The sequence below is a fragment of the Papaver somniferum genome, chromosome 9 (genome assembly GCF_003573695.1).
Source record: "Papaver somniferum cultivar HN1 chromosome 9, ASM357369v1, whole genome shotgun sequence".
NCBI lineage: Eukaryota > Viridiplantae > Streptophyta > Magnoliopsida > Ranunculales > Papaveraceae > Papaver > Papaver somniferum.
In genome coordinates, this window is record NC_039366.1 from 136,930,229 (window position 1) to 137,002,317 (window position 72,089).

At 35.8% G+C, this 72,089-nt stretch overlaps 4 protein-coding genes across 6 annotated transcripts; 1 reads left to right on the forward strand and 3 right to left on the reverse strand.

Annotated features, from left to right (window-relative positions):
- Nucleotides 1–20,053: 20,053 nt before the first annotated feature.
- On the reverse strand, nucleotides 20,054–22,992 carry LOC113312617. The gene is made up of 4 exons (XM_026561356.1): nucleotides 22,744–22,992; nucleotides 21,083–21,349; nucleotides 20,563–20,705; nucleotides 20,054–20,423 (listed from the first exon to the last, which is right to left on the reverse strand). Exons 1-4 carry the CDS (start codon nucleotides 22,990–22,992, stop codon nucleotides 20,054–20,056), a joined length of 1,029 nt encoding a protein of 342 aa, XP_026417141.1.
- A 3,163-nt stretch (nucleotides 22,993–26,155) lies between these two features.
- LOC113313789 lies at nucleotides 26,156–26,654 on the forward strand. Its single transcript, XM_026562576.1, has one exon. The coding sequence runs from the start codon at nucleotides 26,211–26,213 to the stop codon at nucleotides 26,451–26,453; it is 243 nt and encodes an 80-aa protein (XP_026418361.1). The 5' UTR covers nucleotides 26,156–26,210; the 3' UTR covers nucleotides 26,454–26,654.
- A 5,907-nt stretch (nucleotides 26,655–32,561) lies between these two features.
- On the reverse strand, nucleotides 32,562–35,463 carry LOC113307875. 3 transcript variants are annotated; one of them, XM_026556337.1, is made up of 7 exons: nucleotides 35,100–35,463; nucleotides 34,257–34,368; nucleotides 33,973–34,065; nucleotides 33,671–33,814; nucleotides 33,319–33,398; nucleotides 33,160–33,224; nucleotides 32,562–32,904 (listed from the first exon to the last, which is right to left on the reverse strand). In XM_026556337.1, exons 1-5 carry the CDS (start codon nucleotides 35,132–35,134, stop codon nucleotides 33,345–33,347), a joined length of 438 nt encoding a protein of 145 aa, XP_026412122.1. In that variant the 5' UTR covers nucleotides 35,135–35,463; the 3' UTR covers nucleotides 32,562–32,904; nucleotides 33,160–33,224; nucleotides 33,319–33,344. The 3 variants fall into 3 exon arrangements, with proteins under 3 accessions (XP_026412122.1, XP_026412124.1, XP_026412123.1); XM_026556339.1 differs by having other exon boundaries at nucleotides 33,319–33,402; XM_026556338.1 differs by having other exon boundaries at nucleotides 32,562–33,224.
- A 19,020-nt stretch (nucleotides 35,464–54,483) lies between these two features.
- On the reverse strand, nucleotides 54,484–57,346 carry LOC113310940 (2-Cys peroxiredoxin BAS1, chloroplastic-like). Its single transcript, XM_026559757.1, has 7 exons — nucleotides 57,015–57,346; nucleotides 55,969–56,049; nucleotides 55,760–55,841; nucleotides 55,592–55,671; nucleotides 55,343–55,468; nucleotides 54,926–55,039; nucleotides 54,484–54,829 (listed from the first exon to the last, which is right to left on the reverse strand). Exons 1-7 carry the CDS (start codon nucleotides 57,222–57,224, stop codon nucleotides 54,713–54,715), a joined length of 810 nt encoding a protein of 269 aa, XP_026415542.1. The 5' UTR covers nucleotides 57,225–57,346; the 3' UTR covers nucleotides 54,484–54,712.
- Nucleotides 57,347–72,089: the final 14,743 nt, after the last annotated feature.

Here is a 72,089-nt window from a genome sequence, read left to right on the forward strand (position 1 = left end):
AGGGTTTGCAATCAATGTTACCTTGGTAAAAAAACATTCAATAATCACCATTAGATGAAAACCTGATTAGACTCAAACTAATATCTTTCAACCGTTAGATCGAACTTAGCTTGTTACACACAAATGAAAAGTGACTTCATTTAGATATGGTAATCGTACCTAACCGTGAACACCTGGTTGGCTCAACAATAGTTAACCGAAGTTAGCCATATGAATACTTTTATATCAACCTTGTTCATCTTAACAAAACTAGTTCAAATTACTCAAATGAAACTAGTTACAGAGTTGTTCAATTGTTTATATTCTCATAGAAGTATACAAGACACAATTGAAGCAAAATCGGTTTTGATTCACTCGAATCAATTTATGAACATTATAGGCACGGTTTGTAAAAGATTGCATTCCTTATTTTATAAATGTATTTGTTCATGAAAAAACCGATTTTAGAACATAACTCACTCAAGTACACAAACCGGTATGCATACCTAAGTAGCCGGACTTGGTCTGGGTTCGCCAGTATGCGAACGGGTACGCATATTGTCGTACACAACCAAACTCAGTTGAATTCCCGGACTTGAACTGTTACGCCGGTACGCATACGGGTATGCATGCTAAGTTCCCGGACTTCAAATATCAAACCAGTACGCATACGGGTATGCATACTATGGTTCCCGGACTTGGAATAACTTGCAACAGTTAGCATATAAGTATGCATACTGTGTTATATATATCTAATCAATGGTTAATTGTTCTAAACTCTCATTTCAATCATTGAAACATTCTTAGAAGACGACAATAGCTGTCTCACACAAACTATTAGCTTCAAAGCAATTTTCAAGTGATCAAAAGATCAATACGAAATATTTCGAGTCTACACCAAATGATTGTCTCACACAAATCATATAAGATGTTACCAGGCGATTTTCACATGATCATCTTTTGACTTTCGTCAAGAATATAAGATTAAATTGGTTAAAGAGAAATCTTACCAACACATATTTCGAGAAATATGTAAGCGAGTTAAACTCAGCTCGAAATATCAAATGTGTATAATCAAAGTCTATATAGTTATACGACTTTTGTCTCAAATAGAATATAGAGTAGAAATAGACTTTTGAGTGAGAGATGAGTTCAAGTCTCCACATACCTTTTGTTGATGAAGTTCCACAAGCTCCCCTTAGTAGTTCTTCGTCTTCAATCGATAAACGTCGTGAAGTCTAAAGCTCAACTAAACATTATATCCTAATCCGAGACTTAGCTATAAGTAGACTAAAAATCAAAACTTATAGTTTTGGCAACTAAACTTGAAAAACAAGCTTGAGATAGCAACGCTTGCGAGTTCGACCGAGCAGTGCTCTAACAATATCCCCCCTTTATCAATTTTAGTGGCAAAACTATCAACACATATGGATTACAAAATGAATAAACTTTTTACCTTCTCATCCAAATGCTTGATTTCCTTGGTTCTTCAGCATTACTCGAAATATTCGTCACTTCCAAGTACTCCAGTGATTCTGAACGTGTTCAACTCAGCATCATAGTTGTTGAAGATCCGTAGCTATAACAATATATAAAAATAAGATGTTTTCGTTTTGTTATACGGTGTCATAGTAATATTACACACCATCAAAGTCCAATTGCATCACAACTTTGACAACAATACGATGGTGATATGTATCACTCCCTCTTAGTCAATACTTCATCTCACAATGAAAACCACTCCCCCTTACATAATGATCCGTAAACCATATGTATTTATAGTGTGAACTACACAATAATGCTCCCCCTTTTTGTCAATATAAATCGGCAAAGGTATGAAAACTAGCGGGATCATAATGAAATTCTCATAGAGATACTTCATGACTAAAAGAGAACATATCAACTTTGTTTCGATGATTTCACATAGTCAAAACTTAGTGTATTCATCAAGAAGTTTATAAAGATACAAGATAACTCCTACAATATTCCACAGCCGCACTCCCACAAAGATTTGGCAATGAAGCACCAGTTCAACTAAAAACTCTTTCCCATAAAATATCATTCCTGAAACAACAACAAGAGCGACCTTATTTTTACAGGAAAAGAAGGATCTCTTTGGACATTAACAAATTACATAAACCATGAATGTGGATCCAGAAAACTCAATTAAATTAAACACAAGAGAACCCATGATTAATTTAATCGGAAATGCTCAACATAAGATAACTTACGGAGCCACGCAGTACTTTCACATGGAAGTGGATCAGGGAAAGATCAATACTGCAGAATATACAAAGATTCATTTTATTTTCATTATTTGCATAATGATACCATAGACTTAATCTTTGTCATCAAAAGTTCATTCTATTTTCCATCAATATTTGCATAACGACATATAATATACTTAACTTTTCACATATATGGGACAACCATATTTCACGGACGTGAACACACATATCCCATAACATTATTTTTGCAATATATAAAACCAATAAAGATTAATACTGCAAAATCATCTTCAAATAAACTTTAGAATATAGATAAATAAATCTAAAAACATTGCAAGATGAAAATCCGTTGGCAATAGCTATGTTACTCACAATAATTGCTATTCCAAACCCTAGATATTCTTCTTAAAACACAAGAACAAATTTTCATAAGATGTTTCCTAGACATTAAGACCTTTGAAAAATTCTTTATCGTCCCCGAACTCCTTGTTGTCAAGAGTCATTGGAACATAAGGTTCATGAAGAAAGGAGTCAATTTCAACAAACCTTCTTGACTGATGCCGAATCAGGGGCCTTCTGAATTTCAAGAGTCCTAAAAACAATAGACTTTATTTGCTGCATCTCCTTTCTTATTTCCTTCAACTCTTCAAGAACACCAGAAAACTTCTGAAGATTTGAAGGGACAGCCCTTGGTTTCCTCACATTCCTCCTTTTTGTTTTCAAGGATGAGGGTAACAGAGATTTATCTTTTTCCTTCATGATTGATGGCTTAACAATCATATTAACTTCTTTTCCATCAGAAGTCATAATGGTTGGAGTCTCCATACAAATATGGGTTTTGTGAGAGAAATTCACAAAGCAAGCTCTACAAGCAAACTTGTGATAAAAAGAGTTTCCAAGGAAGGAAAAAGAACTGTAGGGTTACAACTGCTTTATACAAAGTAAGAGGATTCACGTATGCATAACTCAGAATCCTAAGAAAAGCAGAATTGTCGTTTTAAACCCTCTTTTAATGAACAAGAAAAGGAAATCTCTTTCCAATACCAATCTAGGATATGAAAAGACCAACCGAAATTAAAAAAAAAAAATCATTTGCTTAAGACCTGAAAGTACTTAACTCTTGTCTCTTTGGGATCAGGCGCTTGAGACAAGATACACAGCCAACACAATTAAGCTGTGTTGGGGTGAACATTAATCTGTCTACCATGACCTTTTTGGAAAGAGTTCCTAAAGTCCTCTTTCATAGAATGTTTAGACCATGTTCTTTTCTGTAGTGGTCTAACTTTTTCTTTAGAAATTAACCTCTTTGGAGAAGAGTTGAGTTTACATATTTCATACGATTTCTGAACAAGTTTGAGTTTGTTTGTTAATCGATTAGCTCTCTGTTGAAGTTTGTTGACATATCTTACATTATGCTTGTACTTGAAATAACTAGAGAGTTCGTGACCCTTAATAGTACAGTAAGAACATGTCAAAGTGGAGGATGGTTCAGACACCATAGCAGAGCAAGCTGCTGGACAAATTGTAGTACCTGAAATATTAGAAACAAATTTTCCAATAGACAGAGAAAAATCCACTTTATCCTCCAAAATAGTTGAAGAAGTTTCTCCAGGAAAAATATCAAGATTGATGTGAGTATTGCTACAATTATCAAAATCAATATTTTCGGTAAGGAGCGCAACACTTGATTTTTCATCTTCATTTGAATCATAGTGATCAGACATTTCATCAAGAGTTGCAGCAAGACCTTTGTTCCCAGTGTATTTTCTACGATTTGGACACTCATTGGCAAAATGACCAAAACCTTTACACTTGAAGCACTGAGGCATATCCTCATCATCAGTATCGACTGCATCCCTGTTTTTAGGAGGAACACGGTCATGAGGTTTAACTGATGATCTGGGCTTATCTCTGACGAACCATTTACTTCTCTTCAAAAGAAGATCTCTAAAATGTCTTGTGATCAGAGAGACTGAGTTATCAAGATCTTCATCTGACGAATCAGTCTCAATAGGACCATCCACAGAGTTGCCAACACATTTACTTTTGTCAAGCAAGTTTGTGTTCTTTTGTGCTTTGAAAGCAATATCCTTTCCAGATTTGGATGTATGCTCATTATCAAAGATATTTAACTTCCCAACCAGAGTATTTCTGGATAGAGTATTAAGGTTATTTCCTTCAACGATGTCATGTTTCTTAGAATCGTATTTGGATGGCAACGGTCTGAGAATTTCATCACAATGTCCTTTTCAGGAATAGCCTTACCTAATGCAAACGATGCATTAAAAATTTCAGACACTTTGTGATTAAACTCATTAAATGAATCTTCATCAGCCATACGAAGGTTTTCCCAATTAAAATTTAGGTATTGAAGCATAGCTTTTTTCTCAGAGGAGTTTACTTCGAATATCGTTTCTAACATATCCCAAGATTCTTTAGACTTAGTGCACATAGTCACATGGTGTTGAAGATCTTGGGTATTGGCATGGATGATAGCATTTAATCCGTCAGAATTTTGCTTTGCGACAAGAATTTTGACAGCATCATAATCACCAATATCCTTTGCAACAGTTACATCGTATAATGTAACCATTGGAGGATTTTAGCCATTAACAACATAAACCCATGATTGAAAATCACGCGCTTAAAGAAAGGCACGCATAGCAATTTTCCACAATAAGTAATTTGAGCCATCGAAAACTGGCGGTACATTTATAAAGATAGCACTTCTTTCCATAGAGTCAGATTGCTACAAACACAAACTTATAAGGTCTTAAACGTATTTGCATGCTCTGATACCAATTGAAAAAGCGAGGGTCTAACAACCACACCCAATATTTCGTTTAGGCAATCTGTATGGACAAACTCCAATATAATTCCAAGAGAATCAACTAGACAGTCAGACTCAATCAACAGAAATATATCCAAGAGTTATATCTCTGTTTCTCAATGTAATCAACAAATCAAACAGATAGAAGCTGTGAGCCTGATTATTATAAGAAACAACTTGAACGGTACCAAAGACAATGGTCAAGTGTCAATCAATTTATATCAACAACCAAAGGTTGTATTATCTAATTGATTGAACTACGCACAACTTGTGATATTTCAATTATGTAGAAAATATAATGTGGAAAAGAAATATCACAAACGCCAGAAATTTTGTTAACGAGGAAACCGCAAATGCGGAAAAACCTCGGGACCTAGTCCAGATTTGAACACCACACTGTATTAAGCCGCTACAGACACTAGCCTACTGCAAGTTAACTTCGGACTGGAATGTACTCTAGCCCAAACCAATCTCACACTGATCAAGGTACAGTCGTGTTCCTTACGCCTCTTGAACCACGTCGGATTCTGAGCACTTGATTCCCTTAGCTGATCTCACCCACAACTAAGAGTTGCTACGACCAAAAGTCGAAGACTTGATAAACAAATCTGTCTCACACAGAAAAGTCTATTGAATAGATAAATTTGTCTCCCACAGAAATACCTACGAGTTTTGTTCCTTCTTTTAATAAATCAAGGTGAACAGGATCCAATTGATATATCGGATTTATATTCTCGAACAACAGCCTAGTAATATCAATCACCTCACAATAATCTTAATCGTACGGTAGCGAAACAAGATATTGTGGAATCACAAACGATGAGACGAAGATGTTTGTGACTACTTTTTATCTTGCCTATCGGAGATTAAATCTCGAGCAATTCTTAGAGAAGATAGTACTCAATACGATAGAAGAAAACAAGATCAGAAAACGCAACTGTATAGAAAATAGTTTGGTCTGGCTTCACAATCCCATTGAAATCTTTAAGTCGTTAATCTATAATGGTTTTAGGAAAAACCTAGGTTAAAGGAGAATCGACTGTAGTCGCAACTAGTATCACACATGAGTTATGGGGATTAGGTTCCCAGTTGTTAGAGTTCTCCCTTATATAGTCTTCAAATCAGGGTTTACAATCAATGCTACCTTGGTAAGATGAAAACCTGATTAGACTCATGCTAATATCTTCCAACCGTTAGATCGAACTTAGCTTGTTACACACAAATGAAAAGTGACTTCATTTAGATATGGGTAACCGTACCTAAACGTACCCTTGATTGGCTCAACAATAGTTAACTGAAGTTAGCACAACCTTGTTCATATTAACACAACTAGTTCAAGTGACTCAAATGAAACTAGTTATAGAGTTGTTCAATTGTTTATATTCTCATAGAAGTATACAAGACACAATTGAAGCAAAATCGATTTTGATTCACACGAGTCAATTCATAAACTTTATAGCCACGGTTTGCAAAAGATTGCATTCCTTATTTTACAAATGTATTTGTTCATGAACAAACCGATTTTAGAACATAACCCACTCAAGTATGAAAACGGGTACGCATACCTAAGTAGCCGGACTTGGTCTGGGTTCGGCAGTACGCTAACGGGTACGCATACTGTTGTACACAACCAAACTCAGTTGAATTCCCGCAATTGAACTGTTACGTCGGCATGCATACTAGTATGCATACTAAGTTCTCGAACTTCAACTATCAAACCAGTATGCATACGGCTATGCATACTATGGTTCTCGTACTTGGAATAGCTTGCAAGAGTTAGCATACAAGTACACATATTGTGCTATATCCGATCAATGGTATTTTTTTAAACCCCCATTTCAATCATTGAATCATTCTTAGAAGACGACGATAGCCGTCTCACACAAACTATTAACTTCAAAGGAATTTTCAACTGATCAAATGATCAATACGAAATATTCCGAGTCTACACCAAATGATTGTCTCACACAAATCATATAAGATGTTACCAGGCGATTTTCACATGATCATCTTTTGATTTTCGTCAAGAATTTAAGATGAACTTGGTCAAAGCGAAAGCTTACCAACACATATTTCTAGAAATATGTAAGCGAGTTAAACTCAGCTCGAAATATCAAATGTGTATAATCGAAGTCTATATAACTATACGACTTTTGTCTCAAATAGGAGATAGAGTACAAATAAACTTTTGAGTGGTAGATGAGTTCAAGTCTCCACATACCTTTTGTTGATGAAGTTTCACAAACTCCCCTTAGTAGTTCTTCGTCTTCAATCGATGAATGTTGTGAAGTATAAAGCTCAAGTAATCCGAGACTTAGATATAAGTAGACTAGAAATGAAGACTTATAGTTTTGGCAACTAAACTTGACAATCAAGCTTGAGATAACAACGGTTTCGAGTTCGATCGAGCAGTGCTCTGACAGGTATATCAAGTTTGGTTGTCATATTTTAGTATCAAAACTCATCTAGAGTCGCTTGATTAAATACTAGAGTCAACTTCGTTTAGGCTAGACTAAAAAGTCTAGGAATGTTGAGATATACAAGTATTACTCCGAAGACCTGAAGAATGTGAAGAAGTAACAAACTACAACGATGGCATCATCCTTCCACTTGAGGTTAGTAATATTGACTTGAACTGTTTCATTCTAACGTATCTTTCAAGTCGTGCTATATTGAAAACATAACTGCGAAGCTGTATATACTGTGCATTTTGTATATAATACTCTAGTGATGAGACATGGTCATAATAGTATGGTCATAGTATTAAGGAATTAAACTATAAAGTATAACACTTATCTTTTGAACTTCGTAAATATGACATCAACATAATCTTTTATATAGTTTTATGACTATATGTATGGGTTATGGTGATGATTTCATCATTGGAAACAAGTTTCATGTTAGAAACTCGTTCTGTGGGATCTTTGTCATTCTTCTCAACATCTTTGTTCCACATCCGGTTCACCTTCACCACTTTTTTTGTTGCGCCACATTTACATGATCAAAGTTACGTATTCACTAATGGATGTTGAAATTGTGTGAAAACGATGAGACAACCCATCAGCATCACGATTATTGGTGTTACCGGTTTCTTCACAATTTTTTTTGTAAAATATTTCCATAGAAAGTATTCTTTCTTGATAAATATCATTAATTTGATCTAATGTAAATAATACATAATTCCTACAATTTGATTCGTCGTCTTCCATCGTATACTTGGCACCACGAATTCTAACGTTTCTTGGTTGTGATTGTTGTGTTTCTTGTTGTGTTTGTTTTTGTGATCGTTGCAACGAGGATGCCATATTTGTTAGACTGGAATTTATAGAGATTTTTTCTGGTAGATTGAGTTGATATGAGTAGTTGTGTTTGAAATGAAGGAAAAGTGAGTATTGAAATGGTATGAATTTGTGAAATTTTGAGGTAGAGATAAAGAAGGTGTGAGTTTCAAGTTTAAAGATTATGTGAATTTATATGGAAAGAAAAGGAATAACAATTGTTGGATGACGAGATTGAAAAGTAGCCGTCGGCGGTTTTGGATAACACGCTGGAGGATTCACTTCAGACGCTGGCGTGTGAAGGAAAAACGGGTGTTTTTGGATCACACGCCCGCGTCTCTATGTCACACGCCGGCATTTTTGGTTTAGCAGCGCGGCTTTTCATCAAGCGCGCGTTTGTTCTACTGCCTCAGTGAACAAACCTTCAAATTTACTGGTTTTCCCATCCGTTTTTCATGTTTGTTGAGTCCATAGTAAGAGCAAAATGAACAAACTACAAGTTTGTTGAGTCCATAAAAACTGCACTAAGGATGTGTCTTCCGATAAGGAGAAATGACAGCTCACTTATCATCCCAAATAGTTGGTTTTGTGCTCTATAATTTTTTTTAACAAAAGCAAAAACAATCAACCTCATAAAAAAAGATACTGCAATAACATATACTTTTAGAACAACAAACAATCTAAACCATCTTCGAATGGCTGAGAAAAATCCACTTGAAACCCCATAGAAAACACAAGAATTTTTTTTTTGAGAAATATATAGAGAATTTGTCTTAAAATATGTAAAACTCTCCCATTATTCTGCCAAATTTTACATCAAAGGTTTATCTTAAACCACAAATTTAAAAACCACACCGCAAATTGATTTAAAGAATACTTGAAAAGATGAGGGTACCCAAACATACCTCAATCTAAAACTTTTACACCTATAAGTCCTTTCTCCGTAAGTGATTGTCTATAGACTGAGTCGATATAATACAACGGATCAGTTCACACTTCGTGTGATCATATATGGATACGAGATCGAGACAATACGACAACAAGATAACTTGCGTGATTGACTATGGATACAAGATCGAGACAATACAACAACGAAGTATGATTACTTGATAATAGGTTCGGACTTAACCAAACACTATAGGATTGCTATCAAGTAAATAGGAATTAACGTTTGTGTATTTTACTTCTAATTATAATAAATCAATTATAATTGCGAAAATAGAAAAGTAAAATACACAACAAGATTTTGTTAACGAGGAAACCGCAAATGCAGAAAAACCCCGGGACCTTGTCCAGAATTGAATACTCTCAAAATTAAGCCGTTATACAAAATTTAAACCAACTTCGTATAGTTGAGACCAGGCAACTAAACCTATAGTTCACCTAGTTCCCTCAGTATCCCTGCGCCTCCAACTTGTAATAAGTTATGCACTTGGAACAATTCCTTTGGTTCGTATTCCAAACAGTAAAGGAACAACAGATCTGTTCGGTAACAACTCTTTTCAAACAAGTGATATGAGTTTGACAAAAGGCTCTTCCGTTTATCCCAATAAACTCATTTGTTGGGTTCTTAGATTAATCTATTTAACAGCTACCAAAGTAATTGTTTAGACTATGCAGTCAATACTATTAATCACAAAGAAATGTATTGATGTCGATCTACACAACTAATCAATCCAATCTATCAAAAGATAAATCGATTATAGTTGGATCCCCAGCCGATCAAGTTTTGTGCACTCCAAAGATTATGAACTCAAATAAGAAATCTTTTTTGTCTTCAAATCTTCTTAGATCTTCAATAAACACCTACACACAAACAACTTGAATCTCTTGTGATCAATCACACACAGAACGGATTCTTTTAACGATTGATTATCATAAGACGTCTTTAGATCTACAAACAGTCTAAAGATTCTCGTCGATACTTCGATCTAGTTTGAGTGAATCTTATATTAGAAGAGAAGATTCTCAAGCATAAACAAACTAGGTGCAATCAAAATTCAACAAGCGTTAGTCAGTCAAATCAATCGAAAACTAATAATAAAATGCAATTATCTAGTTTCCCACCAACGGTACTCGTAGAGCTTCTCAATCCCAAATAAGTCTTTAAAACGAGCGGCCGTAAGAGATTTCGCCTAATTAGGGTACTTTCCTCTCCGAATAGACGAATCCACCAGTAACAACACAACTAGGTATTTTTGCTGGCTCTAAGGATTAGTTTGCTCGAAATGTAAACTTCAATATTTATAGACCAAGGAAGTTTGGACACCAAGGAATTTCCAAAACCGAATATTCTCAAAGATATGCAATAAATGCCCAAATTGATTTTCATAATTCCTGGAAATGCTCTGTCGAAATATTGACCGAAATCTCAGTAGAAAATCTCCAGTTAGTAAATGCACATTACCAATTTTTATTTTCTAAAGATATGAATTTAATTGCTGGAAATTAAAAGCATATAAAACTAAAAACCTTAATTAAAAGATTCTCAATTTATTTCGATCCGAGATTCTCCTTTAGTTATTAAGGAATATCTTTGAACAATAATAGATAAGAACTACTGCACATGTTCAAAGTATGTCGACATCTTTACGTTGTAAATCCTTTTTCATATTTACAATCTTGGAACCGATTTTTCACACTTCCAAACGAGTTTAGAATTGGTTCATCTGATTTCCAAGAACTATGTGATTGATCAAAAACATTCAATCATCATTAACGGGTTTAACGGTTCTACCAAACACAAGTTCGGTTCTACCTCCAAGTGGCTACTAGGATCGGTCACACTAGTTTTCATAAAATGGTTAACTAAGTACCAGGATCGGTTACCACTTATTTATGGTACATACTTGTGATCGGTTGCACAAGTTATAGGATCAGTTACACCAATTACAAGGATCTATTACACATCTTGTGATTACACATCGGTGGCTAAAACTTGTTAACCTACTACAAGGATCTATTACACATCATGTGATTAGTCCCACCAAGTTCTAGGATCGGTTACCCAATGACTAGGAATGGTCACACCAATTACAAATATCCATCATACCATCTCATGTGATTACTTAAGATTGGTTTCACTAATAAAAGTCATACCGATACATAAGTCAGGCATTGTGAATAGTTTGACTAAGATGCATAAACAAGTTATGAGCGATTATACTAAACACACATATTGGTAATCCAAAGATTTGAAATGAATAACAATACCAATAAGCCTAGCGATTTCCCTTTCGATTCACAAAACAAGTTTATGAATTGTACTTCCTTTAAACGAATGTAAAATATTGTTTCCTAGGACGATATCTTCACCCATATCCGTACACATAATCACAATAGCATTCATACGATTATGCCGATGTCTTGTATACGTAGTTCAAAAGATAGGCGTTATACTTCGTATTATAATTCCTTAATACTACGTCTAACTAGAGTATAATGATTCACAGCTTTGCAGTTATGTTTTCAATATAGCACGACTTGAAAGATACGTTAGGAATGAAACAGTTCAAGTTAAAATATTACTAACCTCAAGAGGAAGGATGAGTCGTTAGTTCTTTACTTCTTCACATTCTTCAAGTCTTCGAGTAATACTTGTATGTCTCATATCCTAATAACTTTCTAGCTAACCTATACGAAGTTGACTCTAGTAAATAATCAAGCGACTCTTTAAATGATTTTTAGTTCACTAAAATATGACAACCAAACTTGACATATCAACGCTTGGTGGGTTCAACTAAGCTGTGCGCTAACAATATTGTTATTGGTAGATTTTGTAGTAAATTAAATCTCATATAATATCTCAACAATTATTGAGGAGGTTAAATACACTTGAGATCTTGAAGGAGGAATACAAATTAAGTTTTATGACGAATGAATAAAATATTATGAATTCCACATAAGAGACTGGTGGTACCCAGACTCCCTCCCCCTATTTTTCCGTACGGTAAGGCCCCAGGGGCTGTTCTTATCGGTGTATATCTCGGGATAAAACCCTGGTGTGTCTAAAATCGTTGAAAATAATACACCGAGGATAATCCACCGCGTTTTACACCTATTGAGAAAGAATTGTTGAAAAATAATAATGATAGATATACGAGGATTCTCCACCGTGTTCTATACCGACTGAGATAGAGTGGTGGGACCCAAACCCTCTTCCCTTATTTTTTTGTGGGGTAGGGCCTTAAGGTTGATCTATCGGTGTATATTTTGGGATAAATTTCCAGTGTGTCTAAAATCGTTGAAAAAGAATAAAGATAGATATATCGAAGACTTTCCATCGCGTTTTACACCGACTAAAAAAGACGTGTGGTACCCAAATCCATTTACCCTTATTTTTCCGTAGGGTGGGCCTCCAACGGCTGTTTCTATCGTTGTATATCTTGGGATAAAATTCCGGTGTATCTGGAATCGTCGAAAGAAAAAAGATAGTGAAGTCTATAAATCTGATATTGGATTCTATAATCCATGTATTATAAACCTCGAACAATCAAAGATGATGGTTCTCAAGGATTATATGGTAACATCTCAATTATCAAAATAGACAAAGAAGAACAGGGAGGTTGCAGTGGGTTACAATCTTAAAACCATTCAAAAAAAATTGAAATCTTTTTTATCCAGCGAATATTGCAGTGGGTTTCTAGACATGCTTATCTCAAATCGGGATGACACTGTGCAGTCAAATCAAAACTTAGCAAGAAAAATAAGCCTAACAAATTTAAAGTTTAAAGTTTCTTTGTTTTCGAATAAAGAGAAACTACAGCTTACTTATCATCTCAAATTGTCGGCTTAATGCTCTATAATCATTTTTAACAAAAGTAAAGACACTCAACCTCGTAACAAGAGTATTTTAATAGCATTTACTATCAGAACAACAAACAATCTAAACCATCTCCAAATGGCTAAGCAAAATCCACTTGAAATCTCAGAGAAAACACAAGAAAAAAAACTTGAGAGAAGTTTGTAAAGAATTTATCTTAAAAAATGAAAAACTCTCTCACTATTCCACCAAATTTTACACCAAACGTTATGTTAAACCATAAAACCTAAAAACCAAACCACTGACTGATGACTGATTAGAAGAATAATATTGCTAGATTTTGTAGTAAAACCTGTTATTATATCTCAACTATCATTGAGGATGTTAAATGCATTTAGTATCTTAAAGGGGGATTACAAATCAACCCCCACCCTCTATTTTTCCATGGGGTGGGGACCAAGGGTTTTATATCGGTGTAAATCTTAGGATAAAATCCCAGTATGTATGGAATCATTGAAAAAGAAAAGAAATAGATACATCGAGAATTTTCCACCACATTTTATACCGGTTGAAATATGTTGGTAGGACCCAAACCCCTCCCCTTAGTTTTCCTTGGGGTGGGGCTACATGGATTGTTGTTATTGGTGTATATCGCAGGTTAAGATCATGATGTGTATAGAGTCGTTGAAAAAGAATAAAGATAGACACGTCGTGGATTTTTCACTGATTTTTATTCTGACTGAAATAAATTGGTGGGACCAAAACCCCCTTCCCATATTTTTCAGTGGGGTGGGGCCCCGACGCCTATTTGTATCGGTGTATATCTCGAGATAAAATCCCGCTGAGTGTAGAATCGTTGAAAATGAATAAAGATAGACACAGTGAGAATTTTCCTCCGCGTTTTATAACGAGTGAAACAGACTGGTGTGACCCACCACACCCCCTCCTTTTATTTTCTTTGGTGTGGGTCCTAGTGGCTGGTGTAGATAAAATCCTGATGTGCTTAGATACGTTGAAAAATAATAAAGGTCGATACACCGAGGATTAGTAAAGGTTTCGTTAAAGTTTTTTGACACCTCAAAAACGACAGGTTTTCCGATGGGTAGGGAATGTCAATAATCGTCATTGACGACGGATCTGGTTCGTCGAAAAAGGCTATTCCTGGTGTAGTGATTGGGTGGTGCTTGCGTTACTAAAAGGAAGATGCCTAGCATTCAACTCCGGATGGCACAATCCAGGATACAATAAACAGTAATATTGTGATGGTAAAACCATTAACTGATGTGCTGAATGAAATGGGCAAAACAGATGCAGAAACAGGTGGAGAAATAAGTTTAGAATTTCAGGAGTACCATATACTAGTACAAAAGGGATTGAATTATGCAATGCACATTTGCTTGTACCAGAAGTGTTTAGTGAAGTGTGGACACTGCGAGGACTTAACGAAAGAATTACATGAGAGGTTGAACATGAAGAGGGTGAAGATGGAAGCAAGATTGTTGGGAGAATTGGGTGCATAGAAGCCGGAAAAAACTTCTTGATACAAAATTTAAAGAAGACCAACAACTTACTTACTCCGTTGAAAAAATTAAGGAAGACCCACTCACTGTCTCTATTCAATAAATAATCAATTTACAAGATTCGGTTGAAGCAATGCACTAGTGTAAGTCTGTAAGTGGTAGCTAACATACTTTGTTCATGGTCTGACAAAACACACCTTAGTGTAGTTTAAAATATCTTAGTAAGTAAATGTAGGTTTGCTCATTGGTATGAAAAAACATCTTAGTTACTATAAAAATGTACGTAAGTTTGTTTATGGCCTGAATAATTTTAATGCTCTATTAGTAATGGTTTGTTATGAACTAATCGTTTACAAGAAATCCTAATTGTTACTGATTTCTATTTATACATCATGAATGAATGAATGATTGGTCAAGTGAATGAATGTTAGTATTGAAGATTGCAGGTATGTACAGCTAATAGAGTTAAGTTGTGTATACAAACCATGCCAGTTTTTTTTTATTAAGTGTCAACAATGGAAGTTGATTTAATAATGTGGGGTCAACAATGGAAGTTGATCCCATGAATATGATCAAAAATGGGAGTTGATCCAAAAATAATGGGGTCAACAATGGTAGTTGACACTATTTGCATATGTTTGTTTCCTATAAGAACCAATAAACTTGGAATCTGCAAACTGACATATCCTTTAGAGATACAAGAATAATATTCATAAAAATAAATCAGAATGTATTCATAAAAACATAACAAATTCAAAAGCATAAAAAGGACTAACATCTAAGGTGTATAAAAACCTAAAAAATATGTACTAAAAAGTTGTTCGAAAAAATAGGAAATCATCACAAAGTTCTGAACAACATCCTCCTCAAGAAGTTGATAATCCTGGAGCTAGACTCCTTGCGGAACGTTGGTGCACGAGGAGCCATAGGAGCTCTGTGACATATTCGAAGATTATGAAAGGTAAGTATCCCACATTGACCACACTTCCTTTTCTTGCGCACTATTTTACGGCAACCCCTGTACCTAGCAGCATTTGCCTTCCAGATGATGCTCGACCACCATTGGGGAAACACATAACCCCCCACTGTAATTTTTGGTGGCCTCTCATAGTGTGGATTAGGTCGAGAGTACAGCCCTCTATAGTACTTGAAAAAGTGGGGGTACAACAACCTCACCCAATAATTCTCTTAGCAATCTGTATGGACTAACTTCAATATACTTTTAAGAGAATCAACTAGACAGTCAGTCTCAATCTTAATGAAAAGTATAACAAGGATTTTTATATCTCAATTTCTCGATTCAATACTTACTCAAGCAAATAGAAATCTACGAGTCTAATTGAATACAAGATAAATTAACTTGAACGGTACCAAAGACCAATGTTCAAGGATCAATCAATTTCAATCAACAACCAAAGGTCGGATTTACCAATTGATCGATTCAACGCACAACCTATGATATTTCAATTATATAAGAAAATATAATGCGGAAAAGAAATAACACAAACACCAGAAGTTTTGTTAACGAGGAAACCGCAAATGCAGAAAAACCCCGGGACCTAGTCCAGATTGAACACACATTGTATTAAGCCGCTACAGACACTGGACTACTACAAACTAACTTCGGTATGGACTATAGTTGAACCCAAATCCATCTCACACTGATCCAAGGAATAGTTGCGCTCCTTACGTCTTTGATCCCAGCAGGATACTACGCACTTGATTCCCTTAGATGATCTCACCCACAACTAAGAGTTGCTACGACCCAAAGTCGAAGACTTTAATAAACAAATATGTATCACACAAAAAAGTCTACATGAATAGAGAAATATGTCTCCCACAGAAATATTTACGAGTTTTGTTTCGTCTTTTGATAAATCAAGGTGAACAAGAACCAACTGATATACCGGACTTATATTCCCGAAGAACATCCTAGAAATATCAATCACCTCACAATAATCTTAGCCGACTAGACAAATAAGATATTGCGGAATCACAAACGAAGAGACGAAGGTGTTTGTGACTACTTTTCTATCTTGCCTGTCGGAGAAATTAATCTCCTGTCTGGCTTCACAATCCCAATGAAGTCTTCAAGTCGTTAACGTACAGGGACTTGGTAGAAACCTAGGGTTAAAGGAGAATCGGCTCTAGCTTATACAACTAATATCACATAGGAGGCGTGGGGATTAGGTTTCCCAGTTGCTAGAGTTCTCCTTTATATAGTCTTCAAATCAGGGTTTGCAATCTAAGTTACCTTGGTAACAAAGCATTCAATATTCACCATTAGATGAAAACCTGATTAGATTCAAGCTAATATCTTTCAACCGTTAGATCGTACTTAGCTTGTTATACACAAATGAAATGCACGTTCATTTAGGTTTGTGTTACCGTACCTAAACGTGTACACCTAATTGGTTCAACAGTAATTAACCAAATGGTTATCCATATGAGCACTTTCATATCAACCATATTCATCTTCACCATAACTAGTTCAAATAACTCAAAAGAACTAGTTAGAGAGTTGTTCAATTGCTTAGATCTCATAGAAGTATACAAGACACAATCGAAGCAAAAACGTTTTTGATTCACTCGAATTGATTCATGACCTTTATAGCCACGGTTTGCAAATATGCATTCCTTAGTTTATATAAGTTTAAGTTCACGAATAAACCGTTTTTAGAAAATAACCCACTCAAGTATGCATACCAGTACGCATACTTAAGTACCCGAATTAAGTTTTTTTTCAGTTCACAAACTCCAGCTGAAATTCACGGGACGTGAACTTCCGACAGTACGCGTACAGGTACATGGACTTTAGTTCCGGTTATGCTGAGCAGCAAAGTACGCATACTTTGGTTCAAGGATTATGGACTTACACAAGTATGAATTCATACAATGTTTATATCCATTCAAGGTTATATATTCTAAACTCTCATTTCAATCATTGAAACATTCTTAGAGGATGTTATATATAACGGTTATTCACACACTATTTTTCATCAAAGCGACTTTTAAGATATTGAAATAATCAACATGACTTTCGTCACTAGTAAAGATGAACTTGGCCAAAGCGAAAGCTTACAAACACATATTTCGAGAAATAGATAAGCGAGATAAACTCGGCTCGAAGTAGCAAATGTGTATAATCGAAGTCTATATAGCAATACGACTTTTGTCTCAAGATAGGAGATGGAGTAGATATACTTTTGAGTGATAGATAACTTCAAGTCTCCACATACCTTTTAGTCGATGAAGTTCCACTAGTTCCTTGAGTAGTTCTTCGTCTTTGTATGATGAACGCCGTGGAATCTAGATCTCAACTACACTTTCTATCCTAGTCCGAGACTTAGCTATAAGTAGACTAGAAATCAAGACTTATAGTTTTGACAACTAAACTTGACAAATAAGCTTGAGATAGTAACGCTTGCGAGTTCGGCCGAGCATTGCTCTAACAATCTCCTCCTTTGTCAATTTTAGTGACAAAACTATCAATACATATGGAATACAAAATAAATAAACTATGCAGCTTCTCTTCCACATGCATGATCTCCTTGGTTCTTCAACATTACTCGAAACCTTCGTCACTTCCAAGTACTCCAATGATTCCAAAGGTTGTAAGTTCGGTATCATCGTTGTTGAAAATCCGTAGCCATAACAATGAGAAAACAAAACCTCTCAATCATTGTTACACAGTGTCATAGTATTATTACACAGCGTCAAAGTTCAATTGTATCATAACTTTGACAACAATACTATGGTGATATGTATCACTCCCCCTTAGTCAATACTCCATGTCACATGGAAACCACTCCCTCTTACATAATGATCCGAAAACCATATGTATTTGTAGTGTGAACTACATATTAATTCTCCCCCTTTTTGCCAATAAAATTGGCAAAGGTACGAAAACTAGTGGGATACTAATGAAATTTCCATAGAGACACTTCATGACCAAAAGAAAGCACATATCAACTTGTTTGGATGCAATCATATAGCCTAAACTAAATGCATTCATCAAGGAGTTTATAAAGATACAAGATAACCCCTATAATATTCCACAAACACACTAAATGCATTCACAATCCCAATGAAGTCTTCAAGTCGTTAACCTACAGGGTCTCAGTAGAAACCTAAGGTTAAAGGAGAATCGACTCTAGCTTATACAACTAGTATCACATAGGAGGTGTGGGGATTAGGTTTCCCAGTTGCTAGAGTTCTTCTTTATATAGTCTTTAAATTAGGGTTTGCAATCTAAGTTACTTTGGTAACAAAGCATTCAATATTCACCCTTAGATGAAAACCTGATTAGATTCAATCTAATATCTTTTAACCGTTAGATCGAACTTATCTTGTTATACACAAATGAAATGCACGTTCATTTAGGTTTTTGTAACCGTACCTAAACGTGTACACCTATTTGGTTCAACAGTAATTAACCAAATGGTTAGCCATATGAGCACTTTCATATCAATCATATTCATCTTCACCGTAACTAGTTCAAATGACTCAAAAGAACTAGTTAGAGAGTTGTTCAATTGCTTAGATCTCATAGAAGTATACAAGACACAATCGAAGCAAAAACGATTTTGATTCACTCGAATCGATTCATGAACTTTATAGCCACGGTTTGCAAATATGCATTCCTTAGTTTATATAAGTTTAAGTTCACGAATAAACCGTTTTTAAAAAATAACCCACTCGAGTATGCAGACCGGTACGCATACTTAAGTACCCGGATTAAGTTTGTTTTCAGTTCACAAACTCCAGCAGAAATTCACGGGACGTGAACTTCCGACAGTACGCGTACAGGTACGGGGACTTTAGTTCTGGTTATCCTGAGCAGCAAAGTACGCATATTTTGGTTCAAGGATTATGGACTTACACAAGTATGAATTCACATACAATGTTTATATTCATTCAAGGTTATATATTCTAAACTCTCATTTCAATCATTAAAACATTCTTAGAGGATGTTATATATAACGGTTATTCACATACTATTTTCCATCAAAGCGATTTTCAAGATATTGAAATAATCAACATGACTTTCGTCACTAGTAAAGATGAAATTGGCCAAAGCGAAAGCTTACCAACACATATTTCGAGAAATAGATAAACGAGATAAACTCGACTCGAAATAGAAAATGTGTATAATCGAAGTCTATATAGCAATACGACTTTTGTCTTAAGATAGGAGATAAAGTAGATAGACTTTTGAGTGATAGATGACTTCAAGTCTCCACATACCTTTTAGTCGATGAAGTTCCACCAGTTCCTTGAATAGTTCTTCGTCTTTGTATGATGAACGTCGTGGAGTCTAGAGCTCAACTACACTTTCTATCCTAGTCTGAGACTTAGCAATAAGTAGACTAGAAATCAAGACTTATAGTTTTGACAACTAAACTTGACAATCAAGCTTGAGATAGCAATGCTTGCGAGTTAGACCGAGCAATGCTCTAACAGTACTCTGTATTATAGTAAGGGATGTCGTACTTGTACGGTTTATCTTCCCTTATCTGCAACATTGCTTTCGTTGAATGGGTGCAAGGAAAGTTGTGTTTCTGCCACCAATTGCATCTGTATGTTTTAGCTTCCAAGTCCCCAATATGTTTTCCAGTTGCAGAAATTATCTCAAAAACTTTGTCACTTGATCTTTGAAATTTGTAAAAACAATAGTCGGTTATCCTCTTGTTAAGACTATCCTGCATCCGGGGAGTAAGCCTTGTAGTCCACTTACTAGACTTCAATAACCTCTTGTAATTCTTCTCCATTACCTTAACACGAATATCATCGATAAGCTCAAGTGATGAAAGCTTCTTATCATGCCTAATCAAGCTATTAAAAGTCTCAGCAATATTGGGTATGTTCTCCCCAAATCTTTGTCCTAGAAATGCATGTAATACCCCGATATTCGGAAGTGGTTGGCCGAATGGAATATCATTAATGGTTTGTCCTTTACTAACACCGAGGCTTTTTCAGCACAATTGACTCCTCTTCAGTTAAGCGTGCTCGGGCGGGAGAAATCCTGGGATCGGTGACCTCCTGGGAAGTTTCTGTTGGATTACCGCAGAGATGCCCGTTGAAAACCCCACAGGAATCCATCTTGGTCTGTTTTCAGTTTTACAATTTGGTATTTAAATCATTACCTATTAATTTAATATTAAGACTTGAACGGTGCTAATATTTTTATTTGAGAACTAGAATGTGTTTTCTTTCTGGTGGCTTTAAAATTAGGTTAAATCAACATGTGGATTTTTCCTAAATAATCTTCTAAGTATTCCACTGCGACAACATTGGTAACATAAAAATAAATTAAATTAGCCCAAATAAATTGTTTAATGAGCTTGGGCTTAGTATCCGGGCTTAGGCTATGATATAGACGTAGCACTTCGTGATTTTCGGGTATAGGATCTGGGCAAGATCCGGGCCTGAAAATCGGGGTGTTACAATGCATAAGCAGCCCATTCTTGGAATGAAATCTTTACCATCCAATCGATAACTGAATCCAACTTTATATTGCTCATAGTCTTCGCAGTAGCATAAAATTTCTCCCTTATTAATGCAGTGTAGCACTCTTCAAATAACTTCAATGCATTTTGCCTACTCTTGCCCTTTGGAACAGGAATATTTCCTTTCATATGGTACAAATAGTACAAATGGTGAGCATTTGGGAAGATCTCAGGGACATGCTTCAAAAGGCCAATTCCACAATCTGATATGATGGTTGGTGGACGATCTTCACGGATAATGCCCTTCAAATTGGTTAAGAACCATTACCAACTCTCGCAATTTTCACAAGGAACGACTCCAAATGCAACTGGATAGTTCTCTATGAGAACCAAAAACACCAAAAATTCAAAAAGTGTCCAAAAACTGAAATTCATGAACAAGTTATGGTGTCAACAACCAAAGCTGATGCAAATATATATGATCAACAAACAAGAGTTGATCCCAGATAACTGGAAGCCATGAGCAAGTTATGGTGTCAACAACCAAAGTTGAGATAAAAATATGGGATCAACAACAAGAGTTGATCCCTGTGAACTGAAATCCAGGGACATATCAGACTAGAAGATGGTATCAATAACTAGAGTTAACATAAAATACTAGTGTCAACAACCAAAGTTGTCACACTAAAAAAAGGAATTGAGGAACAAGTTAGTTTCCACAAAACTGAAATCCAGAAACACATGAATCTTACCTACTGCATTACGTACTTTTGCTGAGTAAAAAATTCATGCATTGGTTACCAATTCATTAAAAAAAAGGTGAAAGATTAAAAATCATACCTTAGTTACTAGTTTTGCCGCAAACAGACATAAGACCGCCCCTGAACTTCCAAGTGAGAAAACTAGCATCAAGGATTAAGATCGGACGACAGTAAGTGTTGAAACCAGTGATGGAAGCTTCAAAAGCGACAAAAAACCTTTGAAACTGCCGCGTTACATTATCAATTATCATACTCAAACTTGACGACACTTTTAGGATTGTAAAGTTTAATGGAAACTTTATACCATACAAAGTCTGAATATGACTTCATGTCATCACCTCAAACACACTCTTTATTGAATTGTAAACCATGGTATACCTGACTATACGTGATATCAACTCCATATTCCATATGGAGCAGATCTTTGACATCAGATGCAATCTTCTTCTTCTTTGATGCTCGTAAATCATCTATTAAGATATCCTTCGGAAACTACTTCCTGATTTTCACTTTTGTTGGATCTGAACAATCTAAATCACATGAATGCTCTTCATAATATTTCTTGCACAGAAACACACCATTAGTTTTGGCAAGGAGGGATGCATGAAACCTCCAGCGACAATTATGCTTTTTCTTGTACTTACACTCCACGGTGTATCGTTTCTGGTCACTCTTACGTAATTTATATTTGTAACCACTTTGGATTTCATAGTTTGTAACAACATTGCGAACTTTTACAACACCTCCATCAAACAACTTCCATACTCCACTTAAGATGTTGTCCCAAGCATCAGACTTCTTTGGAACCCTTTTGTTCAAAGATAAATCATCGGTCAAGTCTTCCACAAAAACTACCTCATTTTTTCAGATACATCTTGATGATGACGAAGAAGCAACAATAGAAGAAGAAGAAGAATAAATATAATCAACGCAAACCCTTAACTGGATGTTAAACTTCAACACGTCAATCCATTTCGTGCTGCAGTTATGAATGAAAAACCTCATATTCGAATCGTGATTAATGACATCTGACATCCCATCTACAGTGTAACCAAACAGTATGAGGTCTTCATAAACATAAGGGAAATTTTGTTTGACCACACTTATCATCTCACTGACAATAGTTGATTCCGAAACAGGATGCGAGACGCTCAGATCGCAAAATGTAAATTTTGCAATAACCATCTTCAGCCTGCAACAACCATAACAAATTAAGAACTCATTAAAAAAAGAAGTTGTGTTCAGAATTTGGGATCAACAACCAAAGTTGACACCATAATCTGAAAATTATCTCAGTTTTTTGTGTCAACAATGAAAGTTGATCCAATAAAACATGTGTCAACAACCAAAGTTGACACCATAATCTGGGATCCAGAAACATGTGATGCCAAAGATTTTGCTATCAACAACCAAATTTAACAGCATAAATTTTCATTACATACCAAAAACAATCAAAAATCAAAAACACTAAACTATTTAACAATATGTTGCTTTCGGTCGGATTACTTTCACTATAAAAAAATTATGAATCGAACATGCATAAACGTCTCTATGGATCTTCAATTAGGAATCAACATTACCAATTTTTTACAGAAAATCAGATCGAGCAGATTATGTTGATTGATGAAGAAACAAAACTGAGATCTCGTGACTCAGTTGTTGAATACATATGAATAAGGAGGAGATAAATATTATGGATCCAAACCTAGATTTATAGAAGATTAATTCACAAAAAAAATAAAAAAATCATGATCGTTAAATTTGGAAGAAAAAAGAAAACAATAATTCTTGGACCCCTGACGGGCATATATATGGAGAAGGGTGTATCATAACGGTTTTTGTGAAGCCCATCAAAACAACGGGCATTTATTCAATTTCCAATATCTAAAGACTTAAAGGTCTAGACAAATAAAACTCCCACGTTGAACGGTGAGGAAACCCTTGCTTCCTATTGACCGAATAGGCCCTTTTTGAGTTTTGTGAAACGAGCGTTTTGGTGAGGACACTTGGCAACGTATGGTTGGCTTAAAAAGAATAGGAAAAAAATTAAAAAAAGAAAACCAAATTCAATATGTAGGTGATGACACTTGGCAACGTATGATTGGTTTCAAATTACAAACTTAAAAGAAAAACCTAACTTACCGTGTTTGGAATTTTATGGAAGTCCGAATTCAATTTGGAAATCGGGTAACTACTATATTAGAACTCTTTTTTTTTCGAATTAATATATAAAGGGAAAAGAATCCACATATTTTCTACAAAAATAAAAGGAAAAGAAAAATATTAGGAAAAGGAATAAATAAATAAATTAGGAAAAGGAAAAGAAAAATATTAGGACTCTATTTTCAAAATTAATATATAAAGGGAAAAAATCCACATATTTTCTGCAAAAATAAAAAGAAAAAAATAAATAAACTCTGCACATATTCTCTACCTATTTAATGTATTTGCCCTGCCACACCAAATCAAAATTTCATCACCACGGGGCCGGGAGACGCTCCGCGCACACCAAATTAAAAATGCATTGCCACGTGGTGGGTCGAATCCCTGCGCACACCAAATAAAAAATATATCGCCACCGGAAGCGGCGAAGCCCCGTGCACACCAAATCAAAAATGCATCGTCACGGGACGGGACGAAGCCCAATGCACATCAGACCAAAAATACATTGCCACGGGGCGGGGTGAAGCCCGCGCACACCAAATCAAGCCCAAGGCACACCAGACCAAAAATACAATGCCACGGGGCGGGGTGAACACCAAATCAAAAATATTATCACGGGGCGGGACGAAACCCCGCGCATACCAAGTTAAAAGAAAAAAGAAATAAAATCTGTACATATTCTCCACCGATTAAATATACCCGTCCCACCGATTTAATATTATCACGGGGCGGGACGAAACCCCACGCACACCAAGTTAAAGAAAAAAGAAATAAAATTTATACATATTCTTCACCGATTTAATATACCCGTCCCACCAAATCAAAAATACATCGGCACGGGGCGGGAAGCCCACCCCACACCAATTTTAGAAAAAAAAATAGCCGGTGCACAAATCTAGTACCCGATATTACTTAGGGGTGTAAATTCGGGCAGGCCGGGCCGCTCGACCCAAAAACTAAGACAGGCTAAACAGGCCAGGATTAATATTTGTGAGCCCGTAAACAAATTCAGGCCGGACAGGCCGGGCACAAGTAGATAATTTGCTACCCAAAGACCGCCCAAAGCCTGCTTTTTATACGGGCATGCCAGATCGGGCCGGACAGGCCACTATTTTGAATTTTTTTTTAAGTTTAAATTTTCAAATGAACGGTATTAAATACAATATCCTTTCCTTTCCAACATCGCATATCGTAAGTGATAGTATTATCTTATATTTAAATTACACTGACAAATTTCTAATTTTAGCCTATAATAAATAATTAATTATAGTACAATAAACTTTCTAATAAGAAAATATATTACCATTAATATTTTGAAAAGGTTAATTATAAGTAAACATTTTATTTTTCTTGACACAAAATTGACAATTATAAAATTGTAACTTTTAAGTCTTTTTAAGAGGATATTAAATGATTAATGGCACATAGAAGGTTTTCAGGCCGGGCACCAGGCCGGGCATCATAATTAATCGCAAAGTCCGAGACCGCCCAATAAATTAATTCAGGCCAGGCCGGGTGGTCCATGACGGGCCATAACAGGCTTTGGGCTATTTCGGGTACAGGCGGGTTCGGACGGATACAGGCAGGCCGAGTATTTTCGGGTATTATTTACACCCCTAGTATTACTTACTCACTATTACACGTGGATAAGAGATGTTGGTCTCCCTACGCATACAATACACACGTGCTGCCTCTTCAATCCGATTTCTAATTCCCTCAGTATTGAGATTGTAGACCAGAATCCAGATCTTGCGTGAGGATTTGGGGCGGAAAAGGAAGAAGAAGAAGAACCAAAGGGTGACCGGAGGCAACAGGCAGCTATTAAATTTCTAGGTTACTGCAAGTATAGCCTACAAAACAATTACATAGGTGCGTAATCTTTCCCATTTGGTGCAAGTAATCCTGCAATTTTAGTAGCCCTAAAGTAGCTTTGTTCGCAAATAAGAAGGAAAATTTCAATCCATCTTTACCATTTGAGGAATCAAAATGTTGGGGTTTCTTTGTGAATCCTGCCTTGACCTAGGAGTTGGACTATCCGTCTCAACCAAGTGCTGCTTTTACGAAATTTTAAACTCAATTTGAAATCCTCAGTTAATCACTGCGTAGTAGTTATCCTATGTAGTAGCTTGCTACGTGCTGACGCTCCTTAGATTTCGAAACTGATGTAGTAGTTATCTTCTGTAGATTTCCCAGCTTCAGCAATCACATTGTGAACTTGCGTCTTTCACTTGGAGAAGGAAATGGGTAACAAGCCTGTAAAGGAAGAAGTGCAAAGGAAGGAAGAGATTCTAGTGAAGGTGGTTCCTCCTCTTGACAAAACATATGTTCGATGGCTTGCGAGAGATCTTGAAAGGATTCATGGATTCACTCCAAAGAACCCACAGGCAATTGAACCACCCCAACATTATATTGAGTACATGCGTCATAGTGGATGGTTGGACTTAAACCTGGATGATCCTGACCTTGCCCACCTGTTCAAGTGAGAGAACTCGTGTTACATTTTCTTTTAATGCAGCAATGTTGTTGGTTTCTTGTTTTAAGGTCGCCAATCTATATACTCTCTAGGTTGCGAAGTATGATACGCTCTATAAGAAGCTTCATTATCCAACTTTATTGTTGTATAAAATTGTTTGCTACTTGGTTGTGAAATGGTATGTTGTTTATACCGGTGGTGGCTACTTTGACTAGGTTCTTTATCACTGTTAAGATAATCTGGTGATGGTAGTTTTTCATGTCCATGAATACTGTACTATCTTACTGCAAATCTGTGTAGTGAATCGACTAGGGATTGACACTACAACAAAATAACCTTCTCTTCCTCAAAGGATAGAGCCTCAAGAACAAATTCTTATTTCTTAGTTTTTAGACAGATTCAATCATACACATTAAATATGAATGATTTTTTAGGGACCATGGTTTTTTTTGAGGGGACCATGATTTTATTAGGCCACCTTCCCTATAGTGATAAGGGATGTCCTAAAACGTTGAAATGACTAACCTACCCTTAACCTAATTTAATTTAAAACCAACCTAATAACCACCTATATATATATAACCACCACCACCGCCCACCACCGCCGATTACCACCACCACCACCTCCTATTATCACCACCACCAACCACCGATTACCACCACCACCACCGTCCACCACCGCCGATTACCACCACCACCACCTCCGATTATCACCACCACCAACCACCACCACCACCGCCGCCTATTTAAGAAATGTAACAACATCAATGCAATCACAATTATGTTCGGTTACATAATAATTTTATCGAGTATAAAAGACGCCAGCCGCAACCTGATTCTGCCATGGGACCACTCCGGAGGTATTGTCCAACAAACCCTTCGCTTTAATTTGATTTTGATTGCTTCAATCGAATAGAAATCATCAAAAAGGGTTTTAATAGAAGTTACAGAGCCATGTTCGGTTAGGTCGATTTTCCAAAAAACCCTAGTTTACTAACCGAACTTCTTGAAAATGAAGAACACGAAGAACAGTTCGGTTCTATTGGATTTAAAACTAAGTCACCGAACTCTCTGTTCGGTTGTTTCGCAAAAAAAATTAAAATTACAAAGTAACCGAACTCCACCCTTAGAACCGAAAAAAAAAACAAATCCAGTCTAACCGAACTGTGTTGTTGTGGCCACTATGTTTAGTTCCAAAATAACCGAACTTAGCCAATAGAGTTCGGTTTGTTCGCAAAAAAATTTAAAACTACAAAGTAACCGAACTTAGCCAATAGACGCTGGAACTTCACATTTTTTTTGTTTGTTAAGTTCGGTAACTTCACAATTTTATCGCAAAAACCGAACTCAGAGTTCGGTTGGTTAGCTGTTAGGTTCAAGTTTGCGAAAGAACCGAACTTTGTAAACTTATATACTCTTATATTACGTAAAGTTCGGTTAGATCAAAAGTGCATGCAGTTTGCGAATCAACCGAACTTTGTACACCAAAGTTCGGTTAGTTGAGAACCAACCGAACATAACGATGTAACTCCTAGAAATTATTAGAGAGTTGGGTAACCTGCGTGTTTGGAACAAGTAACCGAACTACACTTTCATATGAGTTCGGTTACTTGTTCATCTCATGGGGAAACCGAACTATAGCTTCAGATGAGTTCGCTTACTTGTTTTTCATATAAAGTTATCGAACTGTTCAAAATCCAGTTCAAATCCGGATCATTTTGAAGATTAACAAATATTCTAGGAGAGGATGAAGATGAAGAATCAGATGAGTTTTCATCATTTGAATACTCAAACTTAGTGAATTAGAAAAAAAAATTATTTTTCATGTTTTTCTCCTTCATCTTCTCTAACTCTACTCTCTCAATAATTCTACTCAACTAATAATAAACCCATCTTTTAATTTAATCTCACTAATTGTTTTTAACTAAATCATTCACTAATCATAACCTAAAATTAATTAAGAGGGTAGATTAGGTATTAAATAAATAACTAGATATGGGGTGACCTAGAATTACTTTTAATGCCTTTACCCAAAATAAAACCATGGTCCCCCAAAAAAACCATGGTCCCCAAAAAATCGTTCTTAAATATCTCCTCTCTTTCCTATTGGTGATCCAACGACTAATGAGTGTTGATCCCTTAAACTAATCTGCGCAGTCACAGCTGGCCCAACAATATAAAGGTTACAACGAATTAAACGACTGAATTGGTAAAGCCCACTGAAGTTGGAAGAAATAGCAAGCCCACTGACTTAAGGGATTAGAAAGCCCGCTTATTAATGGACCGTAGGTACATAACAATACCCATCCGTTCTAAGAGTCCTTGTCCTCAAGGACGAAATGAGGAAAATGAGCTCTGATGTGACTTGTATCTTCCCACGTCGCGTTCTCTGCTGGTGCACTCACCCACTGAATCAAGACTTCAGGAATAGAGTGGTCATCACGGAGTGTAAGACGGGTTGCAAGGACTGCAGCTGGTTCCACCAAGATAGCTCCATTCTGATCCACCAGTGGCAGTGAGGGTGAAGAAGTAGAACGCTGACCAATCTTCATCTTGAGCTGAGACACATGAAACACCGGATGTCTGCGAGACCCAACTGGTAGTTTCAGTTTGTACGCGACAGCACCAATCCTCTGCACAATCTCAAATGGTCTGAAATACTTAGAAGAGAGATTGAAATTCTTACGGATAGCCACTGAAGTTTGACGATAAGGTTGTAATTTGAGGAAAACCATATCACCCACTTCAAATGTCCTGTCAGTCCCATGTTTATCGGCAAAAAACTTCACCCTTGTTTGTGCTTTCAATAAGTCTTCTCGGAGTATTTGTAACATGTGGTCTCTGTCGTGTAAGTAATCTTGAACAACCTGTACATAAGTGGTGGAATGCAGGGGAAATGCCAAATGTGGTGGTTGATAGCCATATAAGGCTTGAAATGGTGTCATGCGCAAGCTAGTGTGGTAATTCGTATTAAACCACCACTCGGCTAATGACAACCAATTGGATTATAGTTTAGGATTGGTACCTGTCACACAACGCAGATATTGTTGTAAGCATGCATTAGTACGCTTTGTTTGTCCATCTGTTTGCGGATGATACGATGTGCTAAGATGCAATGAAGTCCCTAATCCTTGAACAACTCCTGCCAAAACTGGCTGATGAATATCTTGTATCGATACGAGACAATCGATGCTGGTAAGCCATGAAGCTTGAAAACATGGTGAAGAAATTCCTTTGCAACAGTCAGAGCAGTAAATGGGTGAGCAAGAGCTATAAAATGATTGTATTTTGTCAGTCGATCAACCACAACTAGAATGACAGATTTCCTGTTGGACAATGGTAAACCCTCTATAAAATCCATCGCTATGTGTTGCCATGCTGACGCTGGAATTGGAAGTGGTTGAAGGAGGCCAGCAGAGTGAGTGTGTTCTCCCTTATTGCATTGGCAAACTTCACAGTTGGCTACAAACTGTAGGATGGCAGCTTTCATCTTTGGCCAATAGAAATAGGCCTTAGCCCTATTGTACGTACCCAACATCCCTGAATGACCACCAATTGCAGAGCAATGAACAGATTGAAGTATGTGATCTCTTACCTGGTGACCAGAACCAATGTACAGTCTAACTTTATATCTGAGTATGCCAGCATTGTAAGAGAAAACCTTGTGAGAGGGTTGCACCAGCAGTTGAGCAATCAATTGTTGTGCCAAAGGGTCTTCAGCATAGCTAAGAATGATATCTTGTGCCCATTGAGGTTGTGAAAGTGAAATTTCCAGGAAGTCAGCATTGGAAGAGGAATTCGAGACAGTGCATCAGCAGCTTTATTATCAAGACCTTTCTTGTATCGAATGACGTAATCCAGTCCAAGTAGTTTCATAAGCCACTTGTGTTGCAAAACAGAAGTAACTCTCTGTTCCATTAAAAATTTCAAGCTGTGGTGGTCCGTATTGATGATGAACTGACAGTGTGATAGGTAGTGTTTCCACTTTTGAACTTCCATAACAATGGCCATTAGTTCTTTTTCGTAAGTGGATAGTGCAAGTGCCTTAGGACCTAGTCCTTTGCTGTAGAAAGCAATGGGTTTACCATGTTGCATCAATACATCTCCTATTCCTTTCGAGCAAGCATCAGTTTCGAGAACAAAAGGTAGAGAAAAATCCGGCAAGGCTAGAACATGTGCAGACATCATTGCTTATTTAAGAGCATTGAATGCTTGTACTGCATCAGAAGACCATATGAATGACTCTTTCTTCAAAATATATGTTAAAGGTCTGCTAATAGTGTCATAAGATTTAATGAAGCGTCTGTAATATCCTGTTAACCCAAAAAAACCTCTTAATTGCTTCATTGTAGTAGGTTGTGACCAATTTTCCATTGCTGCAAGCTTATAACACTAGTACAAAATGACCCTTTAGCCACGCCAAATTGGCGTGTCCATAGGGTTTTAGACACGCCATTTTGGTTTGGACTTGGCGTGGTTTCTGCTCGCGTGGTTTTAGGTATGATGGCGTGTCTTAATGTTATTTTATAGCCACGCCTACCTTGCGTGTCTATTGTTGCATGAAATAGACACGCCAAAACCCATAGGCGTTGCCATAGAGTGTCCCAAAAACTTAAGTATTGATACCCTATAGACACTCAATTTGTTGTTTTAGTGTGTCCATTGGTACCCTTTGGACACACAAGTTTCTTTTTGGCGTGGCTATTGGTTATCCTATAGACACGCAAAAACAAAAATGGTGTGGTTGTTGGTTACCTATAGACACAAGTTTTTTTTGACGTGGCTATAGGTTATTCTATGGACACGCAATTGTTTTTTGGCGTGGCTATTGATTATGTTATGGACACGCAAAAAAAATGGTGTGGTTATTGGTTACGTATAAACACGCAATTTATTTTCCGACGTGGCCATTGGCTCTCTATAGAGACACATAATCTGATTTTTGCGTGGCTATATGTGGTGTTTAGGCATATTTGATGCACTCTTGTACCGTCCACGTATTCTAGATTTGGTATAATATGATGCAACTTCGACCGTTCATATTTGAGGCATCTATCACCGTTCGCGTGTATTAATCTATACCGATAATTTTAAACCAAAACGGTATTAATCTATACCGATAATTTTAAACCAAAACGGATGGACAAGATGGGTTTCAAAGATACATCTTTGAATAACCATCTCGAATCTCGAATCGTTGATTTTTTATTATATTTTAAAAAGCTACGAAACATGGTTAAATCTCTAACCAAACACGTTGATGAAAGATTATGAAATCTCAATCGTTGAATTGGATACATCTTCCACCATCCATGTGGCATTATCTCAAGCCTTTAATTCAAAATCAATATTTTCTTTTCAAATTTGATATATCTTTAATAAAAAGGAAAATTTATTTACCCATAATTAGGGGTGTAAATATTACCCGAAAAAACTCAGCCTGCCCGTACCCGCCCAAGCCCGCCTGTACCTGAAATTGCCCAAAACCTGTTATGGCCCGTTGCGGGCTACCCGTCCTGGCCTGGATTAATTTAATGGGCGGTCTCGGGCTTTGCGATTAATTATGATGTCCGACCTGATACCCGGCCTGGTGCCCGGCCTGAAAGGCTTCTATGTGCTATTAATCATTTAATATCCTCTTAAAAAGACTTAAAAGTTACAATTTTATAATTGTCAATTTTGTGTCAAGAAAAATAAAATATATAATTGTTTTTACTTATAATTAACCTTTTCAAAATATTAATGGTAATATATTTTCTTATTAGAAAGTTTATTGTACTCTAATTAATTATTTATTATAGCCTAAAATTAAAAATTTATCAACGCAATTTAAATATAAAATAATACTACCACTTTACTTACGATATGTGATGTTGGAAAGGATATTGTATTTAATACCGTTCATTTGAAAATTTAAACTTAAAAAAAAATCAAAATAGTGACCTGTCCGGCCCGATCTGGCCTGCCCGTATAAAAAGCGGGGTTTGGGCGGTCTTTGGGTAGCAAATTATCTACTTGTACCCGGCCTGAATTCGTTTACGGGCTCACAAATATTAAGCCTGGCCTGCCCGGCCTGTCTTAGTTTTTGGGTCGGACGGCCTGCCCGAATTTACACCTCTACCCATAATTAACAGAAATTTTATTCCAAATAAGACCTTATCAAATGTTACAAAATAATACTAACAAAAACCTAAAGACAATATTTTTTTCGAATAATAATGACACTAACTACACCAAAAATCTAGAAAACTTGACAGAGACCACTATAACAGCAATAGTTAACTATGGTGATTTGAACACTAGATAGCATAGCATACATCTTCAGAATGATTCAGTCCCCTTTGAAGTAAACTGCAGTTCCAGCTCGTTAACCCATAGTGTGGCTACAAGAAGAGCCTTGGCTTCAGCATGTTAAGTATCTCATGTTGTGCTTGGGATTGTTTTGGCACCCCAAAAGTTTCCTGCATTATCAAGAAGAATGATACCAATTCTAATAGTACAATTAGATTCTATATCAAAAGCATCAAAATAAATGAGATGGATTCTGGTTAGCGGGAGAAGAGTTCTTTGCTGAGCAATACTATTAGGGTGATGTTCTTGGGTTAGTTCAGACCGAACAGACTACTGATGCTATACAAACTTTAAGGTACTAATAAGATTACGAACCCTGACATGAGACAACAATGACAAATCAAACACATCGGGAAAACCATCACCTTCTTAATAAGCCTTGAATGGAGCAAGTGCAGGAGCACAAAGTTTAGTCTTGTGAAGAATCAAACTACAAAATAGAAATCCATGCATAAAACCAAATCAATGACTTCGGAACATGATTGCATCCAGTTAAGTTTTCAGAAGAGAGAAGCATCAGTTACCTGTGATTCGAATCCCTGAATCACTGTCAAAATGCTCCAGCATATATCTTGTCAGATTGTTGCAACAACCAGCATGAGTCCTTCCTTCACAAAGAGACAAATGCAAACACTCAGCATAAAGTACATCAACAAGCTGAACTCATCATGCAAACCAAGAAGGAAATAAAAGACAAAGGCTTGAGGAGGAAGTGTTGGAGAAAAGTTTCTGAAACACGAAAATTACAGTTCATAAACTTCTATTGCTCAAACGTATATATCTGTGTAACAGGAAGTAAAAGAGATCTTCAAAATTACCAGAAATCAAGAATTACTATAACCGACGTTTATGCATATGACAGTAGCTTTTACTTACCGAGTGATCATCTATGTTTTGGCCAACCATAACATGGACAGCTATGATTCCCGACCACCAAAGAAACTTCCACATGGCTGCTTGCTCCACCTCGACAACCTGCCTTGAACATTCATCAACCAATACATTTCTGGATATAACTTCCTGAAACATGGTACATTTAGTAATCAAGATAAGATAATAATTGGATAGATGTAGAAGACCTGTGCTATAGACATCCAACCATGCCGCAACAAGTTGCAACTCACTAAAATCACAAAATGCTGACCAAAATCACAGAATTCAGAGAAAGAAACCCACACCTGTTTCAGAATCTTAAAAGAAATTTCTTCAGACAAGCCATTACTAGATCTGGGAATAGGATCATCAGCACCTGTCAATCCTAACAGCAAACCCTAGCTTAAAAAAAATCAAGAAAGAAAAATAGAGATTGTCATGACTCATATTCAATCGTACCCCTCTTGGTTGATTATTCTTCTTGTTTTATAAAACACCAGCTTGACTTGTTCTATGACTTCTAGGTCAACAATCAATCCTACCTTCACATGGAAAGAATTGAAATCTGACCCTCATCCATCAAAAGTACCTCAGCCTCGTTGATCTTTTTAGCAAGATACATGCTCCCACCCTTGTGAGGATGGTTAGCCACCATCACTCTCCTGTGTGCTTCTTTAATCTTCTCCATGACTGCATGTTCTCTGAATTAAACCAAACCAAACACAAAATTAATTTTGCTGCTAAGTCTTTAAAACAGTTGTAGTCATGTTATCAACAACCCAAGGATATGAACTATTGCACCCGAATTAAAGCATAATAGAACGAAAATTGAGCAGGATTTTAACGGGCTCGTTTATTTGGTCTCATATTTGATTCAGAAATCGAATAACATACTTAAACAAGAAAAGTTACGGAACGAAAGGATAACTGCTTCCTAGCTTCTTTATCTCAGTAGTTACTACCAAGGTAAATATTTGATAGTGTTAAATATTTGTGTGCATAAATAAGCAAATCCAAGGTAAAATTCCCAACACCAACACCCCCACCCCCAATTGTATGTTTCTTCCCAGTTGTCATACAAAGGTTAATTTTGCAGCTATGAATCTACACAATTATCTTACATACACATGAAAGTATTAAACACAAATCCAGCAAAATCCATAAACCAAACAAATCCTAGATTCTCAAAACAGAATCAAACATCAATTAACAAATCCTAGCAACTAAACAAATAACACAAATCTGAGTAAAAATCCCTAGTTCAGAAACCCAAATCTCATAATCGATACAAGTACTTAAAATCGAGTAAAACATATCCCAAAATTAAAAAACCCTGGTTCAAAATTGAGTAAAAAAAACCCATTCAAGAACAAAGATTGAACATCTAAAATAACAAAGAAGAGAAACAAAGTTAGGGTTCGTGAAACTATACCTTTTAGAAGTTTCAGCATCCTTCATCTTGTTCATCAATCTTCATCTGCTAGAGAAAGAGTAATGAAAACACAGTGACTTGAGCAAACCCTTGACCGATTTCAGACGAAGTCGATAGCTTAGACAAAGAGAAGAGTGATTTTTTTACACAAGAGATGAGCGATTTCAGATGAAGTCGATTTTGTTACCAAAAACATCCATATAAGAGAAGAAGAAGATCGGGGATTCTTCTGTGTTCGTTCTGGAAGTAAAGGTGGTTATAGTTGTGACTGAGTTAGGGTTTTCGTTTACTCGAGAGAGGCGAGGTTTGGAGATCGTGGGGAAAGAGAAACGAGAGAGAGAGAGGGAGAGGGAAGAAAAGGAAAGTTGCGAACCGCCCGGGATACGATGTGGCCCGGCCACATCGTTTAAGTATGTGGCCCCTCTTTGTTTATTTACACGTATGTTAAATTAGGTTTAAACAAAAATAAAACTCCTGCTTTTTGTATAAAAAAGACATGAGAAATTGGTTCCCTGAAAAATAGCCCTTTCTAAATTCCCCGAAATAACAACAAAACTAACACTTTTCAAGACGTGTCAAACAAATAAGATGGGTCACATACTCAAACGATGTGGTCGGGCCACATCGTAGCAGCTCCAGTTTTTAACATAATGTTTCGACAATGGATCTTACTTTGAAGTTTAGTCATATTTGAACGGTAGATATTTTAGGAGTGTTGTGTATAAATTTGGAGCATGGTGTATTCTCGTGGATAATTTTAAAAAAATATATTCATATGATTACATGAATTCCTGATAAGAGTTTCATTTCCTAATAAGAGTTTAATCTAGAGTGAGAAAATGTTTGATTGAATTCAAAGCTGCCACTTCTGTGTCCCAGTTGCTTGCTAGAGTCGTCCTCTGTGAACTTAGGTTTCTTCTGAAAAACATAATTAGGTTGCGACTTAAACACTCCATTTTGGGATTCCTGAAACTAGGTCTAATTATCTTTTACCTGATAGTTTGTATATCATGATCTTGTTCTTATTGATCTTAGAGGTTCTTGTTATCTCGTATCAGGAACGAGATAGATAGAAATCACAAAGTTCTCTTCGTATCAAACTTTGTGATTCCTCAAGATAGATATCCAAATTCTTCTTCGATTTGTTTGGATTCTTATTGAGATGTGGTTAGTAATCCAGGCTTCTAAGCTAACTAAGTGTAAGTTTTCCTAATTCGTGAGGTTTGATGGACTATGTGTATTGCAAACATATTATCGTACATAGATCAAAATATCAAAAGGTAAATCAAATAGGTTGTTTGTTCAAAGCATATTGGTACCAAAAGTATTCACTTTGGTTGAAGCAACTCTTAGGCTGTAAAAGACGTCAGCTAACAGAATCAGCAATGAGCACGACCGCAACTGAATAGTTCAAGGATCTATAATTCCTATTTACTTGTGATTGTGTTAGGTTTTGTCCATACAGGTTGTCGAACAAAAAAAATTGGTGGTGTACTTGGTACCATCTCCTTTTCACTAAGTATCTTAAAAATTACATCCAAGTTTACTCAAATTTACCAGATCATACTCAACTGTACTAGTTATACACCAATTGCATCCAATTGAATTCAGTTTTACACAATTTTACTAGATCATATTCACTTTCACCGATGATCAACCAACTACATCTAATTTTACTCAGTTTCACTAAATCATACTCATTCCCGACAATTGAGTCCAATTTGTTTTTGTTTTTTTTCCAATCTCACTAAATCATACTTCAGCAATTATTCACTTATTATATTAAATCGATTCTAATATTCTCAATATCACTAGATCATACTCACTTGCCCAAGTTATCCTAAAATTAATTCCAAGTTTACTCAATTTTACTAGATCATGCTCAACTCTACTAGTTATCCACCAATTGAATCCAATTTATTTTATTCCATTTAACTGGATCATAATCACTTTCACCAATTATCCACCAATTACATCCAACTAATCTCACTAGATCATAATCACTTTCAACAATTATTCACCAATAGTGTCAACTTTTGTCCAATTTTACTCAATTTCGCTAGATCATAATGATTTTCACTAATTATCCACAAATTCTATCCAAGTTTACTCAATTTTATCAGATCATACTCAATTGTACCAATTATCCAAAAATTATATTCAAGCTTACTCAATTTTAATAAATCATACTCAACTCTACTAGTCATATTTATTACCTCAAATACCGAAAGGAAAATAAATGCACGTTTAAATTTTGATTGAGATGAAAATATGCATTATATTCAAAAACTATCTTAAAACTTCCACCGAGTTTACTATTTTTATTACAAGATCGTGTTCGACACTACTAGTTACCCACTAGTTGCATTTAATTGAATCATAATCACTTTTAAAGACTATTCACCTATTGTATCGAACAAAGTGTAATTTTACTCAATATCACTAGATCATACCCAGTTTCACTAATTATCCTAAAATTACTTCCAAGTTTACTATTTTTATTACAAGATCGTGGTAAACTCTACTAGTTACCCAATTGCATCTAATTGAATCATATTTTACTCAATTTCACTAGAGCATATTCACTTTCACCAATGATCAACCAATTGCATCCAATTTTACACCATTTTACTATATCATATATTCACTTTCAACAATTGTGCACCAACTACATCTAGTTGAGTCCATTGTTTCTCAACTTCACTAGATCATAATCACTTTTAATAATTGTTCACCTATTGCATCGAATTAAGTATAATTTTACTCAATATCACTAGATCATACTCACTTTCACTAGCTATCCTAAAATTACTTCCAAGTTTACTCATTTTTAATACTCACTTTCTCAGTTTCACTAGATCATACTCGATTTCACTAATTATCCTACATCCAAGTTTACTCAATTTTAATAGATCATACTCTACTCTAATAGTTATTCGCAAATTATATATTTAAGTTTACTTTATATCGCTGGATCATAATCAACTCAACTAGTTATACTCGCTTTCATTAACTAGCCACAAATTGCATCCAAGTTTACTCAATCTACTATAACATACTCGACTCTACTAGTTATCCACAAATTATATTAAAGTTTACTCAACTTTGCTAGATCATACTCAACTCTGCTAGTCATCCAAAAATCGTATCCAAGTTTACACAATTTTACTATATCATACTCAATTCAACTAATTATCCATCTATTGCCTCCGATAAACATCAATTTTTACACAATTAAACTATTTCATACGCACTTTCACTAATTATGCACAATTCCATCCATTTGAATGTTACTCATTTTCACTAGATCGTTTTCACCTTCAATTATTCTCCACAAATAACATCCAATTTTACCGGATCATGCTCACTCGAACATTTTTTTTTAACACTTTATTTTCAAATAGTACTAAAAAATAAATAATAGTATTTGTTTTAGAAAAAAAATTAAACTGATACCGAAAGGAAAATAAATGTACGTTCAATTTTTAATTGAGATGGAAATATGAATTTTGTGTAATCTTGATGGAACATGAAGATGTAACACATTTATTTTCCCGAAAAAATACTGATATTGTAACAACATATATTCATTGTTGAGACAAAAATCTTGTTATTTTATTTAATTTCCGAAATACTAGTATTAAATATACTCTATATTAGGAAATATTATCTAAATAAAGAAAATACCACCAAAACCCACTTATAAATTTACCCCGCCAACAAAATTCCAATTAATGTTGAATAATTATTTTCCTTACTTGGATTTCTGGTCAGGTTCACAAATCTCTCCAATATAAAAGTAAAAATTCAAAATTTCCCAAAATTGAAAAACATTAATATGGCGCCCTTAATTCCCACCAAAAATTTCACGAAAAATCAAAATCCCCTCCACATATTTTTACTTTTCTTGAATTGAACCATTTTTTCACCTCGGAAAACCAACATTCTCCCCTAGCATATTTTTCTCCCATATTTTAAATTGACCACGTCTAGGGGATTCTTTTTTTATTATACCCGTTTTTTACTAAAACCCAAAACACCAAACAAAAAGAAAACCAGAAAGGCTTGTGAAGCTATTCTGATGAATATGAATATATCTTCCCCATGAAAAATTATTTACTTTAATAAAAAAATTAATCATTTGTTGATTTGCTCTCATGAAGCTTTATATCATTCTCTTCTGAAAAATTCACCCGGTTCTCGTGTTCTTCTTAGAGTAATGAAATTCCATCTTCTTTCCTACTTTATCTAAGAAATTATGGATATTATTAAGATTTCGTTTAATTCCAGTTTAAGATTATTTTTAGAGTTTACTGTAGATCTAATTTGCGACTCTTATTATAACTATTGTTCTTCCCTGATCATATGATTTTTCTGCTCTTGTAATCATTTTTTTCCCTAATTTATATTTCAGGCTAAAGAAACTTTTGATAAGATTTTCTATGGATTTTGGTACCACATCAGGTGAGCATCATATAGCAGTACGTTTTTTTTGGTATTGATTTATAAAGAATGAATAATTTAACTTGTTTGTGCACCAGTTGCTTGATGAATTGAACCAACGAAACAGAATTACACTATAAAGATTTTCTTAGTCAGACTATTTTGCAGAAATGCTTATGGATATTGTCTGGTTAGATTTGGAAGTTGGGCATGGTTTTTGTTTCTCAATTGATGAGTTTTTGTTAGTTTGGTAAGGTTGCTACTGAGTTGGAATCTTCATGATTTAGTTTTATCACTTTTTATTTATTTTTTGACTGTATTCTATTGAGGTTAAATGCATATATCAAAGTGTTGTGTGTCCAAGATTAAGTGAGGTTTTATTTCTTTTGGTTTGTAGAACTGATATGATATCTCCATTCGAAGCTTGGTTCTTCTGCAGAACATCAAATATCTTATCTTCTTCTTCAATCGTTTGTAAGTATCTTCCCCTCATCCCTTTATATTTAATGCATCCTTTTAAAAAAAAATCCATGTTTTTTTCAGTTAAAACCCTAGCTTTAACTTCTTCCTCTCATCAAACAATGTTTTCGTTAACACGTTTGATTAAAATCTATTTGATTGAAAGACCATGTTAATATGGTAGTTTTAAGTTTCTGCACTAAAAAACATATATCTTTATATTGCTATCATATTATATTAAGGAAATGATCGTTTGTGGTGAAAATTTGAGGGAATTTGGGAGTAATTGGTGTGAGAAATGGGTAAATGTTGTGTTTCATGGTTAATTGTGAAGATTTGATTCTTAATGTACTGATCATTATCTTTAGTTCTATGTATTCGACCTATAATTGTTTGTTTTTTGTGTAGATGAGTGGCGTATACTGTTAAAGACTGTTGATTAAAAGAGTCGCCATTCGCCACACGGGTAAAAAATTTGGAGCAAAGTTGTAGTCCACCACTCAACTTACCAAGTACTCGTATAAATACCTCTTCTGCTTTAGGTACATCTACTTTCAATATCTTTTGTTTGGCATTTGATATAGGATTGTCTTGTAACATGGGGTTTTTATTGCAGGTCAATTTCGTTATCACACAGAACATCAAACACGTCTCCAACAAACATTCTCAGGCTTTTTCACCAGTATTTGCAGCAATTGGTGAAATAATTTTAATGTTACTTGCATAGATGCCTCTTAACATGGATTTGCTTATGCTGAAATATCTTATCTAAAAATAACTGAATATTCTTCCTCAAGATGGTAATGATATTGTTTCTTGGTCTACCAGGTCAGTGACTTGATTATAATTTATTGCTTCATCCAACATCACATCTGGTGAAGGACGTGACTGTCTTCCTTGAATGTAGTTGTCATTCCAAGTACAAATACTTCTCTCATCTCCTACAATCCAGAATATGAATATGAACACTAACTGAATACTTTGCCACACCATGGTGGAGTTTTTTATCTTTTTTGCATCCAAACCAGAAGTATTAATACTTTGATTTCATTTGATGCAATTTCAAGGAATATTTTAGTTCATTTTATAATTTTCAAAAAAGGTAACACTTGATTCTCCGTAGTTTTCACTTCATGAGTTTGAATTTTATCACAGGTTCTTGATTTTACAGAACTTGTGCGAGGAGGAGTTGCCCCTAAGGGCTTTGCTATTGCCAGTAATTAAACTGCAGTTAGTATTGCAACCTTGGCTCCTGCTTATTGGTGAAAATTCCATGTGGTTGTTCCAGATATTGCTGCTACGAATAAGGTATTTATGCCCATAGTCCTAGTTTGAGATACTTGTAGCATCATATTGCATACTTGGTGCTTCACTGAGTTAAAATTCACTTGAACCTTAAGGCAAGTGCCTAACTCCAGCTGTTTTGAGGCCCTTTTTTCTGCTGTACTTAGCCATGTTTCTGCAATTGGAGCGTTCGAAGTATCAATATCGAAATAGGATAACAAATCTGTTAAATGTTGTGAACTGCACTTGGGAGTTGATTTTAGCTCGATTTTCTTTTGGATAAATTAAATGGAAAGACAGTTATCTACTAGATCTTGAGACTCTTAACCTTTCTCGGTGTTACTGAACATTGAGCTCGAGATGCACTTGTTACTCAAGAACTAAAGTTTGTAAATTAGTTTGATGGCTAGAAGAAGTAATGAACTTTGCTCTCGGATTGATTCCGAGGCTTGTCCGGGAGGTTCTCACGATTGAGGTATATAGCTCAACTATTTTTTAAAATTTTGTAACTCTGCATATAGTTCACCTATTTTTATAAATCACTTATGTGAGTATTTTTTTTTTTTTACTTTGTGGCATCTTTCTTGACTATGTTGATTTTGTAGCACCTTGTTTTCATAATGCAGGTTCTTTATACTTATTCAACACACTTTCACTGTTACTGCTCTTAGATGAAGACATTTATTTGCATCTCAGCATCTCATGCTTGCTTGGTAGAATCTTTATCAACTTTTCGCATTCTTTTTCATGAAACTATCACGATGTTTGAATGGTCTCTAGTAATTTTGTTCACCCATTCCACTATCATGGTCATCAATCTGTTGTTACTAAAGGTGATAGTTGTGGTTTTGTCACTGATGTGTGAACTTGTCGACTGGTTTTAATATTGGAATTGGAATTCTGGTGTAGTGCTTACTCATTATTATAGTATTCTTATAGAAAATTTTTGTTGTTATAAAACACCGGCATGACAATTACAAAAATAGAACAATAGGATTAGCCAATCAGGACAGAATTGTCTCGAACTTTATGTTCCAAACTTTATGTAGTTAAGTTTTGACTTTCATGGTTGTAGTTGCTGTGACGTTCTTGATTCAATCCAAAAACCATAATTAGGCATAAGAGTTGTCGTCTTTGCACAATTCTCTTCGTCATGTAGCTAGTTTCCAGATTGTTTTTGTCCCAGATCTTCATTTTGTTGCACTGTAGTTCAATTCCCCACAACGAGATGTATTTCACAAACTAGCAGATCGAAACAAGTTGATAATATGGATGAACATGAGAGTTGTGGTTGAGCGCTTCTTATAACGTCGCAGCTGCTAAAGCACTAGAAACTGGTCCTTCAGATGAAATTTATTCATGCGATATTACTATATTGACCACAGTCCTCATCGAATACCATTTCTAAGTTTGATTATGCATGACATATTCTTCTTTTGAACTCTAATACTCATTCAGATTTGATAAAAGTTTTGTTTTAGTTATATGGATTTTATTTTGTGATCTTATTATTTGAGGAGTGAAAAATTCCTTTCAGCTGTTACCTCGGTTTTTTAGGACGAGGTTAATGGGAATCATTCTGCATTTTGCAAAATATTTGTTGTATGCTTTACGCATAATCATATTCTTATGTTTTGAGAATATTTGTGTGCAGTTTTCTTCATTTTAGTTTTTTGTTTACTTGATTCGGGTTGTGCTTCCAGGCATTGCTATGGATTCTGGTGTCAGAATTACTTCTCGTCCAACTGTTGAACTCGCTGGCCCTTTTTAATTATTGATTCAAACGTCTGATAAACACCTGGAACTTGATAATTTTAATCTTGAGAATTACATGTTCTAATGATTTACGGGGCTTGGGATGGCACTTGAACATGTTCGGATTCTGTAAACATCGAGTTTATACCTTATTTTGGATATTTTTTCACTGTTGGCATTCTTATGTTTACGATGAGTTTACACCTTATTTTGGATATTTTTTCAGTGTTGGCATTCTTATGTTTACGATCGGTTTTTATTTATTTTTCAGTTTCTTATGTTTAAGTGGGATTACACCTTGTAAGAAACCTCATGTATTAATAAAATATGAAATTTCTTTTGAATCAATAGTTTAAATATGAAGAGATGAAGGATTTGTGTAAGGAGGAATATTGTGAAGGTAGTAACAGTTCAGAGAAGAGGAAGAGGAAGACAAGAAGATTGGAGGAAAAGAAGAAGAAAAGGCAGGAATATGAAGAGAACTAGTATAAGAAGTATCTGGCACGGAAGACCTACAATCCCCCGAAATTTGCAAAGACAATGTCGGAGCCGTTAAATGTTGATTCAGATGGGGAAGAAATTGAGAGTTTAGATGTTGATGGAAATCCTGTAATCTCTGATTCTCCAGCGCTTTGTAGTGATGTTGGAGATATAACATTGGAGGTGCATAGGAGGAAGATGAGAATGAAGATCTCTAGGGTCCTTACACCACTTCTGATGAGGATGATGGAAACGCTCCTTACTACATGTTCGATGAATTATACTGTGAAAGTGAGGAGGAATCTGATGCAGATTCAGATCAGTCATCCCTATAGTACCATTAATTCCTCTAGAACTAGGATGTTTCGACATTCTTGTGCATCTTCGTGAAAATTTGTGAGGAAATTGATGGTATTTGAAGTCACTAAAAGAGTGTCTGGAGAATGGGGTTTCGATACTTGACATCTGGTGGTAAGATCTTTTGTGGTGCTTTTCTTGTGTTGTGTTTGGGTTACTTTTTTTGCGAATCATAGTATAGGTATGAAACTTTGAAGATGGATGAAGTTTGTGCTGAGAAGCAATTTGTGGAGTTGCTGTGGTAATGATTTGTGGAGTTGCCGAGGTATCTGATTTTGTATGGCAGCAAGAAGTGAATGGTTACGACCTTGATTTTCAGATGTACAAAGGGTCTGTAAAGAAATTGCAGGATTTTCGGTGTTTTTGGATTTGCTATTTTGCTTGTTTCTGTTTCCTTTGTGTGTAATCAAACTGGTAATGTTCTTGTAAAAACTGGTGGTTTTCTTGGTATTTGAGATGTGTCTTGTGTTGATTTGATGGTAGTTAGCTCCGTTTACAAATTTGTTAGTATTTCTGGTTCCAATATTTTTATAGCTAGAGGAGAGTATTGGTATGCAGAGATAAGAATTGATGTGAAGAGTTCAAAAATTCCGATGAGTATTAGGTGAATGTAGGTGATTGATTTGAGCTTGAGTTTACATGGATTGAAGTTGAATTGCATCTGGAGAATTTACTATACGTCACCATGACGGAGCAGAGCTCAAGAGACCTAAAACCTAAATAGTTTAAACATTTAAAGCACTAAGATGTGGAGCAGTTGAACCAGTTTAGTTTTATCAGAACAGTAATTTTATACATCTAAAGATGGGAAGCTTGGTGGATTGATACATTGCCTAACTCTTTCGAGGTCATGCGTTTGAATATGGGCAAAAACTTTTTATTATTTTTTTCAAAACGAACTTTTTAGCCAACCAACGTGTCTATAGAACGCACACTATGGACACATATAATAGCGTGTCCAAAAAAGGAACTTTTTTGGCACACTTTGAATTTGGCGTGTCTTTAAATCGTACACTAAAAACACGCATATACTGGCGTGTCTATAAATCGTACACTATGGGCACGCATATACTGGCGTGTCAATCAATCGTACACTATGGACACGCATATACTGGCGTGTCTAATGAACCAACTTTAAAACCACACCTTAAATGGCGTGACTAACCTTTTGGACACGCCACAACTACCTAGTGTGGCCATAGACTGGTCTATAAACACGCCCAATCAAAAATTTAAAGTTAACGTGACTAAACGGTTAATATTTTGACACGCTACTAGCCCTGGCGTGGCTGAAATCACTTTTATCAACACGCCCATTGAACATGGCGTGTCTATAGGGTAGAAGTATACCCTATAGACACGCCAAAACCAAAAAGGCGTGACAGGGAAATTTATATATGGCGTGGCTAAAGGCCATTTTTGTACTAGTGTCAGGATCTGCGGCAACACCCTCTGAAGTAATGAGATAACCTAAGTAAGCTAGCTGGTTTTGAGCAAAGCAACACTTGTCCCAATTGGCAAACATAGAATGTTGTCTTAATAATGATAGCGTCTGAGATAAATGCAGTATGTGCTCCTCTAAAGAATCACTATAAACTAGTATGTCATCGAAGAAGACTATGATGAGTTTTCGAAGAAAAGGCTGAAAAATCTGATTCATGAGGGCTTGGAAAGTAGCCGGAGCATTTGTTAAGCCGAATGGCATAACTCGAATTCATAATGACCATGATGTGTGCGAAAGGCGGTTTTAAAAATATCAGATAAATGCATACGTATTTGGTGATAGCCAGACTTAAGGTCAATCCTAGAAAAAACTTTCTTCCCATTTATCTCATCAAGTAAATCATCAATTAAGGGTATAAAAAACTTATCTTTTATCGTAGAATCATTTAGCTTCATGTAGTCTACGCAAAATCGCCATGAACCGTCTTTCTTCTTGACCAACAAAATTGGTGCCGCAAATGGACTATTACTGTGCTGAATAATACCAGAGTCTAGCATTTCTTGAACTAACTTTTTCACCACAGCTTTCTGTACATGGGGACATCGATAGGGTCGCTGAGAAGAAGGTGTTGTGTTGGGTTTAAGAGGAATGTGATGATCCAATGCTCTGGCAGGTGGCAAAGTTTTTGGTTCTGCAAATACATCTTGATAATCCTACAATACTGAAGTAATGGCAGGCGGAGTGGGAGCAACATGTATTGCAGTGAGAGAAAAGAATTGCCCAATTAATGTTGGTGTCTTGCTTTTAATAAACTTGAGAAGTGAATACCCACTAATCATACTACAAGAAGGAGTAGTGGTACACCCTTGTAGAGTAATGTGTTGTCCTTGATGTACGAATGACAGTCAAAGATCGGAAAGATTGAACATAATATATCCTACCTGTTTCAACCAATCGACACCTAAAACCATATCGCACCCGCCTAAAGGAAGAACTCGGATGTCCCCACAAAAGTCATAATTCTGCATGGACCAAGATAATTGAGGACATACACCGGAGCTTGTAATAGTATCTCCATTTTCCACTGTGACGAGCATGTGACCAGTGGGTTGAATGTGGAGATGTAATTGCTCAGCGAGTCTAGCATCCACAAAGCTGTGTGTGCTTCCAGTATCCACCAACACTAAAATATCTTTGTTGTTGAGCTTACCAGGTATCTGATGGTGTTCTGAGCTACTACGCCAGTCAAGGCATGAAGCGAAATCTCCATGGTAGATTCAATAGAGGGAGTAGGTGATCCTGTATCTTCTTCAGTCTCCTCCACTGATAGGGAAGACTCTTCAGCAGAAGCTACTAACATGAACAATTGTTGAGTCTTACACATGTGTCCCTGTTTATACATTTCATCGCAGTTATAGCATAACCCCTTATCTCTTCTAACTTTCATCTAAGCATGAGTTAACCTCCTTATACGTGGAATAGGAGGTTAAACTCTAGTGGGAGTTGTATGATGTGTGACAAATGGTTTAGAGGGTGAAAAGGATGATGCAGGTATGGTTGTTAAGGGTGAAATTGGTGTCCTAGAAGTAGAAAGTGAGGAAGAGAAAGTCTGAGAGAGAATGAATGGTTTCTGGTATCTATAACGTTTACTCTGAAATTCCACAGAGTCTTGTTGCATCCGAGACAGATAAAAGGCATCAGTATCACTAGAGGGTTTGAACATTTGCACTGGATTGCGGATTTCTTCCTTGAGACCACTAATTAAACTTAATGTGTAGTAATCCTCGGAAAGATCTTTATGCTTAGCTTTCATAACAGATTTAAGAGATTCATAACGTTCAAAATATTCTTCCATTGTGGAGGTCTGATCTAATTTGTTAAATCTACCAACGTAATTATCATAAGAAACATCCTCAAAACGAAGACAAACATCATGAACAAATTTATCCCAATCTAAAAATCGTTTACCCTCTTGATAATCTAAGAACCATGAATCGGCCTTGCCATCAAAATGAATCAAAGCTAGGTCAACACGCTTTAAATTATCCACAAAATTAAGTTGAAAGAATCTATCACATTTCCTAATCCAACCTCTAGGATTAGTACCATCAAAGCGAGGAAAGTCTATTTTTGGATAACGAATAAGATTACCTGAAGTGAGATGAAGAATCGGTTGTTGATGTTGAGAAATACTCGACTCCGGTGACTCAGTAGGAGGAGGAATACCCAGATGCTTACACATAACCGCGAATTGAACTCTCATAGTTTCTTTAAGTAAACCAATTTCAGAATTTAAACCCTGAAGTTTATCTTCTAAAGCTGATAAACGATCTGAATGCTGTTGTTGAACAGTAGCAACTTGTTTTACTGTTGATGGTTGATCGCTTCCTGTCATGATTCAGGTACACAGGATCAAGAGTCTGATACCAAATGTAGTGAATCGACTAGGGATTGACACTACAACAACAATAACCTTCTCTTCCTCAAAGGATAGAGCCTCAAGAACAATTCTTATTTCTTAGTTTTTAGACAGATCCAATCATACACATTAAATATCTCCTCTCTTTCCTATTGGTGATCCGACGACTAATAAGTGTTGATCCCTTAACCTAATCTGCGCAGTCACTAGTTGACAGCTGGCCTAACAATATAAAAGTTAGAACGATTTTTTAGGGACCATGTTTTTTTTGAGGGGACCATGGTTTTATTAGGCCACCTTCCCTATAGTTATAAGGGGTGTCCTAAAGCATTGAAATGACTAACCTACCCTTAACTTAATTTAATTTAAAACCAACTCAATAACCATATATATATATATAACCACCACCTCCTCCCACCACCACCTCCCACCATCGCCAATTACCACCACCACCACCTCCGATTATCACCACCACCAACCACTGATTACCACCACCACCACCAACCACCACCACCACTATATATATATATATAGCTTAATTTAAAACATTAACAAAGATATTCTCACAAACCCATTACTTGTCATTCGTTTTTGGTTGAATAAATGAGAAATAATCATTAAAATGAGTTGAAAATGGAAGTTGCAGAGAGGTTTAATAGAGGGTTTTGTTTTTTCAGAAAAAAGTTCGGTTATCACGAATTAATTTTTTCTTAACCGAACTCCTTGTATTAGAACAACACAAGTCCATAAGTTCGGTTCCTTCGCAAAATAAGAATATCACCGAACTTTAGTTTACGAAAATAATGAGAAGTCCACAAGTTCGGTTCATTCGCAAAAATGTTAAGTTTTCTTTGTAACCGAACTCTACCTTTGAAACTTCGTAATCGAACTCTACCTAATTCGCCAAGAAATAAATTTCGTAGTAACCGAACGTCTGCCTAATTGTATATATGCATATATAAGCCCAGTTCGGTTGATTCGCAAAATATGTTGAAGTTTGCGAACCAACCGAACTTCTAACACTAGGTTACTTTTAACCTGCAGTTCGGTTGGGAACTTGGTTGCGTTGAAGTTTGCGAACTAACCGAACACACAAGATGTATGGTATGAAGCGAAATCTCCATGGTATGAAGTTTGAACTTGGTTTCGTTCAAGGCATGAAGCGAAATCTCCATGGTAGATTCAATAGAGGGAGTAGGTGATCCTGTATCTTCTTCAGTCTCCTCCACTGATAGGGAAGACTCTTCAGCAGAAGCTACTAACATGAACAATTGTTGAGTCTTACACATGTGTCCCTGTTTATACATTTCATCGCAGTTATAGCATAACCCCTTATCTCTTCTAACTTTCATCTAAGCATGAGTTAACCTCCTTATACGTGGAATAGGAGGTTCAACTCTAGTGGGAGTTGTATGATGTGTGACAAATGGTTTAGAGGGTGAAAAGGATGATGCAGGTATGGTTGTTAAGGGTGAAATTGGTGGCCTAGAAGTAGAAAGTGAGGAAGAGAAAGTCTGAGAGAGAATGAATGGTTTCTGCTGTATCTATAACGTTTACTCTGAAATTCCACAGAGGCTTGTTGCATCCGAGACAGATAAAAGGCATCAGTATCACTAGAGGGTTTGAACATTTGCACTGGATTGCGGATTTCTTCCTTGAGACCACTAATTAAACTTAATGTGTAGTAATCCTCAGAAAGATCTTTATGCTTAGCTTTCATAACAGCTTTAAGAGATTCATAACGTTCAAAATATTCTTCCATTGTGGAGGTCTGAGCTAATTTGTTAAAGCTACCAACGTAATTATCATAAGAAACATCCTCAAAACGAAGACAAACATCATGAACAAATTTATCCCAATCTAAAAATCGTTTACCCTCCTGATAATCTAAGAACCATGAATCGGCCTTGCCATCAAAATGAATCAAAGCTAGGTCAACACGCTTTAAATTATCCACAAAATTAAGTTGAAAGAATCTATCACATTTCCTAATCCAACCTCTAGGATTAGTACCATCAAAGCGAGGAAAGTCTATTTTTGGATAACGAATAAGATTACCTGAAGTGAGATGAAGAATCGGTTGTTGATGTTGAGCAATACTCGACTCCGGTGACTCAGTAGGAGGAGGAATACCCAGATGCTTACACATAACCGCGAATTGAACTCTCATAGTTTCTTTAAGTAAACCAATTTCAGAATTTAAACCCTGAAGTTTATCTTCTAAAGCTGATAAACGATCTGAATGCTGTTGTTGAACAGCATCAACTTGTTTTACTGTTGATGGTTGATCGCTTCCTGTCATGATTCAGGTACACAGGATCAAGAGTCTGATACCAAATGTAGTGAATCGACTAGGGATTGACACTACAACAACAATAACCTTCTCTTCCTCAAAGGATAGAGCCTCAAGAACAATTCTTATTTCTTAGTTTTTAGACAGATCCAATCATACACATTAAATATCTCCTCTCTTTCCTATTGGTGATCTGACGACTAATAAGTGTTGATCCCTTAACCTAATCTGCGCAGTCACTAGTTGACAGCTGGCCTAACAATATAAAAGTTAGAACGATTTTTTAGGGACCATGTTTTTTTTGAGGGGACCATGGTTTTATTAGGCCACCTTCCCTATAGTTATAAGGGGTGTCCTAAAGCATTGAAATGACTAACCTACCCTTAACCTAATTTAATTTAAAACCAACTCAATAACCATATATATATATATATATATAAACACCACCTCCTCCCACCACCACCTCCCACCATCGCCAATTACCACCACCACCACCTCCGATTATCACCACCACCAACCACTGATTACCACCACCACCACCAACCACCACCACCACTATATATATATATAGCTTAATTTAAAACATTAACAAAGATATTCTCACAAACCCATTACTTGTCATTCGTTTTTGGTTGAATAAATGAGAAATAATCATTAAAATGAGTTGAAAATGGAAGTTGCAGAGAGGTTTAATGGAGGGTGTTTTTTTTTCAGAAAAAAGTTCGGTTATCACGAATTAATTTTTTCTTAACCGAACTCCTTGTATTAGAACAACACAAGTCCATAAGTTCGGTTCCTTCACAAAATAAGAATATCACTGAACTTTAGTTTACGAAAATAATGAGAAGTCCACAAGTTCGGTTCATTCGCAATAATGTTAAGTTTTCTTTGTAACCGAACTCTACCTTTGAAACTTCGTAATCGAACTCTACCTAATTCGCCAAGAAATAAATTTCGTAGTAACCGAACGTCTGCCTAATTGCATATATGCATATATAAGCCCACTTCGGTTGATTCGCAAAATATGTTGAAGTTTGCGAACCAACCGAACTTCTAACACTAGGTTACTTTTAACCTGCAGTTCGGTTGGGAACTTGGTTGCGTTGAAGTTTGCGAACTAACCGAACACACAAGATGTATGGTATGAAGCGAAATCTCCATGGTATGAAGTTTGAACTTGGTTTCGTTCAAGGCATGAAGCGAAATCTCCATGGTAGATTCAATAGAGGGAGTAGGTGATCCTGTATCTTCTTCAGTCTCCTCCACTGATAGGGAAGACTCTTCAGCAGAAGCTACTAACATGAACAATTGTTGAGTCTTACACATGTGTCCCTGTTTATACATTTCATCGCAGTTATAACATAACCTCTTATCTCTTCTAACTTTCATCTAAGCATGAGTTAACCTCCTTATACGTGGAATAGGAGGTTCAACTCTAGTGGGAGTTGTATGATGTGTGACAAATGGTTTAGAGGGTGAAAAGGATGATGCAGGTATGGTTGTTAAGGGTGAAATTGGTGGCCTAGAAGTAGAAAGTGAGGAAGAGAAAGTCTGAGAGAGAATGAATGGTTTCTGGTATCTATAACGTTTACTCTGAAATTCCACAGAGGCTTGTTGCATCCGAGACAGATAAAAGGCATCAGTATCACTAGAGGGTTTGAACATTTGCACTGGATTGCGGATTTCTTCCTTGAGACCACTAATTAAACTTAATGTGTAGTAATCCTCAGAAAGATCTTTATGCTTAGCTTTCATAACAGCTTTAAGAGATTCATAACGTTCAAAATATTCTTCCATTGTGGAGGTCTGAGCTAATTTGTTAAAGCTACCAACGTAATTATCATAAGAAACATCCTCAAAACGAAGACAAACATCATGAAAAAATTTATCCCAATCTAAAAATCGTTTACCCTCCTGATAATCTAAGAACCATGAATCGGCCTTGCCATCAAAATGAATCAAAGCTAGGTCAACACGCTTTAAATTATCCACAAAATTAAGTTGAAAGAATCTATCACATTTCCTAATCCAACCTCTAGGATTAGTACCATCAAAGCGAGGAAAGTCTATTTTTGGATAACGAATAAGATTACCTGAAGTGAGATGAAGAATCGATTGTTGATGTTGAGCAATACTCGACTCCGGTGACTCAGTAGGAGGAGGAATACCCAGATGCTTACACATAACCGCGAATTGAACTCTCATAGTTTCTTTAAGTAAACCAATTTCAGAATTTAAACCCTGAAGTTTATCTTCTAAAGCTGATAAACGATCTGAATGATGTTGTTGAACAGCATCAACTTGTTTTACTGTTGATGGTTGATCGCTTCCTGTCATGATTCAGGTACACAGGATCAAGAGTCTAATACCAAATGTAGTGAATCGACTAGGGATTGACACTACAACAACAATAACCTTCTCTTCCTCAAAAGATAGAGCCTCAAGAACAATTCTTATTTCTTAGTTTTTAGACAGATCCAATCATACACATTAAATATCTCCTCTCTTTCCTATTGGTGATCCGACGACTAATAAGTGTTGATCCCTTAACCTAATCTGCGCAGTCACTAGTTGACAGCTGGCCTAACAATATAAAAGTTAGAACGATTTTTTAGGGACCATGTTTTTTTTTGAGGGGACCATGGTTTTATTAGGCCACCTTCCCTATAGTTATAAGGGGTGTCCTAAAGCATTGAAATGACTAACCTACCCTTAACCTAATTTAATTTAAAACCAACTCAATAACCACATATATATATATATAACCACCACCTCCTCCCACCACCACCTCCCACCATCGCCAATTACCACCACCACCACCTCCGATTATCACCACCACCAACCACCGATTACCACCACCACCACCATTATATATATATATATAGCTTAATTTAAAACATTAACAAAGATATTCTCACAAACCCATTACTTGTCATTAGTTTTTGGTTGAATAAATGAGAAATAATCATTAAAATGAGTTGAAAATGGAAGTTGCAGAGAGGTTTAATGGAGGGTTTTTTTTCAGAAAAAAGTTCGGTTATCACGAATTAATTTTTTCTTAACCGAACTCAGAGTTCGGTTGATTCGCAAAAAAAATACTTTTAACCGAACTCCTTGTATTAGAACAACACAAGTCCATAAGTTCGGTTCCTTCGCAAAATAAGAATATCACCGAACTTTAGTTTACGAAAATAATGAGAAGTCCACAAGTTCGGTTCATTCGCAAAAATGTTAAGTTTTCTTTGTAACCGAACTCTACCTTTGAAACTTCGTAATCGAACTCTACCTAATTCGCCAAGAAATAAATTTCGTAGTAACCGAACGTCTGCCTAATTGCATATATGCATATATAAGCCCAGTTCGGTTGATTCGCAAAATATGTTGAAGTTTGCGAACCAACCGAACTTCTAACACTAGGTTATTTTTAACCTGCAGTTCGGTTGGGAACTTGGTTGCGTTGAAGTTTGCGAACTAACCGAACACACAAGATGTACCCAAATAAATTGTTAAGTTCAAAGTACGGTTACCTACCATTTTATCATAGGTAACCGAACATTACACTGTACGACCAAAACCTCCATTAACGAGCGAGTTCGCCTGCGTGTTTGGAAAACGTAACCGAACTACACTTTCAGGTGTGTTCGGTTACATGTTCTTGACATATGATAACCGAACTGCCCCAAATCTACATAAAAATTTCATTTTTTTTTTGAAAGTTTGGAGCAATTCAACCAACATTATCCAAGTTTGAAGCATACATGGGTACCCAAATACCCTTCCTCCGGTTGTGATTGGTAAAATCCATCGTTTTTCATGTTTTCCTTCTTCATCTTCTCTAACTTTATTCTCTCAATAATTCTACTTCTTTAAAAAAAACCATCTGATTTTTTAATCTCACTAACTATCTTTAACTTAATCATCTTACTAATCATTACACTAACTATTATTAACACTAACTAATCACCACCCAAAATTAATCAGGAGGGTAATTTAGGTATTAATATAAATATCTAGATAAGGAGTGACCTAAATTTACTTCTAATGTCTTTACCCAAAATAAAACCATGGTCCCAAAAAAAACCCATGGTCCCCAAAAAATCGTTCAAAAGTTACAAGGAATTAAACGACTGAATTGGTAAAGCCCACTGAAGTTGGAAGAAATAGCAAGCCCACTGACTTAAGGGATTAGCAAGCCCACTGACTTAAGGGATTAGCAAGCCCACTTATTAATGGACCGTAGGTACATAACAATCTGCAAACCCATAAATGCTACTAGTACATCTTTTGCATCCAAATATCTTACTGCAAATCTGCGAACCCGTAATGTTCTTATTGCCCGGGTTTCCGTGTTCAATTTGGTTCTGCTTCTAGATTGTATCAACGAACACCATAAACAGATGGCAGATGTCTGGTTGATGTAAGCAACAACAAGGATAGAACAAACAATCCAGAAAGGGAAATTTTTTTTGACATAATAAATTACTATTAAATTCATTGATTCATTCACTCAAAAAGAAAATAGAAAAAGAAGATAAAAACCGGGGAAATGTCCCGCCATGTATTTTATTTCCGGGAATAAGTTGTCCTAAAACTCTCTAGAATAAAGCAGAATACAACATGGACATAACTCTCTTAGAGCCCTTCCAAATGACCCAGATAGATATTCTTCAAGTTATAGCTTAAATAGCTGAGAAATACTCTTTACTAAGCTTGGTGTCTGGCTTCATTGTCTTTTCCCCAGGCTTCCATCCAGCTGGGCATACCTCATCTGGGTTGTCTTGAACATATTGCAGAGCCTGAACAAGGGCATTCGAAATAAAAACATCTTTAGCAATGGGATATCAATATGTACACAAAGTAATAATCTACACATAGGCTCATTATTGATTTACCTGAAGAGTTCTCATTGTCTCATCAACGCTTCGGCCAATGGCAAGATTGTTAATAGTGGAGTGTTGAATAATTCCTTCCTTATCAATGATGAAAAGACCCCTCAATGCAATACCCTGTGCGTGTAGAAAGATTTAGTTCTAAAGATAGAAGGCTGGATGCCAAGTCTCAGAACCTGTCTACTTAAACACATACACCGGCAATGGTAATAATATGAAAACCATGACTTTTCCACAGCTGTAATAGGCCATGATTTTCACTCGGTAAATATGGAAACCCTTTGTTCGCAATCATACTTTACACAGATCATGAAGTACTTTCTTTAGTCTCAACCATTGAAGCTTTTCAACAAAGCAAAACTTGCTACTAGGAAGATTAAGTGGACAATTGCATGAACAAAGATTAGTAAAGCACCATACCTGATCAGCAATAAGCACATCATAAGCTTTTGAAATGGATTTCGTCACATCGGAAACCAATGGATAGTTTAGATCACCAAGTCCACCTGACTTACGATCCGTTTGCACCCATGCAAGGTGAGAGAACTATACAACAAAGGTCAAATATGAATTAGAATACCAAGCCGGTATGAGAAATTCGACATTAAAACGAGGGTGTTTGGCAGTGAGACATCATAAATGCTTTAAATATAGAAGATAAATACTTACAACACTATCTACGGAAACACCCAAGATTTCTGTATCTAGTTTCTCAAACTCAGCATGCCGGTCACTGAATGCAGTGATCTCTGCATAACAAACAGAAGGATCAAAGTAAACTCATATGCAATTATCTTTTACCTTCAAAAACTGAACTTCTTTGATATGCCGACTTACCAGTAGGGCAAACGAATGTAAAATCCAACGGGTAGAAAAAGAGAATCACGTATTTCTTTCCAATGTAGTCAGATAGCTTGACCTGTGAGACCAGATCATCAAATTAAAATAAGTATCTTCTTGATCACTAGTTTAAACTTATTTGACCAAATGTTAACTCTGAGGACTTCTTCACACTTCTTTCCAGTATAACAGTATATATAGCATACCTTGATGAACTCTTGATCGAACACTGCTTCAGCTTCAAAATCTGGTGCCTTATTCCCAACTAGAGGAAGTTCCCCAGCGCTCTGGACAGATCAAAAACAGCCAAAATCATATTTAGAGACAGAGATGACTTGAATTAAAGAACACTAGAACTTGCAACCGGTAATACTTAAATAGATAACCAACAGTCCAACATACAAAAAAAAAAAGAAAGAAATGAAAACAGAAACTTATCTATGCATTTTAGTTTGTGTTTCTGAAGAGAGAAATGTTTTTCTTCTTTTCTATGCATGCCAGTCATTTGAAAGTATTCACGAGCAAGTAATTCTACCAGTGAACACTCCAAAACCTAACCGCGAAGGGTTACATAATTTGATGCTTTTGTACTTGACTAATACTCATGATATTTAGTGTTAGAATAATTATAAGAAAATTAAGTAGCTGATCAGATGTTTTATCTGGTTTGACACCTATACTAGAAGCATGCAGTTGACATGCCTTAGGTTGGAGGAATTACATAGCTGTGTAAGATTGAATTTACAAAGACGAATCAGAATATCCTGCGTGGTATAAATGTAGCCACAACAAATCGGCAAGTGATAATAGAATAGATGTCCTTAGAATACATCACCTATTACCACACAACTCCACTGAAGCTCTACATTATTCAATTATCAGCCCAATAAAAGGTATCTCATACGGAGTATATGTTAAGCCGTTGTTTACTATTACTGAACACAGAAAACCTTGAGCCTCTTTTACCGTTAGAGAACCTAGATAACCTAGTTACATTGTAACAAATTAGTCACTCTGACTGACTCATTTGAGAAACCTTTGCACTTTTGGAACACCAAGTTACACCTTAATATAACAATGTCAGCATTTCTGATTAGCTAATAAATCTGAACAAAAAAACCGTAAAATTTCAGAAATGCAAATAACCCAACCAAATGGACAATAAAACACAAAACCAAAGAGCCAAACCCTAAATAAAACATACATTTATACTAAAAAAACTCTCAAACCCTTCGAATTGAATTTTACTTACAGCTTTAACGACTAAGCTCCTTTTAGATTGGTTGGTGGAGATTGGACGAGAAGCACGAGACTGGAATGATTTTCTAAGACCATTAAAGCTCTTAGGAACATTTAGGGTTTGTGAGAATGGAAGTGAAGAAGTTAAAGATGCCATTGGTTTAGGGAATTTGATAGAACTAGGGTTTGATGAGATAACAGTTGAAGAAGCTGAGCAAGCCATGGTGTGACGGATGGCGAGAGAACTCACTTTCTGTCTACCTACTGGTGCTTGACTCTATCTTTATCTATCAGGATGTCTTTGTGAGGTAAAGCGAAAAGATATAAAGAAACTGCGTGGATAAGTCTGGGAGGGTTGTTGGCCCTGGTTTTCACCAGCTCCACAGATTCAGGACTATTGGGTTTTTTATGTGATTAACTTATTTATTAAGGGTGTTTTAGTCATGAAATCTGAGGTTGGTAAAATTCATAGGAGCAAGGGGTGACTAATATAAACTAAAGTTAAAATTGCTTTGTAAAAATGCTTTTTTGTTGTGCATTGTTGTGTTGTGATATGTGCTAAAAGTAATTTAACGTTTGGTAAAATATAAACTAAGTTAAAATTGATTAAAAAATGATCAAATTGTGTTTGATGAGTGTTAGAGCATTGCTTGGTCGAACTCGCAAGCGTTGCTATCTCAAGCTTGTTTGTCAAGTTTAGTTGCCAAAATTATAAGTCTTGATTTCTAGTATACTTATAGCTAAGTCTCAGACTAGGATAGAAGGTGTAGTTGAGCTCTAGACTCCACGGCGTTCATCGTGCAAAGACGAAGAACTACTCAAGAAACTGGTGGATCTTCATCGATAAAAGGTATGTGGAGACTTGAACTTATCTATTGGAAAGTCTATTTACTCTATCTCCTATCTTGAGACAAAATTCGTATTTCTATATAGACTTCGATTATACACATTTGGTATTTCGAGCCGAGTTTATCTCGCTTATCTATTTCTCGAAATATGTGTTGGTAAGCTTTCGCTTTGGCCAAGTTCATCTTTACAAGTGACGAGAGTCATGTTGATTATTTCAATATCTTAAAAATTGCTTTGATGAAAAATAGTGTGTGAATAACCTCTATTTAACATCCTCTAAGAATGTTTCAATGATTGAAATGAGAGTTTAGAATATATAACCTTGAATGGATATAAATATTGTATGTGAACTCATACTTGTGTAAGTCCAAAATCCTTGAACTAAAGTATGCGTACTTTACTGATTCAAGATGTCCGGAAGATAAGTGCCCGTACCCGTACGCGTACTGCCGGAAGTTCACATCCCGTGAATTTCTGCTGGAGTTTGTGAATTAAAAACAAACTCAATCCGGGTACTTAAGTATGTGTAACGGTATGCATACTTGAGTGGGTTATTTTTTTAAAACGGTTTATTCGTGAACTAAGACATATATAAACTAAGGAATGTAATCTTTGCAAACGGTGGCTATAATGTTCATGAATCGATTCGAGTGAATCAAAATTGTTTTTGCTTCGATTGTGTCTTATATACTTCTATGAGATCTAAGCAATTGAACAACTCTCTAACTAGTTCTTTTGAGTCATTTGAACTAGTTATGATGAAGATGATTAAGGTTGATATGAAAGTGCTCATATGGCTAACCATTGGTTAATTACTATTGCACCAACTAGGTGTACACGTTTAGGTACGGTTACACAAACCTAAATGAACATGCATTTCATTTGTGTATAACAAGCTAAATTCGATCTAACAGTTGAAAGATATTAGCTTGAATCTAATCAGGTTTTCATCTAACGGTGAATATTGAATGCTTTGTTACCAAGGTAGCATTGATTGCAAACCCTGATTTAGAGACTATATAAAGGAAAACTCTAGTAACTTGGAAACCTAATCCCCACACCTCATGTGCGATACTAGTTGTATAAGCTAGAGTCGATTATACTTTTACCTTAGGTTTCTATCGAGACCCTGTAGGTTAACAACTTGAAGACTTCATTGGGATTGTTAAGCCAGACCCAAATATTTTCTCTATAGTTGTGTGATCTGATCTTGTTGTTTCTATCATGATTGAGTGCAATCGTAAGATTGACTTGAGATTAATTTCTCCGATAGGCTAGATAGAAAAGTAGTCACAAACATCTTCGTCTCATCGTTTGTGATTCCACAATATCTTATTTCGCTAGTCGATTAAGATTATTGTGAGGTGATTGATATTTCTAGGTTGTTCTTCGGGAATATAAGTCTGGTATATCAATTGGTTCTTGTTTACCTTGATTTATCAAAAGACATAACAAAAAGTCGTAGGTATTTTTGTGGGATACATATTTATCTATTCATGTTGACTTTTATGTGTGATACAGATTTGTTTATTAAAGTCTTCGACTTTGGGTCGTAGTAACTCTTAGTTGTGGGTGAGATCAGCTAAGGGAATCAAGTGCGTAGTATCCTGCTGGGATCAGAGACGTAAGGAGTGCAACTGTACCTTGGATCAGTGTGAGATTGATTGGGGTTCACCTACAGTCCAGATCGAAGTTAATTTGTAGTAGCTAGTGTCTGTAGCGGCTTAATACAATGTGTGTTCAATCTGGACTAGGTCCCGAGGTTTTTCTGCATTTGCGGTTTCCTCATTAACAAAACTTTTGGTGTCTGCGTAATTTCTTTTCCGCATTATATTTTGTTATATAATTGAAATATCACAGGTTGTGCGTTGAATCGATAAATTTGTAACTCCAACCTTTGGTTATTGATTGAAATTGATTGATCCTTGAACATTGGTCTTTGGTACCGTCCAAATTAATTTCTCTTGTATTCAATTGAACTCGCAGATTTCTATTTGCTTGAGTAAGTATTGAATCGAGAAATTGAGATATAACTCTTTGATACACTTTTTATTAAGATTGAGTCTGACTGTCTAGTTGATTTTCTTAAAAGTATATTGGAGTTAGTCCATACAGATTGCTAAGCGAAATATTAGGTGAGGTTGTTGTACCCCCACTTTTTCAATTGGTATCAGAGTAGGCAAACACGTTTAAAGACCTTATAAGTCTGTGTTTGTAGCGATCTGACTCTATGGACAGTGATCTTTCTGATAAAGCAACACCGGATCAGATTTCCCCTGAGATGTTTCAAAATCCTGAGACATCTAAGAAACTTCATGTATCTTCCTTTGTGTCTGAATCTGCCTTCAACTAGGAAAAGTGTCTTGATGAACAGTTGGATGATCTTTATGAGAGTGATTCATAAGAAGGACAAACTATTGATGAGGAAGTCTCTCAATATATCAAGCTATTTGACCATGCTTTGAAAGAAAAGAAGTCAACAGGTTGCTTGGGTAAATATTTGGCACCTCTCTGTCAAGAAAACAAAAATATGAGAAAATTCTTTAAAGGTTATGATTGTAGATATAAACTATTGCAATCTACCGTTAAAGATCGAGAAGAAGACTTACGCTCAAAAAGGTCCAAATGTGATAATCTCCTTCGAAATCTCTTTATGTTGAAAGAAAGACTTGCGAAATCTGAAGCAAGATATGACTCTCAACAAAAATGTTTTAATGACAGAGAACTCGGTCTCCTCGCCAGAGAAAAATCTTTTGAGATTGATCTCGCTGCTGCCCTTAATAAGGTAAAATCACTAGAAGAGAATCTGAAAAGATTCAATTCTAGCTCTACAAAATTATGTATGCTTAGAGCATGTAAAGAACATCGTCATATATGTGGTATGGGCTATAAGGGAATAGACGCTCAAGTACTGGTAAGATCAATTTTGTTCATGCTAAGGACAACTCTTCATGTGAAAAACCTTTCCAGCAGCCAACGGTCTTAGGAACAAATATTGTAATCCTTCAAATTTAACTCGCATGAGAACAGTCAAGAACAATTCCATTAACTTCTATTATTGCGGAAATAAAAGACATCTTAAACGAAGATGTTTTTGACTGAGGAATGAGAAACTTCACAACATTCTTGCAAGGATATCTAAAGAAGTAAACCTGTCTCTTATCTTGCTGGAGTAAAAGGCAGTGTCTGTAATCAAGAGAAATACTGTGATGAGTCATTTCTAGATTATGATTTTGAGACAAAAAAATGTCTACAATTCTAGAAGGAAGAATGTTAGATGGACAACTGACTCTTTAAATTACTCTGAGAAGATAAAAAGGCATAGGAGAAAGAAAGAAAAGTCAAATTCCTTATCTCTCTCTGAAGAGGACCGTGAACCCAAGGTGTCTGCTCCATATTTCATTCATATCAATAATCGAGTCTCGGAGCTCAAGATCAGTATAAACAGACTCAAACGGAGCATCAAAAAGGCATGAAAGCAGCAGGTTCAAGTATTCCTTGTTCCCCTATGGTTAAATCTCCTTCGACTAATCCCGGTGAATTTTCTAAATATTCATGAAGGAAATAGAGAAGATGTCAATATTCTTGATGAGTAAAATGCTCATCAAAATACAACTTGATTCCTCAATGTAACATCCTTCTTGTAATTGTGGAAGGATGCTCATAATTCTCAAGAAGCGTTTGTGTCTTGAGAAAGTAGTCGTTGTTATACTTTACTTTATTTTGCCTTTACGAAACGATGATCATAAAACTGTTGAGCCTTGCTCCAGTACTTTACATGATGTAATGTTTTTGATCATTTACTTTTGAGAATAATTCCTTGTTGATTGACTTGATTTTCAACAGTTCTCTTATGTTCCTTTGAACTAAGAATATCATCCTTTGTTTAGAATGATTCTTGAGTTTTTCAAGACTTGTTCTAAATTTGGCTCCATTATTCTTTTGGTCTCGTACCAAGGATGTAACCATAAGCGCAGGTACACCTAACCCACATGGAAATTATACGAGTAACCCTGGGTTTCCTATGAAACACTCATATATATATATCATGCTCTGTTTTGATACATACACGTTCCGTGACGTCAAAAGGTTCACCTGATTTCTGTGTGCACAATGGATGGATGCAACAAGGAAGACAATGTTGAGAAAGGCAAGACTATCGAGTTTCACGAGAACCCTGTTTTCATAACGTGCTATCATGTTGTTGATCATGAAAACAAACTACCCGTTCATATGTCATCACAACTAGTAGGAAGTCTTCTTCGAGATTTTGAGGTCGTTCGTGAACAACTTGGAATTGCAACAAGGAATCTTGAATTTCTGAAAAGCGAACTGAAGAAAGCAACTGATGAGCTCCTCCATGTTCAATCTCTGGTTGCTGGTCATGTTTAATGTTTTTCGAAATATGTTCTCTAAGGGATGTTTTGATTTTGTCTAGAAAACTTCTTATGATAATTTTATTCTTACGTATTTAAGAAGAATAACTAGAGTCTGGATTAGTCATTGTTGTGATTACACATAGCTATGTCCAACGTTTTTCATCTTCAATGTTTTTATATTTATTTATTTAAATTCTAAAGCTTGTTTGAAAGATGATTTTGCATTTTTAATCTTTATGATTTTATATATTGCAAGTTTGTTATGGGATATGTATGTTTGCGTCCGTGAACTGTGATTGTCTCATACGTGGTCAAAAGTTAAGTCTTTCATATGTCGATATGAAAGTATTGATAAAATATTGAATGAACTTTTGACAAACAAAAGTTAAGACTTTTATGTCATTATTTTGATGGAAGAAAGGATGAGATTTTGTTTACAAAGATTAAGTCAATTGTATGTCATTGTGCAAATAGTGATGAAAGATAGAATGAATCTTTGTTTATTACGCAGTATTGATCTTCCCTGATCCATAATTTTTATGTAAGTACTGTGTTGCTCCGTAAGTTCTCTTAAGTTGAGCATTTCCGATTAAATTAATCATGGGTTCTCTTGTCGTTACTTTAACTGAGTTTTTGGATACAAATTCATATTTTCATGTGATTTGTTAATGTCCAAAGAAATCTTTCTTTTCTTGTGAAAGTAAGGTCGCTCTTGTTGTTCTCTCGGGAATGCCATTTTATGTGTGTGTGTGTGGGGGGGGGGGGTGAGTTCTTAATTGAACTTTTGCTTAATTGCCAAATCTTTGTGGGGAGTGCGGTTGTGGAATATTATAGGGGTTATCTTGTATCTTCATAAACTCCTTGATGAATGCATTTAGTTTTGACTACATGATTGCATCTAAAAAGTTGATATGTGCTTTCTTTTGGTCATGAAGTGTCTCTATGGAAATTTTATGAGTATCCCACTAGTTTTCGTCCCTTTGCCAATTTTGTTGACAAAAAGGGGGAGAATTAATGTGTAGTTCACACTACAAATACATATGGTTTTCAGATCATTATGTAAGGGGGGGTGGTTTTCATGTGAAATGAAGTATTGAATAAAGGGGAGTGATACATATCACCATATTATTGTTGTCGAAGTTGTGATACAATTAAACTTTGATGTTGTATAATAATACTATGACACTGTGTAACAATGATTGAGAGCTTTTGTTTTCTCATTGTTATGGCTACGGATCTTCAACAACGATGCTGCTGCATTGAATATCTTTGGAATCATTGGAGTACTTGGAAGGGACGAAGATTTCGAGTAGTGTTGAAGAACCAAGAAGATCATGCATGTGGATGAGAAGCTGCAAAGTTTATTTATTTTGTATTTCATATGTATTGATAGTTTTGTCACTAAAATTGACAAAAGGGGAGATTGTTAGAGCATTGCTTGGTCGAACTCGCAAGCGTTGCTATCTTAAGCTTGTTTGTCAAGTTTAGTTGCCAAAGCTTGTTAGAGTATTGATTTCTAGTATACTTATATCTAAGTCTCGGACTAGGATAGAAAGTGTAGTTGAGCTCTAGACTCCACGGCGTTCATCATGCAAAGACGAAGAACTACTCAAGGAACTGGTGGATCTTCATCGATAAAAGGTATGTGGAGAGTTGAACTTATCTATTGCTCAAAAGTATATTTACTCTATCTCCTATCTTGAGACAAAAGTCGTATTTCTATATAGACTTCGATTATACACATTTGCTATTTCGAGCCGAGTTTATCTCGCTTATCTATTTCTCGAAATATGTGTTGGTAAGGTTTCGCTTTGGCCAAGTTCATCTTTACAAGTGACGAAAGTCGTGTTGATTATTTCAATATCTTGAAAATTGCTTTGATGAGAAATAATGTGTGAATAACCTCTATTTAACATCCTCTAAGAATGTTTCAATGATTGAAATGAGAGTTTAGAATATATAACCTTGAATGGATATAAACATTGTACGTGAACTCATACTTGTGTAAGTCCAAATTCCTTGAACTAAAGTATGCGTATTTTACTTATTCAGGATGTCCTTAACCTAAGTTCGTGTACCCATACGCGTACTGCCGGAAGTTCACATCCCGTGAATTTCCGCTGGATTTTGTGAACTGAAAACAAACTCAATCCTGGTACTTAAGTATGCATACCGGTATGCATATTTGAGTGTGTTATTTTCTAAAAACGGTTTATTCGTGAACTAAGACATATATAAACTAAGGAATGTAATCTTTGCAAACGGTGGCTATAATGTTCATGAATCGATTCGAGTGAATCAAAATTGTTTTTGCTTCGATTGTGTCTTATATACTTCTATGAGATCTAAGCAATTGAACAACTCTCTAACTAGTTCTTTTGAGTCATTTGAACTAGTTATGATGAAGATGATTAAGGTTGATATGAAAGTGCTCATATGGCTAACCATTGGTTAATTACTATTGCACCAACTAGGTGTACACGTTTAGGTACGATTACACAAACCTAAATGAACGTGCATTTCATTTGTGTATAACAAGCTAAATTCGATCTAACTGTTGAAAGATATTAGCTTGAATCTAATCAGGTTTTCATCAAACGGTGAATATTGAATGCTTTGTTACCAAGGTAGCATTGATTGCAAACCCTGATTTAGAGACTATATAAAGGAAAACTCTAGTAACTGGGAAACCTAATCCCCACACCTCATGTGCAATACTAGTTGTATAAGCTAGAGTCGATTATCCTTTTACCTTAGGTTTCTATCGAGACCCTGTAGGTTAACAACTTGAAGACTTCATTGGGATTGTTAAGCCAGACCCAACTATTTTCTCTATAGTTGTGTGATCTGATCTTGTTGTTTCTATCGTGATTGAGTGCAATCGTAAGATTGACTTGAGATTAATTTCTCTGATAGGCAAGATAGAAAAGTAGTCACAAACATCTTCGTCTCATCGTTTGTGATTCCACAATATCTTATTTCGCTAGTCGATTAAGATTGTTGTGAGGTGATTGATATTTCTAGGTTGTTCTTCGGGAATATAAGTCTGGTATATCAATTGGTTCTTGTTTACCTTGATTTATCAAAAGACATAACAAAAAGTCGTAGGTATTTTTGTGGGATACAGATTTATCTATTCATGTTGACTTTTATGTGTGATACTGATTTGTTTATTAAAGTTTTCGACTTTGGGTCGTAGCAACTCTTAGTTGTGGGTGAGATCAGCTAAGGGAATCAAGTGCGTAGTATCCTGCTGGGATCAGAGACGTAAGGAGTGCAACTGTACCTTGGATCACTGTGAGATTGATTGGGGTTCACCTACAGTCCAGATCGAAGTTAGTTTATAGTAGCTAGTGTCTGTAGCGGCTTAATACAGTGTGTGTTCAATCTGGACTAGGTCCCGAGGTTTTTATGCATTTGCGGTTGCCTCATTAACAAAACTTTTGGTGTCTGCGTAATTTCTTTTCCGCATTATATTTTTTTATATAATTGAAATATCACAGGTTGTGCGTTGAATCGATAAATTTGTAACTCCAACCTTTGGTTGTTGATTGGAATTGATTGATCCTTGAACATTGGTCTTTGGTACCGTCCAAATTAATTTCTCTTGTATTCAATTGAACTCGCAGATTTCTATTTGCTTGAGTAAGTATTGAATCGAGAAATTGAGATATAACTCTTTGATACACTTTTTATTAAGATTGAGTCTGACTGTCTAGTTGATTTTCTTAAAAGTATATTGGAGTTATTCCATACAGATTGCTAAGCGAAATATTAGGTGAGGTTGTTGTACCCCCACTTTTTCAATTGGTATCAGAGTAGGCAAACACTTTTAAAGACCTTATAAGTCTGTGTTTGTAGCGATCCGACTCTATGGACAGTGATCTCTATGATAAAGCAACATCGGATCAGATTTCCCCTGAGATATTTCAAAATCCTGAGACATCTAAGAAACTTCACGTATCTTCCTTTGTGTCTGAATCTGCCTTCAACTAGGAAAAGTGTCTTGATGAACAGTTGGATGATCTTTCAGATGAGAGTGATTCATAAGAAGGACAAACTATTGATGAGGAAGTCTCTCAATATATCAAGCTCTTTGACCATGCTTTGAAAGAAAAGAAGTCAACAGGTTGCTTGGGTAAATATTTGGCACCTCTCTGTCAAGAAAACACAAAGATGAGAAAACTCTTTAAAGGTTATGATTGTGGATATAAACTATTGCAATCTACCGTTAAAGATCAAGAAGAAGACTTACGCTCAAAAAGGTCCAAATGTGATAATCTCCTTCGAAATCTCTTTGTGTTGAAAGAAAGACTTGCGGAATCTGAAGCAAGATATGACTCTCAACAAAAATGTTTTAATGATAGAGAACTCGGTCTCCTTGCCAGAGAAAAATATTTGGATATTGATCTCGCTGCTGCCCTTAATAAGGTAAAATCACTAGAAGAGAATCTGAAAAGATTCAATTCTAGCTCTACAAAATTATCTTCTATGCTTAGAGCATGTAAAGAACATCGTCATATATGTGGTCTGGGCTATAAGGGAATAGACGCTCAAGTACTGGTAAGATCAATTTTGTTCATGCTAAGGACAACTCTTCATGTGAAAAAACCTTTCAGCAGCCAACGGTCTTAGGAACAAATATTGTAATCCTTCAAATTTAACTCGCATGAGAACAGTCAAGAACAATTCCATTAACTTCTATTATTGCGGAAATAAAAGACATCTAAAACGAAGGTGTTTTTGACTGAGGAATGAGAAACTTCACAAAATTCTTGCATGGATGTCTAAAGAAGTAAACCTGTCTCTTATCTTGCTGGAGTAAAAGGCAGTGTCTGTAATCAAGAGAAATACTGTGATGAGTCATTTCTAGATTATGATTTTGAGACAAAAAAATGTCTACAATTCTAGAAGGAAGAATGTTAGATGGACAACTGACTCTTTAAATTACTCTGAGAAGATAAAAAGGCATAGGAGAAAGAAAGAAAAGTCAAATTCCTTATCTCTCTCTGAAGAGGACCGTGAACCCAAGGTGTCTGCTCCATATTTCATTCATATCAATAATCGAGTCTCGGAGCTCAAGATCAGTATAAACAGACTCAAACGGAGCATCAAAAAGGCATGAAAGCAGCAGGTTCAAGTATTCCTTGTTCCCCTATGGTTAAATCTCCTTCGACTAATCCCGGTGAATTTTCTAAATATTCATGAAGGAAAGAGAGAAGAAGTCAATATTCTTGATGAGTAAAATGCTCATCAAAATACAACTTGATTGCTCAATGTAACATCCTTCTTGTAATTGTGGAAGGATGCTCATAATTCTCAAGAAGCGTTTGTGTCTTGAGAAAGTAGTCGTTGTTATACTTTACTTTATTTTGCCTTTACGAAACGATGATCATAAAACTGTTGAGCCTTGCTCCAGTACTTTACATGATGTAATGTTTTTGATCATTTACTTTTGAGAATAATTCCTTGTTGATTGACTTGATTTTCAACAGTTCTCTTATGTTCCTTTGAACTAAGAATATCATCCTTTGTTTAGAATGATTCTTGAGTTTTTCAAGACTTGTTCTAAATTTGGCTCCATTATTCTTTTGGTCTCGTACCAAGGATGTAACCATAAGCGCAGGTACACCTAACCCACATGGAAATTATACGAGTAACCCTGGGTTTCCTATGAAACACTCATATATATATATCATGCTCTGTTTTGATACATACACGTTCCGTGACGTCAAAAGGTTCACCTGATTTCTGTGTGCACAATGGATGGATGCAACAAGGAAGACAATGTTGAGAAAGGCAAGACTATCGAGTTTCACGAGAACCCTGTTTTCATAACGTGCTATCATGTTGTTGATCATGAAAACAAACTACCCGTTCATATGTCATCACAACTAGTAGGAAGTCTTCTTCGAGATTTTGAGGTCGTTCGTGAACAACTTGGAATTGCAACAAGGAATCTTGAATTTCTGAAAAGCGAACTGAAGAAAGCAACTGATGAGCTCCTCCATGTTCAATCTCTGGTTGCTGGTCATGTTTAATGTTTTTCGAAATATGTTCTCTAAGGGATGTTTTGATTTTGTCTAGAAAACTTCTTATGATAATTTTATTCTTATGTCTTTAAGAAGAATAACTAGAGTCTGGAATAGTCATTGTTGTGATTACACAAAGCTATGTCCAACGTTTTTCATCTTCAATGTTTTTAGATTTATTTATTTAAATTCTAAAGCTTGTTTGAAAGATGATTTTGCATTTTTAATCTTTATGATTTTATATATTGCAAGTTTGTTATCGGATATGTATGTTTGCGTCCGTGAAATGTGATTGTCTCATACGTGGTCAAAAGTTAAGTCTTTCATAGGTCGATATGCAAGTATTGATAAAATATTGAATGAACTTTTGACAAACAAAAGTTAAGACTTTTATGTCATTATTTTGATGGAAGAAAGGATGAGCTTTTGTTTACAAAGATTAAGTCAATTGTATGTCATTGTGCAAATAGTGATGAAAGATAGAATGAATCTTTGTTTATTCCGCAGTATTGATCTTCCCTGATCCATAATTTTTATGTAAGTACTGTGTTGCTCCATAAGTTCTCTTATGTTGAGCATTTCCGATTAAATTAATCATGGGTTCTCTTGTCGTTACTTTAATTGAGTTTTTGGATACAAATTCATATTTTCATGTGATTTGTTAATGTCCAAAGAAATCTTTCTTTTCTTGTGAAAGTAAGGTCGCTCTTGTTGTTCTCTCGGGAATGCCATTTTATGTGTGTGTGTGTGGGGGGGGGGGGGGGGGTGAGTTATTAATTGAACTTTTGCTTAATTGCCAAATATTTGTGGGGAGTGCGGTTGTGGAATATTATAGGGGTTATCTTGTATCTTCATAAACTCCTTGATGAATGCATTTAGTTTCGACTACATGATTGCATCTAAAAAGTTGATATGTGCTTTCTTTTGGTCATGAAGTGTCTCTATGGAAATTTCATTAGTATCCCACTAGTTTTCGTACCTTTGCCAATTTTGTTGACAAAAAGGGGGAGAATTAATGTGTAGTTCACACTACAAATACATATGGTTTTCAGATCATTATGTAAGGGGGGGTGGTTTTCATGTGAAATGAAGTATTGAATAAAGGGGAGTGATACATATCACCATATTATTGTTGTCGAAGTTGTGATACAATTAAACTTTGATGTTGTATAATAATACTATGACACCGTGTAACAATGATTGAGAGCTTTTGTTTTCTCATTGTTATGGCTACGGATCTTCAACAACGATGCTGCTGCATTGAATATCTTTGGAATCATTGGAGTACTTGGAAGGGACGAAGATTTCGAGTAATGTTGAAGAACCAAGAAGATCATGCATGTGGATGAGAAGCTGCAAAGTTTATTTATTTTTTATTTCATATGTATTGATAGTTTTGTCACTAAAATTGACAAAAGGGGAGATTGTTAGAGCATTGCTTGGTCGAACTCGCAAGCGTTGCTATCTCAAGCTTGTTTGTCAAGTTTAGTTGCCAAAGCTTGTTAGAGTATTGATTTCTAGTATACTTATATCTAAGTCTCGGACTAGGATAGAAAGTGTAGTTGAGCTCTAGACTCCACGGCGTTCATCATGCAAAGACGAAGAACTACTCAAGGAACTGGTGGATCTTCATCGATAAAAGGTATGTGGAGAGTTGAACTTATCTATTGCTCAAAAGTATATTTACTCTATCTCCTATCTTGAGACAAAAGTCGTATTTCTATATAGACTTCGATTATACACATTTGCTATTTCGAGCCGAGTTTATCTCGCTTATCTATTTCTCGAAATATGTGTTGGTAAGGTTTCGCTTTGGCCAAGTTCATCTTTACAAGTGACGAAAGTCGTGTTGATTATTTCAATATCTTGAAAATTGCTTTGATGAGAAATAATGTGTGAATAACCTCTATTTAACATCCTCTAAGAATGTTTCAATGATTGAAATGAGAGTTTAGAATATATAACCTTGAATGGATATAAACATTGTACGTGAACTCATACTTGTGTAAGTCCAAATTCCTTGAACTAAAGTATGCGTATTTTACTTATTCAGGATGTCCTTAACCTAAGTTCGTGTACCCATACGCGTACTGCCGGAAGTTCACATCCCGTGAATTTCCGCTGGATTTTGTGAACTGAAAACAAACTCAATCCTGGTACTTAAGTATGCATACCGGTATGCATATTTGAGTGTGTTATTTTCTAAAAACGGTTTATTCGTGAACTAAGACATATATAAACTAAGGAATGTAATCTTTGCAAACGGTGGCTATAATGTTCATGAATCGATTCGAGTGAATCAAAATTGTTTTTGCTTCGATTGTGTCTTATATACTTCTATGAGATCTAAGCAATTGAACAACTCTCTAACTAGTTCTTTTGAGTCATTTGAACTAGTTATGATGAAGATGATTAAGGTTGATATGAAAGTGCTCATATGGCTAACCATTGGTTAATTACTATTGCACCAACTAGGTGTACACGTTTAGGTACGATTACACAAACCTAAATGAACGTGCATTTCATTTGTGTATAACAAGCTAAATTCGATCTAACTGTTGAAAGATATTAGCTTGAATCTAATCAGGTTTTCATCAAACGGTGAATATTGAATGCTTTGTTACCAAGGTAGCATTGATTGCAAACCCTGATTTAGAGACTATATAAAGGAAAACTCTAGTAACTGGGAAACCTAATCCCCACACCTCATGTGCAATACTAGTTGTATAAGCTAGAGTCGATTATCCTTTTACCTTAGGTTTCTATCGAGACCCTGTAGGTTAACAACTTGAAGACTTCATTGGGATTGTTAAGCCAGACCCAACTATTTTCTCTGTAGTTACGTGATATGATCTTGCTATTTCTATCGTGATTGAGTGCAATCATAAGATTGGCTTGAGATTAATTTCTCTGATAGGCAAGATACAAAAGTAGTCACAAACATCTTCGTCTCACCGTTTGTGATTCCACAATATTTTGTTTCGCTAGTCGATTAAGATTATTGTGAGGTGATTGATATTTCTAGGCTATTCTTCGGGAATATAAGTCTGGTATATCAATTGGTTCATGTTCACCTTGATTTATCAAAAGACGGAAAAAAAATCGTAGGTATTTCTGTGGGAGACAGATTTATATATTCTTGTAGGATTTTATGTGTGATACATATTTGTTTATTAAAGTATTCGACTTTGGGTCATAGCAACTCTTAGTTGTGGGTGAGATCAACTAAGGGAATCAAGTGTATAGTATCATGCTGGGATCAGAGACGTAAGGAGTGAAACTGTACCTTGGATCAGTGTGAGATCGATTGGGGTTCAACTACAGTCCAGACCGAAGTTAGTTTTTAGTAGGCTAGTGTCTGTAGCGACTTAATAATGTGTGTGTTCAATCTGGACTAGGTCCCGGAATTTTTCTGCATTTGCGGTCTCCTCGTTAACAAAACTTCTGGTGTCTGTGTTATTTCTTTTTCGCATTATATTTTGTTATATAATTGAAATATCACAGGTTGTGCGTTGAATCGATCAATTGGTAAATCCAACCTTTGGTTGTTGATTGAAATTGATTGATCCTTGAACATTGGTCTTTGGTACCGTTTAAGTTAATTTCTCTTGTATTCAATTGGATTCGCAGATTTCTATTAATTGATTAAGTATTGAATCGAGAAATTGAGATATAAATCTTTGATACACTTTTGATTAAGATTGAGTCTGATTGTCTAGTTGATTCTCCTAAAAGTATATTGGAGTTAGCCCATACAGATTGCTAAGCGAAATATTGGGTGAGGTTGTTGTACCCCCACTTTTTCAGTAAGGGCAATTCATATGGGAA

What these genes read in the sequence shown, in the direction of transcription:
- LOC113312617 (XM_026561356.1), bottom strand. Translation starts at nt 22,992, where the DNA reads ATGGTTATTGCAAAATTTACATTTTGCGATCTGAGCGTCTCGCATCCT. An exon ending in ATTCAGTTATCGATTGGATG is followed by an intron (nt 20,706 to 21,082) that starts GTAAAGATTTCA and finishes AACTGAAAACAG; the next exon opens with ACCAAGATGGATTCCTGTGG. An exon ending in ATTGTGCTGAAAAAGCCTCG is followed by an intron (nt 20,424 to 20,562) that starts GTGTTAGTAAAG and finishes TAGCTTGATTAG; the next exon opens with GCATGATAAGAAGCTTTCAT.
- LOC113307875 (XM_026556337.1), bottom strand. Translation starts at nt 35,134, where the DNA reads ATGAACAAGATGAAGGATGCTGAAACTTCTAAAAG. An exon ending in AAAAGATCAACGAGGCTGAG is followed by an intron (nt 34,066 to 34,256) that starts GTACTTTTGATG and finishes TTTTTAAGCTAG; the next exon opens with GGTTTGCTGTTAGGATTGAC. An exon ending in AAAACATAGATGATCACTCG is followed by an intron (nt 33,399 to 33,670) that starts GTAAGTAAAAGC and finishes TTGTGAAGGAAG; the next exon opens with GACTCATGCTGGTTGTTGCA.
- LOC113310940 (XM_026559757.1), bottom strand. Translation starts at nt 57,224, where the DNA reads ATGGCTTGCTCAGCTTCTTCAACTGTTATCTCATCAAACCCTAGTTCT. An exon ending in TCGATCAAGAGTTCATCAAG is followed by an intron (nt 55,842 to 55,968) that starts GTATGCTATATA and finishes CTGGTCTCACAG; the next exon opens with GTCAAGCTATCTGACTACAT. An exon ending in GTGTTTCCGTAGATAGTGTT is followed by an intron (nt 55,469 to 55,591) that starts GTAAGTATTTAT and finishes TTTGTTGTATAG; the next exon opens with TTCTCTCACCTTGCATGGGT.
- LOC113313789 (XM_026562576.1), top strand. Translation starts at nt 26,211, where the DNA reads ATGGGTAACAAGCCTGTAAAGGAAGAAGTGCAAAGGAAGGAAGAGATT.